This window comes from Rhyacophila brunnea, unplaced genomic scaffold (genome assembly GCF_057557595.1).
Source record: "Rhyacophila brunnea isolate RB1 unplaced genomic scaffold, BYU_Rbru_1.0 scaffold_13, whole genome shotgun sequence".
Classification (NCBI taxonomy): Eukaryota; Metazoa; Arthropoda; class Insecta; order Trichoptera; family Rhyacophilidae; genus Rhyacophila; species Rhyacophila brunnea.
Window position 1 is genome coordinate 10978311 of NW_028232785.1, and position 72089 is coordinate 11050399.

At 33.6% G+C, this 72089-nt stretch overlaps 1 protein-coding gene across 1 annotated transcript; it reads left to right on the plus strand.

Moving 5' to 3' along the window:
- Positions 1-6656: 6656 nt before the first annotated feature.
- On the plus strand, positions 6657-32126 carry LOC147076465 (uncharacterized). The gene is made up of 11 exons (XM_085940888.1): positions 6657-6849; positions 10697-11826; positions 13254-13407; positions 13697-13879; positions 15719-15850; positions 23967-24106; positions 25163-25292; positions 26270-26371; positions 28320-28448; positions 29411-29610; positions 30562-32126. Exons 1-11 carry the CDS (start codon positions 6714-6716, stop codon positions 30832-30834), a joined length of 2709 nt encoding a protein of 902 aa, XP_085797014.1. The 5' UTR covers positions 6657-6713; the 3' UTR covers positions 30835-32126.
- Positions 32127-72089: the final 39963 nt, after the last annotated feature.

A 72089-nucleotide genomic window follows, 5' to 3' on the forward strand; every position in this document is an offset into this window, starting at 1 on the left:
AGTCAATTATTAAAGTTTACCAAATAAAAAATGCATATTTCCGACAAATTAACTAACATCAAAAGGGTCTACATTCTTCAATATAACCACAAAAACAGATGTTTATGAAAAAACAACCAACTGTTGTTATTGTTATGACGAATCAATAATTATTAGTCAATAATAATATGATGGGAAAAGATACGGTGTGATTTTTGCTAGTTACATCAGACGTTGGAATTCATGGTTTTTATTTTATTTTTATCGTATGGGGGGGGTCTCAATATCTATCAGTGTCTCGGGCCTTCAAGTTCCTAAAACCACCAACGGGAGTAGTTCAAAAGTTATACATACAGAGACGTCCCTAGTTAAAATGCCGCCTCATTTTTTTATACATTATTTTTATCATCCTTTCATGAGGCCAATATCTAAGAAACATGTTGTATGGATACATTACTATCAAAATATCAGACTAATTATTCGCAAATCTGCACGTGTCGTTTTTGGTCACCAAGGATATCGAAGGGCAACGGAAGTAAACTAGATATCGCAAACCCGACAAAAACAGTCAGTTGAACTCTTTAATGGAAATATATTTTTGTTATTACTAAGTTCTAAGTTCTATTACTAAGTATTCCAAATGATTTTCCTCGATTTGCCGCCCTTCGAGTAAATGCCGCTCCCAAACGACGCTCAATCTGCCTACCTCCACGGGACGTCACTGTATACACAAACTATTAAATGATAATAAATAAAAACAAAAATATAGTTATATTAAAAATAAACTAAGCGTATTTTTGATTTTAATTAATATCATTTAATAGTTTTTGTATAACATTTTAAATACCCCTGTCAAAACTATTGAATGTCAGATACGAAGTGTCAATGTTTGAATATCGATATTATACTTATTATCTATAAGGTTTTCCAGCCCTGGGGGTGTGTATTCGTCCACCATTTTAATCCTGACAGTCGGTAAAGCAGATTTCTGCAGCCACCCCTCTTTATCTCAGTGAGAAAATATCTCTCGGAGCTTTCGCACTACTGCGCATATTTACATCAAAATATACCTCTAATAATCGCTGTTTTGACGGGAAAAAACGACACAAACATGTAATTATAACCGATTTGTTTATTAATGTGTGTCAACGTAGCCATTTTTAATGTCGTTTAGTGCAATTTAGTGGATTGTCGGACGGTAAATGCGAGATTTTCGCAAGGTTTGGTGGTTATTGAGAGAGGCATTTTCATGATTTTCTTTATGTCAGATATTTTATTACATTGAGTATAAAAATTTCGTATTTTCGACTATTTTTTATATATTTTAACAAACCAATTAATAAACAAGTGTCATTGACATATTATTTAGGTATATCTATATTATATACCTATATTAGATTATAACTCAATATAATATAACCTCACAGTAAATAGTTTTATTGATATTTTTAACAAATTAATAATGTTTTGCTAGTTATTTGATGAACTTCGTCTGTTATCTATGATTATAAATATCAAAAATTATGTTCAATTGTTTTTTTTTTAAATCGTTTTTCCTGTGTTATGGAGGTGTTATTGTGGAGTGCGTGGAGTAATGTTGTTATTATTTAAAGACTAGAGAAAATTACCAGGTGACATTGCCACCTGTCAACGTTTTTGTCGATGCGCTTAATAATACTATTTAGCTAACAATTATTAATTATTATTTTTTTATATCATAAGCGAAGGCATTTAGGCGGTCCAGAGTAACAAATCTTATAGTGTATAATAATGTTATTTCAAATTCTATGGATAAGTCAATTCAAGTTGATTCTGTGTACACAGATATTTCCAGGGCATTTGATCGTGTTGATCACGATATTTTATTACAAAAGCTTTGTACATTTGGTGCGTCATATAGTATAATATGTTTTTTTGCTTCTTATTTGAAAAATCGTCGTCAATTTGTTGATTACCATGGGAATGAATCGCGGATTTTTAGAACAAACTCTGGTGTTCCTCAAGGTTTAAATCTTGGCCCAATTTTGTTTTTAATTTTTTTTTGATGATATTGTCAAAGTTAGGTATAACCAATTCTTCTTGTTTGCTATTCGCAGATGATCTTAAACTTTTTCGAACTATTGAAACCCCATTATGCTGTGCCATGATGCAGTCTGATCTAGATGCTATCTCGCAATGGTCTATCTTGAGTAAACTTGATTTCGCTACCTCCAAATGTAATATTATTTCATTCAGTCGTTCAAGGCACACCTTATTGTTCCCATACACATTGTCTGGTATAATATTGAGTAGGGTAACGGAGATAAAAGATTTGGGTGTATTGTATGATGCAAAGTTCACTTTCAATCAGCATATTCTTAACATCAATACAAGACCTAGGAAATGCTTGGTTTTGTTATGAGGGTTTCAAAATCATTCGAAAACATCCGCGTGCTACGTACATTATACGTATCATTTGTGTTGAGTATTCTTGAATATGCCAGCATTATTTGGAGTCCTAATAGGGTCCATCTACACAATTAAGTTGAATCGAGTCCACAATAGATTTCTTAGATTTCTCTACTTAAGAACATACGGGTTCTTTCCTTATGACAATGATAATAAAATGACTTTCCCGACTCGTTTTCTTCTGGGTATGCTATCAATGCAATCCCTGTCCACCCGAAGAGTGATTGTTCTTTTAAAGCATTTCTTTTTACTTCTTCGTGGGTTCATTTACAATCCGTATATACTAGCAAATATTAATTTTCATGTTCCCACCAATATCACTCGTAACTCTACGGTCTTCAAGATACCTCGTCGCATGACAGATATTATGTTTCATGATGCTGTGTATCGTGCAATTAACTTATTTGATGGCACCATAAATGTTGATTAATTTTTTATTAACTATATAATGTTTGTGGACGTGTTAATAGGTTAAATTTATAATTGTATATATGTATAATTGTATATATATGGTCGCTCAAAGGATGGCAACATTTAAATGTGGTCACGATCCTCAGCCATGAGTGCACGACCAAGAAGAAGATATTATCATGTTTCTTTAATATTTACATAATATATACACATGCTGTCTTTTCTACTTTCTTGTTATATTGTTTGGGTGTTATTTGTATTTAAGATATTTTTATAATTTTGTATTTATTATGAATTATGGCGCATTGGCCAATCGCTGTAACGCAGTAATACTCTTTTTCTAAATAAATAAATAAACAAAGCAATTTTCGGTAACATCATTCATAGCTAAAGAATACGTCTTTTAATTGAATATCAATATGGATCAGTATGTATTTATTTCGATAAAGCCGGTGTATTTTACGTGTGTTTCGTCGTTTTGTCATAAAATAGTTAAAGGTAACGAAACTTTAATATAATACAGTGCACGATTTGAGAGGCGCGTGAGTGAAATGCATATTTGTGCATGAGACGGCTGCAACGAGCTATTTATACGATCGCGCAACAAAGACACAAATGCTTTTCCTTGCCGATTTACGTGCGTCAGAGAGAGACAGCGTAATATTAGATGTTCAAACATTTGACAGACACAGAGAGAGTGTGAGTGTACGTGCACTACGCCGCATTACAGACAGACAGACATACAGATAAATCAACACAAATATATATATTATATTACTAACCGTAATGCCTTTAATTATATTTCAATATAAACATCCAATTTAAAATCTTTTAGTGATAATATTCATTTCAATACTATCGACCGAAGGTACTTGGTGGAATTTGAATGGAATAGTACAAAACTTAAATCCATTAGAATTCAAATAATCATATAAACATTTTGACTGCCAAGTATATTATATATTTTTTTTATAAATATTATATTGTAAGTGTATGATTAGTGTGAATTAAAAGAGTCCCCACTTTGCGAGTATGGTGAGATGCAAACCACGGAGCACACTGTGGTATCATGCAACATATTGTATGCCTTCTTCGGTGGAGTTTCAGCCATACACAAACCGGAGGCTGTTGCCTTACCGGTTCCACTGTGACTTGTTATTTGACTAGTTTTGGGATTTTATTTTTTACTATTGCAATATTATAATTAAGTATATACATATCTATTATTATATATGTGACATTCGGCTCATATAGTTAAAGTGCCATTATACAAATATTATGTAGGTGCTATTGAAATTTTTTTACCGTGTTCGATCCTAAGTAGATTATATGGGCCTACAGAGAAGTGGATGTTAGCCATTCGCTCAACATATTCGGCCCGTACTTTGGGCCCAAACACACATTGTAAAACATGTGGTTTCTTTGATAGACCCACGACATTACACAGTAGCGAAGGGTGGGGGTAGGCTGACATAAATAGTGCGGACTAAACTTTGTCAGTCATACTATTTCTTTTCATTGAAATAAGACTAAAATTTACAGATGGTGTTGGTTAGTTTTTAAAATTAAATTAAACCCTGCGAAACCAAGCCATTATAGATAATAGTCAAAAAATACTCGTCTATCTATAAAATATCTAAAATTATGCAAATAAACCATACATAACTTTGGATAATTTATAGATAGAATATTATTTTTTTTTATCTTTTATAGTTTGGTTTAGGCAGGGCTTAATGAATTTAAAAAGAATGAACCAACAATATGACGTACATTATTCTTAATCCAACGAATAACATATAAGTGTGCACAATTTTGTAATAACGCCCTTAAAAGTATATCGAAACTATTATGGTTTGGTTAAGGCATGGTTTAATTAATTTTTAAAAACTAACCAACACCATATGTAATTTGTAAAAACAAATACGTATGACTAACAAAGTTTAGTGTGCACTATTCATGGTGGATCTTAACAGCCTACCTCTATCCTCGGCTACTGATTACCACTGTTACCACTCGTCACATTATCGTGGGCATCTACAAATATTTTTAGTAAATAATAGCAATTCTGCAATATTGCAAATCAGATAATATCCATTAGTATCAGTATCCCTACAAGCCAAAGTCACTGCACGCCATTGATATTATAAAATAACATATTAATTTTATTTTTCTTTCAGATGAGAAATCACCATAAAACGGACACCACCAAAAGAATCCCTGGAATAAGAATCTAAAGAGTAATGAAGATGTCACCAAGCACCACTGAAGGAAGAAATGTCACAGACACAGAAAAAATGCAAAAGCACTCCACGATATTCGTGTAGAAGAGTGAAGGAGATACCGTGATACAATGTGAAGAGGAGAACTAAGAAAATGTGATTCCTTCCTTTGCACCCAATTAGTTTCTTCCTCTTCTCTCTCTATCACACTCACTGTCACACGCGTCCTCCCACCCCTTCACTAAGCCTCGTGTCGCATCCACCTTTCACCCCCTCCCCGTTCGCTTATATTGAGATTATTCAAGATTCAATTCGAGCCTTGATACGAATTTTTCTAATATACAAATATTCTAGAGTTTGGAAAAGAATTATGTCCAAAATTTAATTATTTAAGTTAGTAAAAAAAAACATTAAAATATATTCCTTGATTTAGCATTGCCTTAAAAAAACATAGCAAAATTCTGCACACCTTGCACGATTTTGTACTAGCCATTTTGTTAAATTCGTTTTTTGACGTTCAATTTTCTTCTTTCAATTTCTATAATATTTCAAATTTTAGTGGTTTGATTTTATTTAATGTCTTATTCACCTGTTTTCAATATAATATATGAATAATAATTTATATTTTCCCCTCCTTTCTTACAAAAATCTTCAAATCACTTCTCTATATCGACGATCGAAAAATTGTACGAAAGCGATTTGGATAATAATTACTGCAATATTTTAAACAAAATACCGACAAAACGTTCTTCTCTGGAGATTTTCGATGAAAATTAACAAGGTGCTGGAATAACTGAGTGAAAAAATTACGCCATCCATTAAAAGACTCGCATAGTTTGACGTCATTTCGATGAGTTTTGTGACGTCATCAGTGACAACTAATCTATAGAGAGTTTTGTCAATTTGACAGTAAGTTATTAAATAAGAAGAAATATATAACGTGAATTAAATTATTAAAAATAACCGTTGTATTGGTGACGAATATTTAATGGTAAAAGTATAATTGTATTTTCATTAATAATTACCACAAAATAATGAATTATAAAATTGATTTAATCTTAAATTCTTGCCAAAATAACTAAAAAAATAATTATCAGTGTCATATAAAAATAAAAAAACGTATTTCGGTAATTAATCCAAATTAAAATAACGAAAAAATCCCTATAAATAATATTGGATTATTATATTTGACTGTCTTTTATTTTAATAGTTCCATTAAAAAAAAGTATTCCACGGTTGCTAGTTTAAAAAATCCGAGATATAAATATCGTGAGATGTTTTTAGCGTCGATCGGGCCCTGAATAGTGTATGTTACACCGAAAGTGTTCAAAAACAATTAATTATTTTGTAATTATATCATAATATTAAGTTATAAAATATAAATAAATTTAAATTTGAAAAAAGAAGTACAAAATTTTATTGATGTTTTTTGTAGAATTTTAATGTTCATGAGTGTCGTAAAATAAACGAATTTTTATTGAATGTATATTAAATTTAAAATTATTGTTATTAAAAAAATATGACTGTAAAAATTATAGTCTTGGTAAACACATAAATAAAGACAAGTACTTAAAAAATAAATAATCAAACACAAAAATTGTTTTGCCCAACGAAAATTTTAATTAAACTGTGCCAAATTGTTGTCTTGACGTAAAAATGACGTGGTGTACGAATCGAGGAAGTTTGCAGATGTCAGGCACCCTGGGATTGGAGAAACGATACATTGTCAAGAATAGAGGCATATTTTGCATGACAGTATGCCTTCTTGTATCGATGTCAATTCTGCAAGAATGTAAGTGGATATCAATTAATAATTAATTAATATAATATTTTGTTATTGATTAGTTATCTACCTATTTTTATTTTATAGATAGGTAAAAATATAATATAAACATAGATAATAATTCTGAAATACATTAATAACATACATTCATCACCATATTCTATCAGAAAAGTGGAGAAGTAAGCTGTTAAGATTCGACATAAATAGTGCAAACTAAACTTTGTCAGTCATACGTATTTGTTTTCATTGAACTAAAGACTATAAATGATTGCGGATAGTGTTGGTTAGTTATTAAAATTCAATTAAACCCTGCGTAAACCATGCCAATATGGCTCCAAGATTCGAATCCTGGGTCTGGAAAATGAACATATTGATTTTCAATTTGTGATGTAGTCAAAGTATGGACCTAATAGGTTGAGCAAGTGGCTGACATCCATTTCTCTTAAAAACAAAAATCTGATGATCCTGTTAGGATCGGACACGGTCAAAAGAGAAAAAAAGAAACCAAGGCATAGTAGATAATAGTAAAAAAAAATTGTTTATCTATTATGGTTTGGTTTATGCAGGGCTTTATGAATTAGAAAAAAAAACCAACTAATACCGTTTGTAATATTATTATGTTTTCTTAATTCAATGAAAACCAAATTTAATTTATTATGACTGCCCATAGGATACCTAACTTATTATGGTTTTGTTTAGTGAGGATTTAATTGCATTTTAAAAGCTAACCAGCACTATCTGCAAATTGTAGTCTTAGTTCAATGAAAACAAATACGTATACCTGATAAAGTGCAGTATGAATTATTTATGTAAAATCTAAAATAAAACAGGCTACCTCCACCGTTTGCTACTGGCCTCTACCGAGTGGAGCAAGCCCAACTATAGTCAGACCGGGGCACTGGATATCGAGTTATAATAAATTGTAGTGCTAGTTAGTGAATGCAATGAGGTCACCTGTTCGCAGCAAATGAAGATTTTTGATTGAATATTTAGTTCAAATTAATTAATGTATTGCCATTTTTCAATTCTACAGTTTACAAAAAAAGTCCTACGATCTAAATTCGCAGCTTTGTGTCCCGGCCTGAATATAGTCGGCCCTGGACTGGAGGTTGTATTATTTGTTTTTATGAACAATTTATGTTAGCCACTTGTTCAACATATTAGCTCTATACGCTGGGACCAAACATACGTTCAACAAACAACATGTGAATTTTCTAGATCCGAAATTTTAACCTGGGGCCCACGACATTATAGAACGACACGTTACCGCTCGGCCATCGCGGGCCTTAAGTGTTATGTTGTGAACGTCCCAGATTGATAATTATTTGTTATGTTTTCTTAAATAAATTATTTAGATTATTAAATCTAAATAATATGTCACGATGGCCGAGCGGCTTACGTACAGTAATTTGGCGCTGGTGTTTCATGATGGAGGACACGATGAAAATCAAACAATTTTAATTGTATTTAATTTTTTTTTAAAGTTGAAATTACTTAATAATATATGTAGCTATCCTTTTATGATGTTAGTTATATACAGTCCAATATATTTTTTAAGAAATATTTGATTTATAAAATCTATTTTTATTTAAATTTGTCAAAATAATGATCAGTTCGCTAGGTATGAGGTGTTTGAGACAGTAAAAAACATTAAATAGCCCTCCATCTTCTAAATATCTTGAAGAGTATTATATTTAGCTCCAGTTTTAGTATATCTTCTTTTTATTATTTACTTCTATCATGGACTTTTTATCTATGTAATTTTGTATAATTGTATAAAATAAGGCTATACCTCAGCTGAAGCATGGTCTAAAAAGATCGTGACTAGGCGATGCGCGGATTGTGCAAATGACGCGAGCCGAACGAAATATAATTTTTCATAAAAATCCAACATGCGTCCATTTAATCTTATGTTTATTGTTATATTACTAATAATAATAGTATATTCATTGACATGTTTTCTTTTTTAAGTACATACGTAAAGTTTTTTAGTCATCTTTATACGATTTAAGAATATTTTTATCCGACGCCACGACAAAACAAATCGACGTGCGGACACCTCGCTGTCTGTCTCCGACTAGCAACGCGGCCGAAATTACGTCCCACATACTCTTGAAAAAATTTTGCCGTTTCACTTATGTACGTTCTTAATAGAAAAATACAAAATCTATAAATATTTAAAAAAAAATATTTGAATTAAATGAATAATACATATCAATTTTAGTAATCTGTGCGCCTTTTCAAATGATAAGTATTGACAAATTAATTCTGTCTGCAATGGGTTAAGGACTTTTACCTACAACCACAGAATTATTGATTGAATTATCATTTTTTTTTAAATCACGAACTGTGATCAATTAATCTTCAGATAACAACGGATAAACCGCGACTGTGACTTGATAACCCCTGGCGAATAAACGGGGATAGAGAATACGATTGTATCAGCATATTTTTACGACCCTGGGTTTTACGACATGGCAGTCATGCAATCACAGCAAAATGCCAATATATATTCCTCCACAGAGAATACAATATTATTATTCCGAGTCAAGTTAGTAAAATTTAGGGGTAGGTATTATGATTTAACATACAAGATGTTGGTGTAATTATTAGGACGCGTCCATTGTGGGGCGAAGCGACGAGGGTAAGAAATATTCGCGACGCTTTACTCCACTCTAGATGGTTCTTTAATTTTATTTGGTTATTATAAGTAATCATCTTTGGGTCAGACTGGAAATGAATTTGAGAAGTTAAACTGGAGTTATCATTCACTTTTACTTCAACTTTTAAATTGTGGTTTTAACATGGAGTAGTTTTGTGCAGGCCTCAAGCAGAATTTGTAGGACGCATTCATTTCGCTGGGGTCTAGGACGATTTGACGCCGGGACAACTGGACGCCACGCAATTCGAAAATAAATATACGTTAGGTACTTATACGTACTTTAAAAAAATATTTAATATTATTATTTATATTTAAATTATTACATTATGCTTTAATAGTTCGTGAGAGTTTAAATATGCACACGTAAATAATGATTTAATCGTGCATATGTTTAAGTTCCAACAAAAAAAGAGTTTTTTTATTTTTATATAAAGCCTTAGGCATGGTAATTCTCAATCCGCAATAAAAAAAGCATTATATTAAGAGTAAAATGAATTAAAATTACTAAGTAGTAGATAAAAACTGATTAAAATTCATCGTCTACGTTCTGTTTACGCGACTACGACAGTGCGGCGTCCAATTGTCTTGGCGTCCAATTGTCTTGGCGTCCAGTTATCCCATTCCCTCTCGCTGTATATACTGAACCTTGCTGAAATGTTGAACAGAAATCCAAGAGTGATGGATCTGTCTTCGCAAGCACTTTCATCACGAATAATGGCTATTTAGAAAACGGTTGAGGTACTCAATAGGTACGCACACAACGCATCCACTGTGAAAGGAAAATTCCCATATGTGGATAGGACTATAGAGACAGACACGACGTGTAAATAAATTATATTTCGCATTGACTATTGAGTTTTACCGATTCAATTATATTAAAATCTGCCGCACAACGATCGGGAAAGTATCGCAAAAAATCTCATATGAATAAGGAGACTTTTAATAGTGCCGATATGTATAATGGCAATGAAGTAAAGATAAAGGAATGTTAGATCAAAATTTATCACAAAATACGTATCAAAAGAGTAAATGAATCTGGAAAAAAGCAGATACATTTTAAATACTTACATTATAGAATATAGAACATTCGAAATCAATTTGATATACTTAGTGGATGGAAACCTTGTGTCTACTTTATTTTAGACAGTTTGAAGATGGTGACATTATAGTGTAATTCAAATTTTATCTTTTCAGGTTGTAGTACTGTACTGCCAAATGACAAATCGCACGTCAATCCTTATACTCAGAAGCCAGAACAGAATTCGGATCACGGTAAAGATTCTGAGTCTGATGATGCAGATAAAAGCAGAAACGGATCATTGCTTCAAGTGCAGTTGGAGGATTATTACAATGGTGCAGATATTACGTTCATCAACCACGCCCTCGTGATTAATGTTGGTCAAAATAAATCAAAATTTGAAATAATAAGTGGAGAAGATATCTTGGAAACAACATACGAAGAAGCCGACGAAGAAGAAGATGAAAGAAAAGACGATGTCACTGAAAACCACGAGGCTGAAAAGATGTACAGAGATACGTTTATGGATAGTGTCTTTGAAAAGATTAATGGAGAAAGCATTGAATCGACGGGGAGTAACAGCGATGATTCTAAAAGTAGAGTTGTCAGAGACGTCAATGGTGAACGTCCAAAGAAAAGAGGTCATCAGATAACAGGAGATACGGTTTTACATATAAGAAGTGAAGTAAGTGATGTTATTAATTCGGATATGGGAAATATCGTGAAAGGAATGAAGAAGAAATCTGAGTCGTACGTAGATGACATCATGATACATCCTAGTGAATTCTTGCATGAAGATTTGGAGACAGAAAAAGAAGCTATGAAAGATGGAGAGATGACAGAAGATGAATTGGTTGATAAGATAAAAAAGAAAGTCTCGGAAGATGGTAAAACTGCAGATGAATTTGATAAATTTAAAAAAAAATCAGAAGTTAATGGATATAAAGTTGAAGAAGTAAAAAAAGCAAATGCTAAAGATGGGACGGTTGATAAAGAAGAAATGATTAAAGACGATTTCGGAGTAGATTTAGCCAGTGAGAAGTGGCCTCAGAAGTTGACTGGTGAAGGTGAATTAAAGACTGTCACAGATTCTTTGCAGAAAGCTAAGAAATATCCTGGGAAGATTCTGCTGAACACTTCGTCGAAGCCTGTTAATGTCGAGGGTAGCTTTTACAGGCATAGCGGTAAAAGTGATGATGGTATTGAAGACGATGCTGAAGTTGTGTCAGGACTGGACGTTAAGCAGCTCTTGGAGTGTTCTCTGCCTGCTGACTTCAGGGTTACTTCGTGGCAGAAGGATGGAGAGGTGAGTACTTTGACTTTTCTTTTCGATTTTGGACCAACTGAAATGGCCATAGCTGCCCCTTTTACCATGGATGGAAGAATATATCGATTTGCACTATTTGCGACAATTATTACACTATGCCGAATGAATTTAAGCATTTATCATATGGGCCTCCACGGAGTAGAGGTTAACAGATTTGTTTTTACGAGGAATGGATGTTAGCCGCTTGTCCAACCTATTAGATCCATACTCTGACTCAAACACAAATTGAAAAACAATATGTGTATTTGCGAGACCCAGGATTCGAGCCTGGGACCCACGAAGTTACACACCCACGATAGCCGAGCGGCTTAAGCGTCGGCCTATAATTACATACAGAATCAAAACCACATCCACTAAGACAAAATTGTCAGAAAAGGTTATTTATTACCTACTAGAAATATGCCGATGGAGCATCAATCTATGTCAGAGTATTCTGTACACCCATATGGTTGACAGAAAGTCTCCCTCAAGCCTACTTCAGACGAATAACATCTGTACATTTGTGTCAGAACATATATAATCTTTTAAAAGAAATTTTCTTAAACAGTTTTTATACAGTGTTAATTTGTTCACGTACATAGGAAGCATGCCTTAACAATATATTCAGTTTCTTGGATTTCTCTTTTTCTTTGTCGTTCCTTTATTGTTGAGGATCATGACCACCTTTGGAACGTTTTCATCATTGGCGTGACACCAATGGTTACATGGGTTCAAATCCCGTCGAGTTTCGTATTTTTTCAAATATGATTTTTTCTAGTGAGTGTGAGGTGTTTTCGAGATAGATTTAATACCTACCTATTTTGCTTTATCCGGAAGTATGGTATACGGTAAACAATCTTTTAGATCTGAATCTTCGCCACTGGAGTGTCAATCGTCATCATCATTACTCTCAGACACTGTCAATCCACTGCTGAATGAAAGTATCTTCCTGATATCTTCACTCTTTTCAGCACCTTGTCGTACACTTCCAAGTCGTTTCAATAATATTTAATCAAGCCAACTTGTTTTTTTCCAACCATGTCCGATCCTACTAGTATCAAATGGGCCTCCACAGAATAGAAGTTTGTATTAACAGATTTTGTTTTTTACGAGAAACGGATGTTAGCCACTTGCTCAACCTATTAGGTCCATACCCTGACTCACACACAAATTGAAAAACAATATATGTACTTGCCAGACCCAGGATTCGAACCTGGGACCCACGGCGTGATAGTCCAACGCTTAAGCCGCGCGGCCAAACTTGGTTTAGATCTCTCAATATCCTTAGGTTACTATTGGATGCTGTGATGCATCCAGCGACGATGTGGCCTGTCCATCTGTAGGTACTATGAATTTTGACGTATTGTATTTACGTCTTCCAGTTTTGGTTGATAGCGTGTTACAAAATATTGTTGTTTTTGTTTTAGGACATGTCCCTCCTGAACGACCCTCGTCTACAGATAGCGAGGCATGCGCTGATTGCACGAGTTGCCCGGGAGCACGCAGGTCGTTGGAACTGCCTTGGCCGTGACATCAACGGGAAAGTAGTCACTGGGAGACCCGTCAGACTCATTGTGCTGGGTGAGTGATTTCTCTGTAACTGTCCGTATTCTTCATGCTGGCATTCACGTCACGTCGCTCGCGGACGGAAAGCATTGTGACATCGCGTTCGACTGTTGCAAGTTTTCAATGGGAAGGAACGAGAGAGAATGCAGTGTTAAGATGCTGAAGCGGGGGGGGGGGGGAACCGCACGATAGCATAAAGAATACGGACTCTACATTTATTATATGTACGAAATTGAAGCATGAAATTGATTCATTTTCATCGCCAGCATGACTAATGTTAAATTCGATTTTTTTGTCCCAACAGAAGCGCCGTCTCCGCCGTATCTGGAGGTCTTCGGGCGTCGCCTGGACCCCGGCAACGTCTTCCTGCCGGCCAAGGAGGGGTCGGACCTCGAGCTGGCGTGCAGGGCCGAAGGAGGCAAGCCGGATCCGGCGCTCATTTGGGGACCGGAAGTCCCAGGATTGATCTCGTACGCGCAGAGAAACGGTAGGTACACACACTGTTATATAATTACTGATAACTATTCTGATATTCTGTCTACCAAACCACACCCGGTATTAATCGGGCGTATCACGGGACCCTACGTTTGGATGAAGTATCATTTTTATGACTGGGAATGTCTCAGAAGCAGTTACCCAAGACTAAGGTCGCCATGCACTCAAATGTGCTTTGACTGAATTTATATGACTTTAAGTGAAGAGTAGAGTGTAAGTTTTATAACTTTGCACCTTTTACTACAATGTTACGCCTCTTTCCCTGATTACCTCGGATAAAATTAGATCAAATGATATTCACTTCTTCTTCTTTCGACCATGTCCGATCCTAATAGGATCATATGGGCCTCCACGGAGTGGAGGTTTGTATAGACAGATTTTTTTTGTTTTTTACAAGAAATGGATATCAGCCACTTGCTCAACCTATTAGCTCCATACTCTGACTCATACACAAATTGAAAAAATTATACTGGTTATACCCAGGATTCGAACCTGGGACCTACGGCGTTATAGTCCAACGCTTAAGCCGTGCGGCCACCGCGGTCACTTGTATTAGTATATTATTGTACTCGTAGTAATAAGAAAATAAATGTAAAAAAATGTTTTTTTTAATATATTACATCATTTTAATCCTAGAGTCGGAGTGCAAAGTTATGAAGCATACACTCTACCCATGCGAGAAATGAGCAGGTAGAGGCAATATTAAAAATTGTAGTAAGTAACAAAAGCTAATACAAAACTGCCGAACATTCTAAGTGAAGAGATCTTCACGTTGGCAGTAGATGCCGCAAATTTTCTAAATGCAATAAATTTACCTTTGTGGCGACCAGGTTGGACTGTCCGATTGGCCCAACAGCTGGTTGAACCGACTTGAGCAGCCCTTTCCTTTCTGTACATATTTTAAGACATTCCCAGAGTATGTTGTGGTGGAAGGATGCTGTCAAGAGACATGTATACATTTATAAATGAGACAATTTCCAGCCCAGTTTTAGAGATGGCATTTTTCTTATTTTCCTCGTCTTTTTCTGTGCGCGCGCCTGCCTCCAAAGCTTTCTATTGGGAGAAGTCGTAATGAGAATTTAGCTAGTAATAATAATTATACTTTTGTCCATAACACAGTTTCCAGCCGTACCTTATGGTATCAGCCGTCATATTATGAATTTTCACTTGTTGACCGCGGAGCATTTAATGACTATATAATTACCGCATTTAAATATCATGCTAATTATATCGAATGGCCAAATAATGAGGGCACAAACGGTTATGCCGTTCGCGTGGAAATTCATAATATATTGTTATACATACATAATTCTGAAAACACTCATGAGAAAATATAGCCAATAGAAGAAATCTTTTTTGAAAAAGTAAGACACCCGGGAGGAATCGAATCTGCGTCTCTTGGGTATCGCGCCCTGTGCATTACCACTATGCTACGACTACCATGCTTAATTGCGACAAATTTTAACTATTGGCCTTTTTAATACCTGCTCACAAGTGCTCTCCAAATTAAGTTACGGTAGGCAATCGGTTTTTGTATTCTAAATTAAAGTATTTATTACTTTAATTAATAACCGACGTCACGATCACTCCAAAAGTTTCTGTTGTAACTTACGTGAACTTGCTAATAATTTTAATTAACTATTTCTTTTATTCAACGAATAATTCATAGGATTTTAAGAATGTACCATTCTAATTGAACATACATAATTCTGAAAACACTGAAAATATTTTAGACACTCATGTTTAAATTCAAAAAAGTTTTATGTTCAAAATTATTCGTTGAATAAAAGAAATAGTTAATTATACATTGTTGTGTTTTCGGTACTGATAGACGTGGATGGAGCCGTGACCATAGCCAAACTGATGGTGCGAAGGTCCCACCATAATTTGACCATCAGCTGCTCGGCGTCGCACCCATCATTAGGCGGTGACCTGGTGGCCTCCACGAGACTACACGTGCAATGTAAGTATTTACACATATCTTTACGGGTCTTTACTGATACAATTACTATTTAATATTTATATGGTTGGGCCAATTATGATCTCAATTCAATCCTTACACCCGCACAAATATCTCATACCTTACTATCCTCAATTATTGTTGTCATCCAGGCGCTCAACTATTCAACGAGTCGCCCGTGATTGATACAACGGCAGTTATTCATAGACCACGACCGTGTAAACTTGCTACAGTGTGACCGTCATCCAAGCAATAATTCAATTCGAGTGTCTGTACGAACTCAGAACTCAGTCAATTAGACCATATATCAAGCCGTGTTACCGGCACAGGGTGTGTCATACGTAACATATCTGTACGATCTGTGAAGCGCTAAATCTGATATGGTTTGAGCGAACGTTGCATCTCATCATTCATACAAACTTATCATCATCATTCATATTCATAAGTAGTGTAACCGTGAGAGTGACACTCTCACTATACACTAACTACGATGTGAGTGCATGAACCTGCGACCTGCTCCAGACAGCCGAACAACATCAAGGTTAGTGCACTAAGGTTCGAATTCCATTTAAACCGCCCTCCCCCAGCATCCACATCCACAATCATCTCAAATTACAGGCCACTAAAAAGCGTCGCTATATCGAGGTGGAAATTGAAAAATTGAACCGGAAATTAACGCTGGAAATCTGTTAATTATTTTGAAACCGGAATCCATCATTTCATATTTCGAAATTTCCAAACCGGAACTGGAATCGCTTAAAAACTCGAGATTCCATTTTGAAACTGTGTTTTAATTTTGTAATATACCTAATAGTCTGATTAAGTTGGAGTCAATTTTTAAAAACAATAATATATTAATTCAGTTTTAATCGTACTTCAATCATTACTAAAACGGTTGAATACTTACAAAGTGCGGTGTCTATATGCTCCACCTGTGAAAACATATTTTTAAGTTTATTATTTTAATTAAAAAGAGCTGCTTTTAATAAAATTAGTTAAGAAGAGAAAAAATGTACCGAATATAAATGATGTTAAACAATGAAATAAAATTACACTGAAACGTCTATATTGTCTTTGGGGAGCCCATTGACTAGTCTTGCATCCTCGCTAATGGTGTCTGATAAGTCTAACACGGGGAAACAGTTTTGATCCAGAAGCCATGGCTGTAACTACGTAGATATTTGACGGACACATGAAGCGCCTAGTTTCGAAAGCTCCTAAAACGGTTTGTGAAAATTTTTGAGTTAGATATCTATTTAGATAGATATTTTTGTTACCTATATTAAGGGCAAAGATTGAACTTGATAAAATGCCAAAAACGGTCAATAAGTAATAAATTAGGGAAAATTTCAAAACATGCTAAAATGGTTGGGTGTGCTTTTCAAATACCCCTAAAATGGAAAAGCCAAAATACACTTTCGAATGTAACGAATTAATTTTTTTTTATATAAAGTTCATAGATTTAATAGATATGATTTTTTCTCATTTTTCTCAAAACTATCCAAAATCGTTTTTGTCGTTTTTCTCAGAACTCCCTCAAATCGTTTTAGGGGGTTTTGAAACTAGGCGCTTCACATATAAATTAAAATTCTTTAGACGTCATGATCTGATACTATCACTCACGAGAAATGACATATGAGCATGCCTTGAAGAAAGGCAGTTGGAAAATAATCGTTTAACGAATAATTATCGAAAGGAAAATAGTTAAGTATATTATGTCTTAAAATAAATGAGGAAATTTCTTATGGACGCACTCTAAAATAAGCTTGTAGAAAACTTCGCCAGGGCTCCAGCTGGGCTCCTAAAATAATATTTGATCCATATTCAAGAAGAAGTCATAAACTGTAGCTATGGATATGTCTAATACGTAATATTCAGATTGAGTTGTCCCAATTTTATGTTGCTTGATTTTATTATCGAAGTACAGAGCAAAAAGGTTTAGTGACAGAAACCTGATAGGTATATGAACCCATTACGGTATTCAACCCATGTTAAGCCCAAATATATTAGACTACTCTCCCAGTCGTTTGAATCCCTGAGTTAAACCCTTTAAATTTGGCGGTTCCCAAACTTTTATATAGATGAAATTAATACAATTAAAATTGTCTTTTAATTATATAATTTTAATTTTTGCAAAAAATTAAGCCTGAAATGCGTCTGCGTGGTTCCAATTTACATCCTTTTACAGCGCTCGAAATACAAACCGGAGCGCTCGATAGTTTTACGAAAATATTAACATACTAAAGTTATCTAATTGTACCTAACTATGTGTATTTTATTAAAAAAAGTGTGTTAATTTTTTATTATATGACATAATATCTAGCTCAGTCGGTCAAATTAATATTATCACGAGACAAAGCGATAATCTTAAGGATTTTATTAACCAGGATGGTGCTTCGGTGCGCTCCGGTCCATTTCGAGCCCTGCTATGATATTTTTCAAACTACTAATGAGAAAAACTTTGGTTTATAACAATTATTGGTATTATTTATAACCACCCCTACTGTTGTATTGAGCGTGCGACATAGGACACGTTGCGTGCGGGAGACTAATAACAACAAGACTGGTAATAAAAACACATTTAGACTATTTCAGCTCAACGCTTTTATCTGTTTAAATTCATTCCATGTCCGATCCTAATAAGATCATATGGGCCTCCACAGAGTGGAGGTTTATATTAACAGATTTTATTTTTACGAGAAATGGATGTCAGCCACTTGCTCAAACTATTAGGTCCATCAGTGTCAAAGGGTGACTTTTGAAACAGGTTTGAAGTTAGGCTGTGGAGACCAGAAACATAGAACACACTTGTCAGGTATACTCACGGCAAATAAGAAGACAATACGATATTACTACTGATGAATAGGTACACACTAATGATAACGACGCACTAATTCGATAAAATTTGGCATCAAATTGAGCGATATGTATTTATACACATCAAAAATCATTATTTTTATTTAAAAAAACAATCTATATTTATTCATATGTGATTGAATGCAATAGAAGTAATTTTTTTAAATTATCTAATTATTAATTATTTTAATGATATATTATACGCAAAGCTTTAGGTTTACGCATTAGAGCCTATTGTTTTGTATGGAATGCCCCAGACATCCTGAGGTCACGTGACATAAAGTCCATAGACAAAAAACATCACCTTCCCCGGCAAATAATTATGGTATTTATTTATTTATAATACATTTCTACTTTTTTACAATATATACGACAGATGTCGTTGACAGATTAAATTATTTTTATTACGAAGGTAGGCTTTAAATAATCCCTTAGTATGGTGTCTTCGCCAATGAGGTCCATATTATAAATTACACACAAAATGTAAAACAATTGATGTGTACTTGCCAGACCCAGGATTCGAACCTTGGACTCACGACGTCATAGGCCGACGCTTAAGCCGCGCGGCCATCGTGGGTTTATAAACCATCACAACAACTACTATCACTCGATGAACAATTGACGCAACACATGAATTTTTTTATTTTAAGTTTTTTAAACTTTTAATACATATTTACAATATTTCAACATAATAATGTATTTTAATTTATTTATTAGACGTTTTAAAGTTTGCTGTACAGACAGTGCTCTAGAAATAGGTAGTGGGGTTTTTTGCTATCCAGTATAGAGTTGTGGTGTTCGATGTGTGGGTTATGGTGTTGAGGATGGTGATGAAGATGAAGATGAGTTTTATTTGCAGCGTAACGGTCGGTACGATAGTATAAATACAATGACAGTACATATTATCTAGTGAGATAGTTACGAGCTAGGTACTTAGATTCGAGTGACATTTTGATAAGTCAGTATTCGTAATTTATATAGTCAAAAGTAATACCTAAACATTATATTACAGTACATAATTATATTGAGCGAGTCAGCGGTTTAAATACGAGTAGCTGTGAATTTTATTCATTAAAATTACAGTCATAATATAATACTATGGGAATGGATATTTGATCAATAATATACTGACAGCTACAGAGTCAAGACGTGCACAGTTTGAGAATGATGTCCTCATACAAATTACGTACCTACCTAAAACCCTCCGTATGATGGCTTTATTAATGCGAGCTTCTAATGAAATCGACTTCTGGCTCAGTGCGCAAGTAGAAAATTGTCGCGAACCTTTTACAATAATTGAATCGATTCAATTGGGTGGGAGTAATTCGATCTAAAAAGGCACCAAGTGACATGATCAGGATAAACTTAGTATTTATTGTTACCTTGTTTTTTTCTTACATTCTTGTTATAATGTACTGCAGTGGCGAAAGGAAGATGTAGGCTGTGAAGATCTGGCATAAAGTGTGCACTCTAAACTTTTTCAGTCATACTAATTTGTTTCCATTGACGTAAGAATACATATATTTTTAAAATTCAATTAAGCCCTGCCTAACCAAACCATAGTTGATTAAAAAATATTCTTCTATCAAATCTCTATTAGATATAGTTTTCTGAAGGCAGTGTTTAATTTCAAATATATGCAATAGCGAAAGGTGGAGGGTAGGCAGTTAAGATACGGCGTAAATAGTGCACATTAAACTTTGTCAGTATTGCATATTTGTTTTAATTGAACTACAATTTACAGAGGGTATTGGATAGTTTTTAAAAATTAAGTAAACAACAAAAATGTAAATATCTATGTAATTTACATAATCACTGCTAGTTCATCAGTTGGCCATTCGACGTAAAAAATAATAATAAAAAAAAACAAAAAAAAACACGCGCGTTAACATGATCTTACTCCCTATTTCATTTATCATTTGTCAATTTACGGCTACGGCCGTATGTTCTAGCCTAACCACTGAGAAATGCCAATATAAATGGCTTATTTAAAAAAAAATACTACCTTATTCTTAGGTAAATTTTTATTATAAAGCAATCATTATTCGTAGGATGTTTATCACATTTGAATGGTCAAGACATAGCTTATAATCAGTATCTTTAGAATTTTCCTCAAATGTGTTTATCGTGCCCAATTTTGAATAATAAAATGCCCAATTCTTGTCAAATTTGGTCACAAATCACAAATATTATAAAATATAATTTTTTATCGTAAATATGTCACTATATATAATGTTAACATTAATTTTACTAATGATTTTGTAAATGCGTTTAAAAATTAATAAATCTAAAAAATCATGTATCCACTGAAATATGACTATATTCTAAAATATTAGATCGAGAGGTTTAAAAGAATACTATTTTATGTAATAAAAATACTTTATTCAGCCATCAAATGTTAAAAATAAATATAAAGGATAATTAGGCTTCAAAATTATATAAATGGATTATCCACAACGTTTTAGGAATGTCCAGGCTTATGCTCTGAAAATACCATAAAATCTCCATTTTGACCTACGTGCCGCATGTGGGCCCTTAATGAATTAAGAAAAACTAACGAACACCATCTGTATGTATTCTTAATAGAACGAAAATAAATAATTATGATTGAAAAAGTGTAGGTACACTATTTTTGTCAGATCGCCCATAGCATACCTAAACTATTATGCTTTGGTTTAGGCAGGGTTTAATTGACTTTTAAAATTAACGGGCACCATCTGCAATTTGTATTATCAGTTCAATGAAATCAAATAAGCATGAGTGACAAAATTTATTGTGCAATATATTTGTCAGATCTCCACAGCCTACCTTCACTCTTCGCCTCTAATGTAATGTTACCATCGTAATCGTGTGAAACGATTTATTTAATCTCGATCGATTGACTGAAGTAGAGCCAGTTTGATTGCTGTTTGACCGTGCGAGCGAACATACGATTAAAAATGTAACTTCCCCAGGCTTGTATTTTTTTCTGGACAAGATAGCGTGTTGTTATCTCGAGCCCCTTCCAATAAGTAAAAAATCAATTATCATAATACAATTAATATGATTTGTCGGATGTGTAAATTAGTATCAAAATAATTACAAGATTTTTATATACAACGTTTTTAAATTTTCTGTTGAATCATAATATAAACTTGACTTGACTAGCTTAAACGATCAAAAAAATTTGTACTTGATAAAAATAATACTGAAATGTCATTTTGATTTCCATAGTGACGCACGTATATATTAATATTAATAATTTAGTTGCTAGGACCCACTTAGCAACCAATAATAGTTTTACTTTTTACGGATTTCTTCCGAAATAACTTTTCATACAAAACAGAATTAACTGAAAATTAAATCAATTCTACTTAAACATGGCTAAACGTATTAAAAAAATGCATTGGCATCGTGTTCTGATATATTCTAAAAATTTCAAATGTCTAGCTAGTCGGGGAGTTAGTTAAAAATCAATTGAAAGATTTGTAACTGACAAACAATCACCGGAAAAATAAGAATACGAGCTAAGAAAAACGTTGTAATAATAATAATAAATGAGTAATTAGGAACCCAAGGCTGTAATGTGGTATGTTTATAATAACTAATAAAATGACTCTCTGTTGAAATTGTTACCTGTGGTTTTTGACTGATGTGTCTTTTGATTTCAGTACTATAGGTACGGTCATCTCTTTCCGGTACAACACCTCACGGTGAACGAATTTAAAGTTATTGTTTAAATATATACATAATAATATATTTTAATTAAACTCATGTGTGTTTGACTGTTCAAGTGTGCACATTATTTTCGATCTACAGTCTCATCATTATCTTTTTCTTTTGACCGTGTCCGATCCTAATAGGATCATATGGGCCTCCACGGAGTGGAGGTTTGTATTAACAGATTTTATTTTTACGAGAAACGGATGTCAGCCACTTGCTCAACCTATTAGGTCCATACTCTGACTCATACACAAATTGAAAAACAATTTGTGTACTTGCCAGACCCAGGATTCGAACATGGGACCCTCGACACTATAGTCCGGCCCTTAAGCCACGCGGCCATCGTGGGTGTTCACTATAGTAACTATCAATCTATTCAATTCGTTTTAAGAAAAGTATCCAACGAAATGACAAAAATTGATGCTGTACTTTGCGAGCTACATATAGGTCTCAGAAAGGCTTATGGATCGAAGTGTGAAGCCTTGTCAAAAAGGATCTATGTATATTACATATTATATTATATATATTTGAAAGAAGGATATTGATAAGGGTCTTTACAACCGTATGTGAATATGGCATGTGGCAAGGGAGGTATTATAACTATGAACTGCAGATATACATATATTATTTATTACAGGCCTGAGATAATACGTATCGGGGGATTCGAAAAACGATATATACAAAAAATCATCCAGTCGCCCACGGTGGCCGAGCGACAACGTGTCCCGGATTCGAATCCCGGGTCTGATAAAATTATCACGTTGTTTTCCAGGTTGTGTTTGGAGAGAGTATGCACTTCATTTGGGATTGCAATACCGAATAAAAGTACTAATAGCAGTATTTCGGTATATCCTATTGAATGCCCGGTATTCGTGAAATATATAATGAAAAAATGAGTTGTTTAAAAGCAAAAACACCACTGTCCATAAAAATACAAAGATGACATACATGTACATACATGTAATTTTATATTCTTGTCTACATGTACAACCCAACAGATTAAATACAAAATCTCCAGAAAACAGTAACAGATGAATTTAAAAATTGGGTTTACATGCAAAGTCACCACTGTGCATAATAATTATCTAATGACATGCAATTTTATTTTGCATCAAATGACAAGGATAGTGGAATTTTTGCTTTTAAACGACTCATAAATATAAGTATCTACCAATGAATAGAGATATTCATATTTTATAGCACGTGTCATTGCTGGTCTCCAAGGGCGTTGAAGGGCAATGGAAATAAACTAGACATCGCGTGACCCGACAAAAAATACAGTCATGTTAAGCCTATTATGTCAATACTTAATACATGTTGTTGCCACTTTCTATGTCAAAATTATCGGTATTGTCTGATTTTTAAAACCGGTATTTCGGTAACGATAACGGTAACGTTTTGAAATACCGGTATTGCAATCCCTAGAATTAATAGCTTTTAATATTTAAAAAAAATTGTCTGACCCATTTCTAAATAATGTAGGTAACCCATGCATTGCCTGCCCGTATTGGTTAGTTTCAAATGGATCTGATTATAGTAATTGATTTTTGTTTTGTTGTAGACGCTCCGAGGTTCGGAATAAGCAGAGTGCCAGGCTTCGGGTTTCCACTCGCTGAAGGTTCCGCGGTTTCCCTCCGCTGCGAGGTGGACAGCAACCCACCGGCTGGAGCCAGGTGGCAGAAAGACGATGGGGATCCACCGGTATGTCAAATCAAACCCATGCCATATTATTATACTAAACTAAATAAAATGCATAAGTCAATCTTCCGTTCGCAGTTTCATGTGGTAGATCTATGGTAGAGTTTTAATGAATAGTCTTAAGAGCATACTTCAGTGAAACGGCAAATAATTTTCAACTATAGGTGCGACGAAATTTCGGACTCGCTGCCGATCGGAGAGCGATAGTCGAACTATGAACACGTCAATTTGTTTTGTGATGACGTCGGGGGAATTAATTCTTAAATCGTGTAAAGATGACTAAAAAACGTTACCCATTTACTCGAAAAAGAAAACATGTCAATGAATATATTATTATTATTACTAATAGAACAATACACATAACATTAAATGGACGCATTTTGATTTTTTTTGACAAATCATGTTTTGTTCTGCACGCGTCGTTTGCACAATCACGGCGCGTCCCAGCTGAAGTATAGCCTTAAGACATCAGTCATTATCAGCTGGTCGGAAATCTTCAGCATTACCGAGTGAACTGAAGGTGTTTGAGAAGAAAATAAGAAACGGGAGAGTTTGAGAGTATCTTATCATTAAAATAAACTTCTTCACGACCCGATTAAAAAAAATCTTTATTTGCTTTTTTCAAATTTAGAATTCGTATAATGGGCCGTCCATATTTATGACGTCACACTCTAGGCGTGTCAGAGAAAAGGTGACGTCACAAAGTAAACAAAAAATATAAAAGATCTGAAAACACAATATTTTGGATTGGAAATTAAGGAAAATATTTAAACGTTTTAACGTTCAGAGGGGGGGGACTATCAAAAATGTTATGTAATAGGTATAGACAGGGTGGTAAAAGGCTATGTGAAAAAATGTGACGATGGGGGGGGGGGGTTACAAATACCCAAAATCGTGTGACGTCACAATATGTGGCGTATTTTTTCTTTCACCATATCTATTTTTATACGTCTTCTTTCTGTATCGCTCTCTCCTACACATTTATATATGCTTTCTCTCATGCGTTACTGAGAGATAGATTTATAAACCAAGATACGGTAATATCTACATGTGTTCTAGGTGGCTCAGAGCGCTGACGGTTTCTTGAACTTCACTTCAGTACGACGAGAGCATTCTGGATGGTACAAGTGCATTGCAAGCCACGCTTTCGGAAACTACTCTTCCATCGGATATTTCCTCAACGTCAGATGTGAGTATTGCTATAAATATTTTTGTTTTTAATGCTGGATGAAATCGCAAAACCTTGGGCTATGCTATACTTATTTACAAAAATTACATCGCTGTAAGCACGTTAGGCTGAAATACCTACAGCCTCAGATCATCTGATAATATGACATCGTGTAATCTTATGTATGCATTGTATGCGTGAAATGTTCAATATCACTTTCAACTTTTTTTATTGCAGGTATTAGTATCATCCACACCCACGGTGGCCGCGCGGCTTAAGCGTTGGACTATCACGCCGTGGGTCTCAGGTTCGAATCCTGGGTCTGGAAAGTACACATATTGTTTTTTAATTTGTGTGTAAGTCAGGGTATGGACCTAATAGGTTGAGCAAGTGGCTGACATCCATTTCTCGTAAAAAACAAAATCTGTTAATACAAACCTCTACTCTGTGGAGGCCCATATGAGCCTATTAGGATCGGACATGGTCGAAAAAAAATTAGTATCATAGTTGATTACGTATTAGTATTATGTACGTGTCTGTCTAGTTAGGCAAGCGGACAATCAATTTATTATACATACCTATAGACAGGTGTCGAAGTGCAAATTATATTATTTTTGGAGTACATAATAGTAGGCATTTTTCTTAGTAAGGAAGGCTTGGCTAAAATACCTACAGCCTCAGGTAATCTGATATTGTGTTTTTTTTTATAATACGTGTGTAATCGTATGTATGTGTTGTATGCGTGAAATGTACAATATTACCTGCAGCTTTTCTTATTGTGTTTATTATTGTCATGTTGTTATTATTGCTTGTCTAGTTAGGCAAGCGGACAATCAATTTATAATACATACCCAAAGACAGATGATTGTAGCATATTTTTTTTAAGAAGGTAGGCTTTGCATAATCAATAATATGGGGTCTTTACTACTGGCATGACGTGGTACCTCCAAGAATCCACGTAGCTCCTGATACAATTTTTCTTGTCATTGTCTTTTCAGATGAAGTCGACGTCACGCAAGAGCCAGATTTCCAACAAGCTGCCACAGGAAATAAAATGGAAGTGGCTTTGGGTGGAGCCTTGCAGCTTCAGTGTCCTCCAGGTGAAGATATCTTCTTCTTCACTGATTACTTTTACTCCTGTAGAGCATGTGACGCCAATAAGATTTTTTGTCACTTTCTTGGCAGGCACAAACAAACATTTCCTTATGAAAGTCTGATCGCCGGATGCAGAGATGTCGTTATTAAATTTACCTAAAATAATAATTGACGAATGTTTGGTGATTTGAGAAACGTATGTAAAATGCAATATAAAACAATACTAAATTTCGTTGAAACTTCAAACAAAATTTGTATGGAAAGCATTTATCCAATTGAGTGCGTGACACAATAATTCACTTTTATGACATATGTCATTATTGATTGGTGAATACCCGCGCGGCTTAAGCGTTGGACTATAACGCCGTGGGTCCCAGGTTCGAATCCCGTGTCTGGTAAGTATACATATTGTTTTTAAATTTGTGGGTGTCAGGGTATGGACCTAATAGGTTGAGCAAGTGGCTGACATTCATTTCTCGTAAAAAACAAAATCTGTCAATACAAACCTCTACTATGTGGAAGCCCATATGATCCTATTAGGATCGGACATGGTCGAAAGAAGAAAGAAAGAAAGAATACCCAAACCTGACCTAACATAACGTAATACTCCGTTTACACGTGGATGGATTTACTGTACGTATCATCGTGGCCATAATAAGAAAATGCACGTGTAAGCATGTACCTAATATCATGCAAGTTGCAAGATACATGCATGCATCAAAAATGTTCGGAAGCTTCTGAGTTTTCACGTGACAGTTGGATATGTTAGATATCTGCGCCTGCGCAGTAGAACGACAGTGGCAAACCTGCCGGTAAAAAAACTAACTACACCGCGCAGACTCATTTTGAGGTTAACCGATTTTCACCACCCGTCAAATAGTACCTACTGTAAAATGACAACATCGCGTCTCGCTTACTCTTGAAGAATGAGAGTGGCGAGACAGTTAGCACTTTTACGTGTAAATAATTATTATCGTCATAGTTTAAAATACTCACCATTGCTACAAGTAAATCCATGCACGTGTACAGGCGCTATAATGTTAAGTGGCAGTTAAAGACATTCGACAACGACAGCGACTCGCGACACTACATGACGTATATCTTGGTCGTAGAGTTAGAAAGTCTAGCATAACTATGAATCTGGTATCTGGTCTTCAGCATTTCAGGGGGACAATCAAATGTTATTATAATATTGGTACTGTCTTTAAACCTACAAGTAACTCTGCCATTATTGACCTGAGTCCGTGACAACTATCTTAAAATTCGGGAGCATTAGTTGTTCTCCCAAGGAGGAGGACTAACCTGCCATTGATTATGCCAATTGGGAGGGCAATAACTCTGTTCAACCAAATCGCTTCGGATGTTGATATATTCCACCTACGTGAAGATGAGTATAGGTGGACGTTGTTTTATAAATTCTTAAAATAGGGTCTGCTTAGCTCATTCGGTGTAGGTAGGTGTAGGTACTTCCTTGTACTTATCTAATTTATATTTTGTTGTATTTACACTTTTCTACTGTTTAATAACTTCATACTGATCTATTTCTTTTTTGAACATACATACTTTTGAAAACACTCTTTTCGGTATCGCGCCCTGTACATTACGACTATAAAACTACGACTCCAATACTTAATTGCGACAAATTTTAACTATTGGCTTTTTTAATACCTGATCATAAGCGCTCTATAGAGTAAGGAGAGCTAATAGAGTTACGCATTTTGTATACAATACTGTCTAATAATATTTCTTTGTTTCTAAATGTCATGTTGTCTTAAATTAATAATTTGTAATGTTCACTATATGTAATAATAAAAAAAAATCATTATATTATGGTAAGCCGTATTCATGAATGTAAGTTAACATATTCGGAATAATAATAATGTGGTTACATTCTACTTTATACAAACGTATTGTCGAATCGATTGTGATTGACTTCACTCGGTATGTTTCCAGGAAGTGCCGGTTGTTGGGGGCGACCAGGCTCGCTTCTTCAAAAGCAGGCTGGTGAACTCCGATGCCGAGGATTGGCGAAGGAGGACGCCAGAAAATTGGAGATGCTTGCGGCGGCCGTTAGTCAGAAAGGCTAGTTCGACTCGCATAAGATAGCATGCATTTATTTCTAGATTAAGTTGAACGCTCTAGTGTTGCAGTGCATAAGGCGATGGTCTTTCATCCGGGAGCTCTGGGTTCGAATTCCGGTGAGGACACAATATAATTATGTGATTTTTTCAAAGCCGCACGGCCAACGTACGTTTATAAAGGCTACTAGGCTATTACTAGATGCAAAACTGTGCAAATTTGTCATCATTATTATTATTTATACTGACATCAATACCGACATAATTTTGAAACCACATAAACATGCACATTATAAGAAAATTTGGATTGTGAGAAATGGTAATTGAAAGCACATCTTTTACTGTCCGGGTGAGTGGTGTAATTGTATTGCATTAAGTAATCCATCAATGAATCGTGTGAATCTATACCTACTAATAATCAAATCATATATGTGATTTCTAAATATTTGTCAAAATATTTGATTAGCATTTTGACTATTTCCACGAATCTAATCAAGGTTCTCTTAGTCCGGTACGTAAGGCATTGTCATTTCATCTGGGGGCTCCAGGTTCAATCTCAGTGAGGTCACAAGACTACTAGACCAATATTCATGAAACATGCACAGCTTGTAGACTACATTATTGGTGCCAATTCAATTTGTTACAATTACGGAAACTCTCAAAAATACCTAACGCACTTGCAACAATTCATCACGAAAAGGTGACAGTGTTGCTAACTTACCACATCTAGTATTTTTAATAAGATTGCAAAATTCGTATCTGGCGTATGCTGTTAAATGTAGTATTTTTCGTGTATATGCATGACGTTAGCCGTTCGTAATTTTGCCGCTGTTTTCATTTATTTTGATCACTCTATGGAGTAATAGATTATTATATCTCCTCCCCGAATTGTCTGACGCGCGCTGATTCAAACTATTTGATAAAAACTGCGAAATGTCCTAATCTAAGATACATTTCTGGAATCAGGTGCCAGAGAAGACGGCGGACCCCCCGTCGCAAGGGCCATCGATCCTTCGGCCTCCATCGCCGTCAACGAGGGTAGTCCCGCGGAGCTGACGGCAGAATTTTGTGCGGACCCTTCAGCAACGAGGGTTGTCTGGCTGGGAGCCGGCAGGGCGCTACAGCCTGGTCACACAATTGGCTCTCTCCAGGCGCACTACACGGAGGTATGTATAATATTGATTCACAACACTGATATTTTCAGCAGTACGTTTAGGTTTTTGACGGATTGGCTTCTTAAGATCTCAAAAATTACCATTTCACTTGAAGTTTCCAATTAAATTACGAATAGTAAGCTTTGTACGTCGATTATTTTGATCATAAATTTCACGTAATGCCCGAAACGTAACTAACTCGAATATATTCATTACATTTTGTAATAAATTTTCACAATTTTTATACCCTGTATAACTGTGTATCTTTTCATGGTGATTTGCCAAACAATACTGAATACAAATGATAATTTTGGTGGGAATCAGAAAAGAAAAAGGGTTGCTATGACGTTTTAAAAATCTACAGTACTTATTAATTTGACAACCGTGGCATATCCGCCCCTTAAATGGAGCATATGAACACCACACGACGCCACCAAGAATCCCTGTCGCTAGTCAGCCTTCTTGCGTCGTTCCATATCATATCAGCATCCCGTAGCTCCGCCGTATACACTTTATAATAGGTATATAGTATTTAGCGGCCTTTCAGGACGACGGAATCTGGTTGGCTTGAAGAACAGGCAAGCTACGTTGAGGTTCTCTTCTGGCATCCGCAGCACGTGGCCAAGCCAGGTCCAAAGTTGCCTTTTCACTCTCAGCGTGATGAGAGGCTGCTTGCTAACTTGGTACTTGCATTACTCCTAAAGTCATACCACACCCAGTATCTGTCGCAAACATCTGTCCTCGAAATTCAGTATACGGTTGCTGTGGGCCTTCGTAAGGTGTCATAATTCGCTACCGTAAAGCAGCACTGTCTGAATGCAAACGTCGAATAGGTGGCATTTGGTTTTGACATTGTTAGTCCCAGACACTCCGTATCGAGTTGAATGTTGCTCCAAAAACCTTTATTAACCAATACTTAACATGCATTATTCATATATTATATTTGTATATATTCAATTACAGAATTCAACGTCTACATCAGGGTGCAGAACCGCTGTGCTGTCCATAGGCAGGGCCTCGGCCTCAGAGCACGCGGGGGAGTATTCGCTGGTAGTCAGGTCTCCGCGAGGCCTCGCCGAAGCCGTCTTCAGCCTGCAGGTGAGGCCCAAGCTGGGCCACGTCTGGAACTTCGCAGGGGAAGACGAGGAAACCGGCGACACTTCGAATAGGGGGGCGAAATTAAATTGTCTGTCTTTACTGTTCCGTTTACTGGTTGGAATTGTAGCTATTTGGTAGAACTCCATTATTGACGAAAAGTTAAATGATGTACGTCGTTTGTATGATACCGTTTGAAACATAACGTCGTCAAATCGTTGTGTGCTTATTAAACGTTGGGATTAAACAACTATCAATAATAATTAATAATATTCATTGGAGTACATAATATTTTTTTTACATAATTTGGGTTTTGGATTGTCTTACCCGGAGCTGATTCGATTGCGAGGTTCTACTTCTTTTCTTTCGACCATGTCCGATCCGAATAGGATCATATTATGGGCCTCCACAGAGTGGAGGTTTGTATTGACAGACTTTGTTTTTACGAGAAATGGATGTCAGCCACTTGCTCAACCTATTAGGTCCATACTCTGACTCATACACAAATTGAAAAACAATGTGTACTTGTCAGACCCAGGATTCGCTCCGGTGTCAGTTCAGGTTCAATACATCACAAAATTGGAACCGTGGTTCTGGGGTTCTGTTCTGGTTCATTAAAAGACAAAAAATACACTTACCTACTTATGTCTAGCAGCTCAAGTTTTATTTTAATTCCAAACGTCAAAAATTAGATGTCTTGTCTACCGATTCGTAGGAACACAATTCAACAAAGGGATTCCGGTTCCAAAATAATTAATGGGTCCTCAAGATTTTAGGGTTCCATTCCGGTTCCAATTCGTGCTCTGTTTTTTACTCCTCGTTGTAGAGGCCATGGTGAAAGAAAACATCGATATACACCGAAACCTTAACACTAATAACAGAGACGACCAAGGACTTGTAATACGAAACTTTAAACTTCGATGGTAGTGCTATTTATTTCTCATAATTTGAATGCAATACGGTTGCAATTCTGTGTCACGGCCTGTATTGTCGGTTTTGAGAGACGATGGAACAAAAATAGATTTGGCAATTATTTATTCATATTATTTTGTCATTTTTAATCATCGTAATAACACTACTGACTTTGATTCATAGATGACGTCAGGATCGCGCAAAATTTTACAAATAAGTATTTAGAAAAATAGTTCTTTCACATACGGAGTGTAGGGTTACCACAAGGATGTTTCTAATAGGTTTTTTACAAAACCCCACCATATAAAAAAAGATTTATTCCTCATAATTGTAAGATACTTTTTGTTTTTTTTTCAAATTAATTTACAAAAAGTGATGCCAAAACGAAACACCATTAATGAATATTATTTTAATAAATATATATATATATATTAAAATATAATATATAACATTAGATTTAATGGCCTGTTATACTGTCTATGTTGATATTTATAACTAAAATGTATACTTATGTAGATGTAACTATCGTTTATATACTTAAGTACATATTATATGCAAATGTGTAAGAAGTTATCTATATTGCAACTAATATAACTACATAATATTATTATCATTATGATACGTTTATTTTCAAATACCGATAAGTCCACAAATAAATAAATTATTTGAGGCTATTGGTTTCAAAGTCAGTTATGTTCATTTTAATTGTGTTTAATCTCACCTTAATACTACAACTAGATAACTCTGATTTGGTAATTGTTGGGAAGATGAAATTTAAACTTTACTTGATTAACATAAATCTAGGCTTTAATTATTATTTGAAATAAAAATGGAAAATTGTGCTTGCCTAATTATTATTGGGAACAATTAAATAATGTTCAATCGTATGAAAAAAAAAGTAGATAATATATTATTTTATTTATTTAATGCATTTATGGTTTTAAAGTTATCTTATATTTTCAAACACAAAATTAATACAGGTCCCATTTACTTATGACTTACCTAGTTTTATCATTTTGTAAAGATGGAAATGCAGAACCTCAAAAATAGTGAAAATCAAGTTATCTAGTTGTAGTATTGAGGTGACAATATGTTTCTTGATGCTGGTTCCCTAAGCACTTTCCCATTGTATGCAGGGCTCGAAATGGACTGGAGCGCACCGAAGCGCCGTTCCTGTTCGTGGAATCGGTAAAATTATCGCTCCTTCTCGTGCAAAAAATAATTTGACCATCTGAGCTAGATAGGCCATATAATAGAAAATCTAACACACTTATTTTTATGAAATACACATAAAATTTGTAACTAACTAAATATCTTCAGAAAACTGTCGAGCGCTCCGGTTCGTACACTTTTCCATTTCGAGCACGGATTGTATGTATATTCTTTATTTTAGAAATAAATGATATTATTATTAATATCATTAATTTATTAATAATGGGTATGAAATAAAAATAATGTGCCAAATTGAATGTTTAATAATATTATTGCTATATTAATATTATCATTAAATACAATGATGAAAAATAAGGTCGATATTGTTTTTTTTTGTTAAATGTGAATGTTCTGTTTTCCAGAGTCACCACCTAGTGGAAAAATAAATAGTTTGCAATTTTAGACAATTAATCGTTGTTATTTATTTTCAGTTAAAGGTGTTTTAATTAATCAATGCCAAAAAAATATCGTGACTGTACCGAAATTAAATTCAATATAAAGAAAAAGGATTTTATGGTATATCATAGTTTTTTTAAACAAATGTAAAACGGATTAAAACTATAAATAATTATTAAAAAAATATATTTGCTACATAAAATAAAATAAAATTTAATGATAAATAATACATATTATTTATAATTCGATTGTTAACAGGAAAAAGGTCTTAACCCACACAAATCAAATTTTAGAGGAGGCGCAAACATGTAATGTAACCATCGTAAATCTAGGAACTGTAAATATTCAATGAAACGTTATAAAAATTCTCAGTGGGTCTATTCTACACACAAGGCGGCTATCGACGGTAGTTTATCATATTTGTGTAAAAGTATAATTTAGCTGTCTAATTTCTTTTATTGTGTTGTATTATTGATTAATTTAAAAATTTTAGTACTTATTTCTTTCTTTCTTTTGACCATGTCCGATCCTAATAGGATCATATATGGGCCTCCACAGAGTGGATGTTTATATTAACAGATTTTATTTTTTTACGAGAAATAGATGTCAGCCACTTGCTCGACCTATTAGGTCCATACTCTGACTCATACACACATTGAAAAACAATACGTGTACTTTCCAGACCCATGATTAGAATCTGGGACCCTCGATAGACCGGCGCTTAAGCCACGTGGACATCGTGGGTGTACTTATTCCACTTTTACTATTTAATAAATTTGGATCGGTTTTGTCCGCCTCAAAGGGACATTTTCAATTAGGCGGACGAAGCCGGTCCAAATGTATTAAATAATAAAAGTGGAATAAGTATCTACTAAAAAAAATGCGTTTTATTAAATTAATCAATACAAGTTAGCCGCCTAAACTATCAAAATTGTCTATCTCGCTCTAAAAGTTAGCCAAGAGAGGGGCTGTTAAACAATAATTTATGTAGTAGCGGGGAAAGTAAATGAGGAGGGCCGGTTAAGTTTCAGAAACGACCGTGGTGACGTAGAAGGCTTGATATAAACGTGACATTGTAGTTACTTATATTTAAATAATCTACTATAAAAAAATAGTGACATGATTTTAGTTGATTTAACCATGGCCCCCACAAAGGGGGGGGGGGGGCTGACAAGGCTCTAGCCTGGTAACCCGGGCTCAGGAAGGGACCGGCGTGGCGATCCGACCAGATAAGTGATGTAAACACACATCACAAATTCTCTCTAATAGGAAAAAAAGTTAAATGTGTGATAATAGTTAAAAGCTATTTTTTTTGGTTAATGTTATTATTTTAAATTATGTGGTTGTACGATAAAATTTTTAATTGTGTATCGATCGATACTCGACAACTCCATAATTAATCAAATGAAATTAAACTATACAAAAAATACTAAATATACGCATTAATTTTACCGCGTACACTATTTCGAAAACGTTACTGTAGAGCATCACACTGCCTTTATCTTTAGCTATAGGTAGGGGGGCTCGCCAAACATCCTAGCCTGGGGGCCTGCTTCAGGATGTGGGGGCCATGGATTTAACACTCCCGTTACTGTACTGTCACCTTGGGTTAACCAACTCATTAAACTGCAAATATTTCAGTTAAGAGGTATGCACTTCGTCATCTCCATATTTCGGTTATTCCTAGAATCTACTACATTATTACATCTAATTAAAATGTTATTATTTTGAAAATCGATAGCTTTATCCAGTAAATACATTTAATTAATAGATATCTAATCTATTTAATTTACCTGTCATAAATAATTATAATTGCACATTGCATTCAGAGCATCGCATTCTATTACGAACTAAAGAGATAGATCTTAAAAGTATATGCGACAAAGAGAGACATACATACTCAATTGTGAGAAAGAGATATGAAAGTAAGGGGTGAGATTAAGATAGTCTTTTGAATTGTTGGCTGAAAGAATGTATAGAAATACTCGATATGATTATAATTAAAATTTGATCAAATAATGATGATGGAACCTTATTAGACTTATTTATGTTGCCAAAATATGAACTTACCTTTTACCTACTGTAATAATATTAATATCGTACGGTAACCCAAGGTGATATGACCGTAACGAACGAAATTTATCAGCCCCGTAAAGGGAAGGTTAACAATCTTGCATTCGTCATAAATTATTAACCAAAGACCACATTATATTAAAATTTATAATAAATTATTTGTCCTTTTTTGTTTTATTAAAATTTTCGTTGTACCTACTGTATAGTAAATTCTGTTTTACCATTATGAATAAATTATAATTCTACTGTATATACCTATTTTATTATATTTTAAATTTGTTTTAAGAGTTATTTAGAAAATAAATTAATGTTACGCCGTCCGTAGAAGAAGTGGGTTTTATTTAATGTTTTTGTGGGGGTAGGCCACAAGAACCTTCCGCCTACCATAATGAATGCCTTTCAACCTTCGTGAAACATCTCGAAATGTCGAGTTACATCCTGTGAAGTTCCAGCAGTCTAGGCTAACCGGCATCCACTAAATTGACCCTCCTTTTGGGAGTAGGCCGGAATCGGATTTTAGTCAACGTTGCCAGATCAAGCATTTTTCAATAGGCATCTAGCTTGCAAAAAACGCATCTGGCTTGTGGCGTTTTTATTAGCATTTTATATGCCTCCAACAGCTAGAAAATACGCTAGATATTTAGTTTATTTATTTTCATGCGCATCAAATTTCTGACTATCACATACATACTTAATGCAGGTAGGTTTTACCTATTCTAGAAGTGTGAGAAATAAAACAACATGACTTAATACTTGAAACAATATGAGTATTCATGGTCTTATAGTGATATGGTATCAATGTGACATCAGTTTGATGATTATCAGAATGACATAAAAAAACGCTGTTGACACAATGTAGACATTTTCTTGTCAAATTTGAAATATATTTCCGTTAAAATGTATGGTTTTTACATGTATATAGACATTAATGATTTCATTTTGGTGGGTCCTGCTAAACTCACATTGGCAGAACTATACAGAGTGGTTGTTTTAACCACTATACAAGCTGATGTGGAAGGAATAATAATAAATCAATCTTATGTCGAGTTCTCACGTGGTGATTTTTGTGGTTCAATAGTGTGTTGAATGACAGTTGAATGTCAATTGGTAAATGGGAATCACATTTCAACAAGGTTGATCAACTTGCAAGTTAAACTGAACAAAGTTATGATCCTTTCTACTATTAGTCATTCAAAATCCGAGTCAACCGGTTGCCTAGGCATCCGCATGTCAAACTATCTCAACTTGCGCACATTCTTTTGACACTGTTTTAGTTTATAAACAACGTTACATGCTTTTTTAACAATATTTTCTTTAGTTTGTTACTTAAATCGATTCGTGGGAAGTTTCCCTTCGATTTCTTTTTCAACATTCAACAGAAAGTTGAACGACTTATTTTTTCGATTTTTGCACTTTTTTCGCGGTCTCATAACTACGAGTAAGCTTCATTTTTTTTAAAACCATATATTTGATCATAAGAATATCAAGTTATCAAGTACCTACTAAAAGATATTTACAAGAAATAGATGTTAGCCACTTACTTAACCTATTAAATCCGCATTTTTTTAGGTTACATGTAAATTGTACGTAAAACATTTCGCCGTGGCACAGTTCACCGTGAGCTTTCTATCGAAAAGAGATGACCGTATACTATGCGGTCCCCAGTTTTATTAGATTCAATATGAACATTCATTCAATTTTCATAGTTGATTTTGGCAAAATTCATGAATTCAAGAATGAAAACCTAACATAACCTCACAAATAATCTAGTATATCAGCTATTTTCAAATTTTTTTTTGCTGCTGGCTTCCTGTAAAATGTAAACGTTTAATTTAGACATGAATTTTATTTCTTTGGACGGTCTGACAGCTGATTGGACTGACTCGAGTATTTCTTCCCTTTCGAAGCACATTCTCGGACATTATCAGAGGATGTGGTTTGTATCTTTTTGTTATCTGTCACACGGACATGTTGGTCGGGTGACAAGTCTAAGCTCAAAGAACTTGGCAGCGAATCCACCGTGGCCAGTCAAGATTTGACTGGTGTAGCGGTCAGGACTGAAACCTGGTATCTCCATTCGCCATTGAATATTTTGAAAGAACAAAATATGTGTGCCTGCCTTGGTGGAGGTATCCCGTTTTCGCTGACAGGTCTTCCACGCCGCGTCAAGCGTCATAAGACGTATTCTCCGCTTCAACGAGGTTACTTTTTCAGCATCAAGGTTTGGAGACGGACCAAGATGAAAGTCACCAACAACAGCTTTCTCACCTTTGAGGAGCATCGTGGACAATCTTACACCTAATTAAATTTTACGACATAAAAACAACTTCATATTATTAGTACTACGTAAGTATATTAAAGCTACGCTTACGATGGCCGACTGTCGACGTGTCAATTCAGTGGCGCACCCAGGGGGGGGGGGTGGGGGGGGGGTTGCAAGGGGCCCTGGCACCCCCCAAAATTATCAGAATGATTTTAAACATTGAAATTGAAATTGATTTGTAATAACTCTCCAGCACCCTTTTTAGAAAAATTTCTAAGATTTTAATTTTTAACACAAAATTTCGAAACACTAATGTCAGGTTTTTTTAGAAACCCAATCCCTAATGGAACTGTTAAAAAATTCTCGGTGTCCACCCGAATTCCAGAGTGGTGTAGGTCATGGCTGGGGAGGGCTGACAGGGCTCTAGTTTGAGGGCCCGGGCTGTGGGGGGCCCGGCGTGTCGGGTTGACCAGATAAGTGAGATAAACACACATCATAAATTAGCTTTAATAGTAAAAAAAAGTTGCCTGCGGCACTATTATACTTGATGGCCATGAACATTTTCAATTAATTATTTAATTGAGCAATATATTTTTTGATTATTATGTGTCAATACTCGACAGCTCCATTATTAAAGTAAATGTATTAAAAATCGCCAATAATTCACTGTATAAGTAAGTACCCTTAATTTGAACTAAAACACAATTTGAAAAACGTTAATGCATTGTTTCACACTGCCTTTAATCTTAGCGGTAGATAGGGGGCCCCCCAAATATCCTAGCCTGATGTGGGGACCATGGTGTAGGTGCAATAGACAAAAGACCGATAAACGATAAATTAGGCTATGAAGAAGAAAAAGAGCCTATAGGACTAATTTACATTCTCCTCCTTGCCCCCCCCCCAATATTAAATCCTGGGTGCGCCACTATGTCAATTTATAATGTCGTCGGTTCCAGGTTCGAATCCTGTGTCAGGCAAATACTAAAATGTAGGTATTGTTTTTCAATTTGTGTTTGTAGTCAGTCTATGGACCTTATAAGTTGGGCAAGTGGGTAGCAACCATTTCTCGTAAATATAAAAAACCTATTAATACAAACCTCTACTCTGTGGAAGCTCATAATAATATGATCTTATTAGGATCAGGCTGAAAATTTTGAGAGTGGGTCTATTATTTGGGCACCGCATCAGTTGAAGTATGGCCTTATGGTGGAGAGGGTTGAGAAGAAATTCTTGTGACTCCTTTACTTGTATGGATACTATCCGTGGCCTTATCCAACTGGCTTTCTCAAAGGTATGCTTTCATACTGCAGTCTGCAATTTAGAAGAGATCTTTATTTAGCCACATATTTTTTGCTATGTCTATGCTATGCCGTTCTGGGGCAGAGTTGACCTGTGTGTCCCCGATAACTATCTTAGAAATAGAGCGCAACAGTTGTTTATTCTCCCAAGGTGCAGAACCAACCTGCTACTGGTATTCCCAATTGGGAGGGCGGTAACTATGTTCAACCAAATTGCTTCGAGTTCTTACTTGAGGTGAGTTTAGGTGGACGATATTTTATAAATTCTTAAAATAGGGTCTCCTTTGCAAACTCGATGTACTTCTTTGAACTTGATGTATAATTGTCAGGGAACTCAGAAATAATGGGAACTGAAATACACAACGGGTAAGGCGATAGCAGGTAACCGACTTGAGTAAGGATGAATCCGGGTTAAACTTACACACGTGTCGAGAATACGTTTAAATACTTAAAACTGCTCTCGGTTTATGCATTTACCATAGACTATAGATACATATAGACGCCACCCGTTGCATTGCTAAATGAAGCTACGTGCCGTACGTTTGGTTTGTGGGCGAGCGAACGCATTCGCCTATAAATGTTCGAGACCATAGACCATTTCGCTAGTGCTCGCCCAAAGTGCTCGCACTAGACGCTCAGAATTAAAATATAATTTTCTGTTTTTTTACGTTATATAGTATTTTTAAGCGGTCAAAATGCAAGCATTTACGCTCCTTTAATGTTGGTGTATTACACACACTATTGCACGTGCATATTGCGTGCTTCATTTTCGTAGGACACTCACACATTCAAAAGCCTGCTTCACCATGCGGCGTATTGAATATAGCCTATTGGTATTCTATTTGTTATCTGTTCTGTGATAATTGTATTTTCACTGCTGTTGTATGTTTATATTATTATGTTCTCTTTTTATATGTTCATTTTTATCGTTTTTATTACTTTTCTCTTTATAATAATGTTTCATGTCATTTTGTGAACGTCTTAAACTTATAATTTGTAATGTCCAAAATGTGTTGATGGAAAATTGGATAATAACATTGAATGCGACTAAATACACTCTGTGTCCAAATGATAGTTATCAGCTGCAATAATGCCAACTTATCAAAGTTAAAATTATATTTTTTTAAAGAAGGAGGATTTTCTTTAATTGCCTACCTCAATAATTAATGTCAGATTGGGAACATAAAACACCAAAATAAATATCTTCATGCACTTATGGTTTATGTATATTATTGTATATTAAATTTTAACTTTTACCGAAAACCATAACAAAAACTTTTTTGCTTCCTGTAAAATGTGTTATTTGAGGGTTACTTCCTTTCGACTAAACACAGTGATATAGTTTTGATAGCGATAATTTTGAATCAATTATAAATAAGCCTCAAATCATTATTTTTATTTATTACTAACTAATTGCAATGGACTTTGTATTGTGCAAGTTAGAATCTAATATGTATTTTTAAATAAAAATAAAAAATCAGCGTTTTGTTTATAGTTCCACTGACGTATGTACTTGAAACGTAAAATGACACCCTTAGAAATATGCAGCCGATAACCTACACGTTAGGCATTCGTCATTGTAAAACATATATACATAATATTATTGTTTCTACAGATCTTTGAAGGGGAAACTCGGGTGGCATGGGACACATGTGAGTTTCACTGATATTGATGACTACATAATATGAGAGATACCGTTTATTTTGTAATTCATCTACCAGAGATGATAGTATACGGAAAAACTCATGATTTCAGCCCAGTAAGTGTTCGCCATAAGCCAGAGATAATGGGAACTGAAATACCTAACGGGTGTGGAGTAACATTCAACCGATCTCAAGTGCGGAAGAATATGGGATAAACTTAAACACGTGTCAAGAATACTTCATTCTAAGCTTGTCCTTCGTTCTGACAACTGTTTATTAATTTATTTATTTAGAAAAGAGTATTATGGCATTACAGCGATTGGCCAATGCGCCATAATACATAATAAATACAAATTATAAAAATGATTAATTAAAAATAACAACCAATATAACAAGAAAGTGGAAAAGAAAGTATATGTTTATGTAGATATTAAAGTAAAATGAAAAACACAATTATAAATTTAACCTATTTAACACATACACAAACATGATATAGTTAATAAAAAATAAATCAACTTTATGGTGCCATGAAATAAGTTAATCGCACGATACACAGCATCATGAAATATCACATCCATCCTGCGACGGGGTATCATGAAGACCATAGAGTTTCGAGTGATATTTGTGGTAACATTAAAATTAATATTTAATAATATTGTTCTCGGTTTATGCACTGACGCTCATTCAATATTGGTGTATTTGAAGGTTGCAGTACACGCTATTGCACGTCTATAATGTATGGTTCATTTTCGTAGGATATTCACACATTCAAAACCCTGCGTCAAAATATAGTGTATTTGTGGACTATCGGAATTCTCTTTATTAATCTGTTCTGTGTCCTTAGTTAACGGCCCACCAAACCACACCTGTCTCGCACCACGCCCGGTCCTAATCGGGCGTATTACGGGACCCTACTTTTGAATGTAATAAATCTGATTTTTTATGACTCATAATGTCTCAGGAGCAGTTACCCAAGATTTAGGTCACCATGTACTCAAGTATGCTTTGACTGAATTTACATGACGTTAAGTTAAAAGTGCCCATGGGAGATAGGAACACATAGAGGCAAAAAAATGATGAATACAAAAGCTATTACGAAACTGCTGCACAATTTAAGTAAAGAAATCTTCACGTTTACACTATAATGCAGCATATTTTATAAATACAACAAAATTGGTCTTTGTGGCGATCAGGTCGGACGGTCCGATGCGTCCAACAACTGGTTGAACTGAAATGAACAGTTATTCCCGTTCCGTACACATTTTAGGGCATTCCCAGAGGATGTGGTTTGCATCTTGTATTTATCAGCCACATGGATATGTAGAAAAGGTACGAAGGCCAACCTCATAGAACCTGCCAGTGAAGCCACCATGTCCAGTCAAAAATTGACTGGTGTAATAATCCGGATTCAAAGCGGTTATCTCTATTCGCCATTTGGAAAAAAAACATATTATATAGTGAAGGCATCCCATTTTTTCTGCCATGTCTTCAATGCTGCATCCAGCGTCATTAGACGAATTGTCCGCTTCCTCATGAATATTTTTTCACCATCAAGGCAGCGTTAGATGAAAGTTGAAGGATTCCGGCCAAGTTGCACTAGAGTTGAAGGCTTGTCATCATTAGTCTTCTAGCAAATAATAAAATAATTACAAGATAAAAAGAACTTTTTATATACAACGTTTTTAAATTTTCTGTTGAATCATATAAACTTGACTTGACCAGCTTAAAAAAATTGTACTTGATAGAAATAATACTGTCATATTGATTTCCATTGTAACGCACGTATATATTATTAATTTAGTTGCTAGGACCCCAGTCCCGTAGCAACCAATAATAGTGGATCGGATTTCTTCCGAAAAAACTTTTCATGCAAAACAGAACTGAAAATGAATTCAATTATACTTAAAGATGGCTAAAAGTATTAAAAGAATGCATTGGTATCGTGTTCTGATATATTCTAAAAGTTTCAAATGTCTAGCTAGACGGAAAGTTAGTTAAAAATCGATTGCAAGATTTGTACTGGATAAACAACCACCGGACAAATAATAATACGACCTAATAAAAACGTTGTAAAATGATATCATTTAAAAAAAAGTTTGTTCTATACCGTAAAATCATATTTATTTGAGAAATTATAACTCGTTTTTTGTTCAGAATTCAATTAACTTTGAAATAAATAACATACACTAAAATTCTCCAGGTGTGTGATAGAACCGCAAAACAATGTTTATTTTTGATAGCCCTGGCGACCCATCGAGTACGCCTGTCTATTCAAACGACTGAATATCGTGTGTTCTTTTCAAAAATATACTTTCTTATGTTTTACTTGAAATTTTTATGATCTGTTGCCTGATATTTTTACCTAAATGTTTGAACTAATTTTGGTCAAAAATACGTGATAAAACCTATGGCATGTTAACACGTCAATCGCGTTGAAGAAAGGAACTAAATAATAGGTACCATAAATAGTTTCTAAATTGTATTTACTCTACGCTGAAATTAGTGTAAGTATACCTGTTCAGAATATACATCGGCTTATACTGTTGTGGGTTCTAGGTTCGAATCCTGGATCTGGCAAATACACATATTGTTTTTAAAGTTGTGCTTGGATTCAGAGTATGGACCAAATAAGTTGAGAAAGCAATTAACATCAATTTTTCGTAAAAACAAAATCTGTTAATATAAACCTGTGGAGCTCATAATCTGATCATTTTAGGATCGGACATGGTCAAAACGAAAAATTCATTAGTAGAAATCGTCTCATAAGTATAACTGACAAGTACTTATCAATGTACATTGGCCTCATTGGGCTCATGGCCTATATACTACCAAAAGTCATTCATCCCCACGACTGAGGGTTGATTAATGTATATCACATGGAATAATGGTAGGTAAAATCAGTGCTTCGAACCGGAACAGAACCAAAAAAAATATCGGTTTTTTCGGTTCAGTACATGTTCAAACACGCGCGTTGATGTGATCTTACTCCCCACTTCAGTTGTCGTAGGCGAAACACGTCTTATGTATTGGGTCTTGCCCCTTGGACTCTTAGACTCTTGGATCACTCACTACCATCCACTCGGAGCTGAACCAAAAACCATAAAAACCATTGTTCGAAGCCCTGGATAAAATAGACGTTTTTAATAAAATATAATATGATAAATAAATCTTGGTATTTTCATATTTTTTTGTCGGTTTTTGATAGGAAAAATATATTGAAAAATTTGATACACCAATGGCTGCATGGATAGGGGCGCTGAATTTATCTTTGAAAAACTAGGTACCTACCTATTGTTCTAAATCAATAATTATTATAATCTTTTTTGTGAAATGTTGCATTATTAATTAAGGTGTCCAATTTACCTAAAGTTCCCCGTCAGTGTAAAAAAAATCTGCAAGCTTTTAAAAAATATCCCGCAACAAAGAAATGTGCCCACATTTGCTTCAGTACTAGTGGGAAAAATCTTTGGTTTAGAAGTGTCGCAGGAGCTGGCCTACTTATTAATATGTAAGTAGGTACTTAATATTAATTAATATTAAAAAGTGAAGTTTTATAATACATTTTCAGTTTAATAATACGTGGTTCCTATATGGTTCTCCACAGTGTGGAGGCATTTTAAAAAACGGTTCTCTAATGATTTTGAGACCATGCCACGTGGATGTTGTTTCCATGTTTAATCTTGGATAAATGCTTTATTATATTAATTATTATCTATCAGTGTCTTTATTCAACTACTTTTATTAGTATACTATACTTTAAATTAAGAAGAAAGCTTTATTTAGTTATTCCAATATGTTTTCTGAACTCCACGTGGTGTAAATGAGGACTTCGCCATCAGTGATCCACGTGTCCTTCTGGAAAAACAGTTGTCTTTTTTCCAAATGTGTAAAACTAACCTACAATTTTTAATGAATATTTGAATGGTGGTAGCTTTGTGCAAGCAAATTATTGCTTCGGTTTCCGATTTCGCATTTACGCGACAGTGAATTTATAAGTGCCACGTAGCAAAATGCTTTGTAGTTTGCCACGTAGAACATCTTACAGGAATACTTGGTGATATTTTAGAAGCTCAAGGCTAATAATTCGGATATTTTTGTACGTTCTCGGTAATCTTCCAGATCGGCCATACGGTTGGCCTGAGAATCTATCAATGTAATGTGAGCTTGAGAATTATAATAATCTAATGACCTCTAATTTAATTTCATCAAGTAAAATCGTTGGTGTTTATACATTGTTGTCAGTCAACAGTAGGGAATTCAATACCGAGCCAAAATTCTGATCCTGGGATTTCGGGAATACAATTTGACAATCCCGGGATTGGCATTTTTTCCATTGTTAATATAAAAAAATTATATTTACAAATAACATTGATAAAATCGGTCAAAAATAAATCTAGTATAATTTATACTATTTAAGAAATTTATTGTTAATATTGTATACGTTTGGAAATACATAAGTTTAATGGAGTAAATAATATTGTAATAAAAATAATAATGTGAATTTAATATGAGATTGCTGTTTCTGATAGTAAAGACTTAATGAATGGGTTAGCGAGATTTAAAATAGTATAGCAAATCATGGTGTACTTATGGCATTTCCGCTTCATAAATCTAAGTCTAAGTCAGTCAAATATGAAACCGCCGTAAAACGTATGAGATCATGGTGGAATTACTTATTAATAGTGCGAAAGATTTTTTTTCCAATCCAGTTCAGTTCCAGTTGGAATCCATAGTCAACAGAATAACTTTTATGAAAGACACATTTTAGAAATACTTTAGTACTTATTAGGTTCTTTCGACCATGTCCGATCCTAATATGATCATATGGGCCTCCACAGAGTAGAGATTTGTATTGACAGATTTTGTTTTTTACGAGAAATGGATGTCAGCCACTTGCTCAACATATTAGGTCCATACCCTGACACACACAAATTGAAAAATAATTAGTGTACTTGCCAGACCCAGGATTCGAGCCTGGGACCCACGGCATTATAGTCCAACGCGTAAGCCGCGCGGCCACTGTGGCTGTGGGTATTAGGTTACTATACATTAATAATAACACTGTAAAAGATTTCATAAACTATTCTTAATAAAAGATTTCGGTTCTTGTCTGTTAGTGGAAGCCAGCGGCAAACAATTTTTGAAAATAGCTGTTATACTGGATTATTTGTTAGGTTAGGTTATCATTCGTTAATTTTGTCAAAAACGGCTATGAAAATTGCCGTTGTTCGCTCCTGGCTTCCAGTAAACAGGCATGTACTAAGATTTAATATAGATAGGCTAAAATCGGCCTCGGGCACATTACTGATATTATGATAATAATAAAAATGGAAAGTAAACAATTACTGTAAGGTTAATTGCAAATATGCATTAATGAATTATTTCAGGTGCATTTTCTGTCCTTACAATTCATGTGAAAGCTAACATTCAACTAGGTAACTAATTGCACCTGTGATTAGCCAAAACTAATTAGTTTTCAAAATATATTAATTTTATTAAGGACATTATGCGATGTCTCAAACTTTTTCTCGGTAGGTACTTTCTTTCCACAAATGCTTCATGCCACTTCAATCCTAATCATTATCTCATGGCTCAAATTCCACTGCAGTAATCGGTGCAGTTATTATACCTACATACAAATATCACTTTTATTTATTTATGAAACAATTAATTAGTTTATTATTTATGCTAAAATTTCTAGGGAATTATAAATCAAATCATTATGTTATTTACCTGAATTAGGTGATTAGTAATAACACTTCTACCTAGGTAAAAGTAGGGATTGTAATATTGAATGAATATGTGAATACCGGTATTCGTCAAAACATATTATAGAAAAAAGAAGTATCTATCAATAAACATAACTATTAAAATTAATTTAAAACACTATTTTATAGCAACCTAAATTACCTACATAGCCAGTGGAGCCAGCCTACGAAAGGTGGAGATAGGCTGTTAAGATCCGCCATAAATAGTGCACACTAAACTATGTCAGTTATACGTATTTGTTTTTATTGAACTGTGACTACAATAATTTACAGATGCTGTTGGTTAGTTTTTAAATTTTAACTAAACCTTGCGAAAACCAAACCATTATCCATAATAGTCAAAAAAATACTTGTAAATATATGCAAGTAAATTATGCATAATTTTGGGTATTTTATAGATAGAATAATATTCTTTTATCTATTATAGTTTGGTTTAGGTGAGGTCGAATGAATTTACAAAAAAATAACCCGACAACAGTTGTGTACTATGTACTTATTTCTAATTCAACGAAAACAAATAAGTACTTATGAATGAAAAAGTGTGCACAATTTTGACGGATCGCTCAAAATATATCAACACTACTATCGTTTGGTTTGGGCAGGATTTAATTGATTTTTGAAAACTAACCAACACCATCTAAAAATAATTGTAGTCTTAGTACAATAAAAACAAATACACATGACAAAGTATAATGGGCACTTTTTATGTCAGATTTCGCCACTGCTACCTACAATTATTATGTTGATCTTTATAAATATGTATATATTATAATATTTTAGAACTGCTAATTTTTACAAACATTATGAGTCCGGATACCTACAGGAAAATCGATCTGAAATTCAATGTTTGTTGGATGTACCTACCTACTATCAACGTTGGATTAACAGTTACAAATAGGTAATTGGAAATATTTTCTAAGAATTTTTTCTTTTTAGAAATATGCTAATGAATTACAATAATTATTTATAAGTATATTTTTTGAGGGATTCTGTTTTAATATTAATTAACTTGTATTAGTTTCAATCAATATATTTGCGTTTTGTCAACATAAAAGTTATACACTAAATTTAAGACGATACATCAGTGAAACGGAAAATAGTTTTCAACTATATGCGCGACGAAATTTTGGACTCGCTGGCATTCGGAGAGAGAACGTCGAGCTGGGAACACGTCAATTTGTTTCGTGATGGCGACGGGGGTATTAATTCTTAAATCGTGTAAAGATGACTAAAAATGTTACCCATTTACTTGAAAAAGAAAACATGTCAATGAATATATTATTATTGTTACTAATAGAACAATAAACAGACCATTACATGGACGCATGTTGGATTTATATGACAAATTATATTTCGTTCAGCATGCGTCATTTACACCCGCGACCCGCAATCCGCGCATCGCCTAGCCACGATCTTTTTTGACCATGCCTCAACTGAGGTATAGCCTTAATATACAATACAGAAGTAAGTAATAAAAATAGCTTTAAATTAATTTTTGAAAAACAAATACTTACATGCATGCTTTCTTAATACCGGTATTTTGGATTTTTTAAACCGGTATTTCGGTATCGACAAAGAATCGATAATATTTATTATAATCTTATTTCCCTTATGCCCTTTAAATAGGCATCTATTAGATATATTTTATTTGATTCATTGCATCATGAAGGTATAGTATAGTTAATCCCTTTTATGTTTCATATCTATGGATATGCGTAATTGAACATTTTCTAAATGAGATCTTAATTATAGTAAGCAGGTACCTATTTTATTGCTTTTGTTATATTATTTATAAATAAATCATGGCCCCCACATCCTGAAGCGGGCCCCCAGGCTAAGGATCGCTAAACTTTGTCAGCCATACGTATCTGTTGTCATTGTACTAAGACTACAATTTACAGCTGATGATGTAGGTTAGTTTTTTAAAATTCAATTAAACCCTACCTAATATAAGCCATAGAATATAATAGTCAAAAAATATTCGTTTATCTATAAAATATCTTAAATTATAGCATTAAACCATACTTAGACGAATAACACAACACTTAGGTAATGGATTAGTTTTATATTATGTCTAAATAAAACATTTAAAAAAAAGGTTATAAAAACCACCGGAATACAAGGGATAGACAGAAGAAAATAGGTGGGTAAGTAAATTATGAAATACAATCATATCGTATAATATATATAAAAATATGAAAGTAGGTTAGCAAGGAGGTGCTCGTAGGTATAAATAGTCGAAGACATAATTATTTCACACTATAATCAAAATATAATTAATATGCCCATTAATATTGAAGGAATTATGTTATTTTTAAATAATAATTTATATAAATATTACCAATGTAAGTGGGAAAGTATGTGTACCTGTCTGTTAATTACCTAACTTTTGAGTGATTAGTGAATCTACGACAGGAGGCAGGTAATTTAGTACCTGTGAATTAAACCTACCTTTGGTCTAAGTCCTAAATTAAAAAGTAATTAGGTGAATAATACAATACTTAGTAATGGAATAGTTTTGTTTACCCATTTCTATGGCAACTAGATTATAATGCATTACAGATTAATTTTCTCGCGAAATTTATGGGTGTAAATATGTAATTACGTTTTGTTTTTCTAAAATATTTTGCAGGTAACTGTTCAATTGATGCTTATGGCGACGGGTAGAGGTAGGCTGTTAAGATCTAACATAAATAGTGTACTTATACTAAACTATACTATACAAATGTATTTATTTTAATTTAACTTAGACTACAATGTATACGTAGATAGTATTTTGTCAGTTTTTAAAATTATATTAAACCCTGCCTAACCAAACCGTATTATTTAGGTATGTTATGGGGGATCCGACAAAAATAATAGATACCTACCTACTTCTTTTCAGTCATACTTATTTGTTTTCTTTGAATTAAGAATACATTGGTGTTTTTTAATTCATTAAACCCTGCCTACCCAAACCATAATCGATAAAAATATTATTTTATTTGTAAACATATCTAAAATGATGTATCTCAATTTAATATCATGCGTATAAATTGCCGGACATTTCAAAATTTGCGTATATGCACTTTAAACAGTTACATGATAATACCATCCCATTGTTTTAGTGAAATGAGAATCCAAGTTTTAAACTAACTTTTCTCTTATAGTATGTAAAATTATTGGATTTTTTGACATAATCTCTAAATAGACAGTGTATATTTGAGTCGCCTATGGTCAATACTCACATTTTGCAATTTTGTCATTTTTTAGTTAAATATACCAAGTGATTCTAAATGCATTAATCATTATATATAAAGAAAACAAGTTGACTATCAAAAATGCCTAAACCATGAAAATCGTTGATAAAGTTGACTGTTGGTGTCATTTACTCACATTTTTTCAATGAATAATGTGAGTTCTGTCACCAAGGTCTTTCTAACCAATCAGGGAGGTCTATTTTTCATAGTGTGCTGCATTGTCTGCAGCCTTACGAGTGTTATATATATTTTTAAAACATGTGTAAATCGACTAAATCACTCATTAATGTTCAAGTGAGCTCAACACTTTTCTTCTAATTACAAAAAAAAACTGTGCTCTGGCGGTTTTTTGCGATTATCTCAAAACTCGATTTTTTGAATACGTGAGTTATGTCTCTAGGCAACTCATTGAGAGATTATGTCAAAACGATCGAATAATTTTACATAATAAGAGAAAATGTAGTTAAAAACTTCAGTTATAATTTCACTAAAACTAAAAATACTGTCTTTATACTTAGCAGGGTAGAATAAGTCATAATACAAAATAAATGCTTTGGTCAGTTATGTCTCTTCTGTGACGTTAGTCATTTGTTGATATTAAAATATATTTTCAGAATAACTGTGCGATGTTTAAATTACTTACGAAAGCCAATAATCAGGTATTTGTGAAAATATTATTAGACCTACAAACAGGTATTTATAGTTATAATAACAATTTCAGGTATTAATTAAAGGCAATTTCCTGTACCTTCCTAAATAAAATAATATATTAGGATAATTACCAAAGTAAATAGACGAAAAATTGATTTGAATTATTACAATTAACACCATTTTCAATAAAATGACAATAATACCTAATATTATAGCAAACACCTTCTAAACTAACCGATATTATATTATGCATATATTATATAGATGAAGTTTTTAAAAGATATGTCCTAAAATATTGAAGAAAACATTTTTCTAAAAGCAGTGACCTCCCTAGGCAAAGTTTCGCCCTTATACAGACTCCAATGCCTTTCCCCTTTGTATTTAATTTGAATCTGACAGCAAATTCGTTGGGCACCTACTTATAAATTTTATTATTTATTTTCGGTTATTTTAAGCAGAAATATACACCAAAAATCTTTACTTTGACCAGTGCTCGAAATGGACAATTTTACGAACCGGAGCGCCCAACAATTTTCCGAAAATATTAACATATTTTATGTAAGTACCTACTTATTAATTTTATGTATTTATATAAAAATAAATTTACTTATTAGATTTTTTATATAAGTACCTACCTGCCATGATCAGACAGTCAAATGGGATAACAATCTTGTGGCATGCAAGACTAGGGCATAATGTTGCCGGCACCACAGATGAAAATTGTGGATACCTCACGTCATTAAAAACATTAATATGATTCCAATAAGTTTAGTATAAACTTAAAAAAATATATTTAAAGTGAATGAATATAATATTACTTTTAATTTTTCCACAAACAGGAACTGCGCTCCGGTGCGTTCCTGTCAATTTCGAGCGCTGACTTTGACTTACTTAACGTTTAGTCCAGTGACGAGAGGTGGAGGTAGGCTGTTAAGATTCGACATAAATAGTGCACACTAAACTTGGTCGATCATACTTATCTGTTTTCATTGATCTAAGAATATAATATGCAGATGGTGCGGCTTAGTTTTTAAAAATAAATTAAACCATGCCTAAACCAAACCATAATAGTTTAAGTATGCAATGGGAGATCCGACAAAAATAGTGCACACTTTTTATTTGTTTTCAATGAATTATACATAATATACAGATGGTGTTGGTTAGTTTTTTTTAAATTCATTAAACCCTGCTTACCAAACCGCAATAGATAAAAAAATATTATATCTATAAAATATTCAAAATTATGTGACTAAACGATTAAAATCAATGACATAATTTTAGATATTTTATAGATAGGTATACGAGTATTATGTCTTGGTTTCGCAGGGCTTAATTGCATTTTAAAAACTAACCGACACCATCTGTAAATTATTGTAGTCTTATTTCAATAAAACAAATTCGAATAACTGATAAAGTTTAGTGTGCACTATTTATGGCGGATCTTAACAGCTTACCTCCACTCTTCGCCACTGCCTGATAGATATATTAGTATTAGTGTTTGAAAAAGATAAATTTCAAATAACATAGCTGATATTCTACTCCAATATTGAGAATAATATGGTTATATTTTTTCAAACAAAGCAGTTAGGTAAATATTATTCTTATTTGAATCCTGTTTCATCGTAAAATTGTACCAAAATCATTTTTAATTATCATGTCACTGAAGAGTGGAGGCAGGCACACTAAACTTTGTCAGTCAAACGTATTTGTTTTCATTGAACTAATACTATAATGTGTAGATAGTGTTTGTTAGTTTTTAAAATTCAATTGAACCCTGCCTAATCCAACCCATAGTAGGTAGATAATACTAAACAAATATTAGTATATCTATAAAATATCTAAAATCATTCCATTAAACCATATAGTATAATGAAATATATTGTAATCTAAAAGTATGACTGAAAAAGTGTGCACTATTTTTGTCCGATCGCTGACAGCATACCTACCTAAACTATTATGGTTTAGTTTAGGCAGGATTTTAATTAGATTAAAAAAAACTGACAGCATCATCTACAAATAATTGTACCCATTCTTAGTTCAATGAAAACAAATATGTGTGACTGAAAAAGCTTAGTGTGCACTATTTATGTCGAATCTTAACAGCCTGCCTCCACCTCTCGCCAGTATAATGCCACTTGTAACTACTGGTTTAAAAATCAGAACCTCAAGTGTTACCTAAAATCTATAACATTGACTTTTCTATTAACTAAAAAAATGTTTTCCTGACTGAATTATAATGTTTATAAATCAATCAATATATTTTTAAAACTTGATATCTCTAAACGGATCCAAAATGCATTATTTTGTTTTGTTTCCCCCATCAAAATAATTAATTATAACATATTATTTAACAAATAAAGGAAAGGAAGTGAAATATATTCACAATACCTACGTTATCTCTTTGGAGATGTTTTTAATACAAGCTTATATTGCATAAGTATTTGCAAAACTCACTGCAAAGCAATATTTTTGCATAGTCCAATAATTTATTATTCTTGCCCTCTACATTAATGGTCATCATCCACCTGTAAAGTACTCTGCCCGTATGACCCCCACTCCCAGCGCCAACCCTTTAGGTCCTGAATCGTATAAATACCCGTGGCCTTGGCTGGAAAGGTCAGTCAGCCTTCAGCGAGCTTCAAGTGCGCATCGGAGCAATTTCGAAAGTTTAATTAAGTAATCTAATATCTTTTTTAATAGTGTTAAATTTCTTAATTTTATTAAGTTATATCATATTTTATCATACTTCTCAGTGATTCGTGGTTTCGGTTTGTGAAAATACAGTAAGTTCTTGTAGATATTTATTATTTTTCAATATTATCAGTTTCTTTTATGTTTTCAATAATTTTCTAAATATTCTTAAATATTTTTTTACAGTCAAATAATACGCGTAAAATTGTGTTTTTGTTTTGTGAAAATCCAAAATTTTTATTTTGCCAAACAATTTCAATCTCTGATATTTCTTTTAATTTATATTGTTTTAGTTGTTTTTTGATATTTTTTAATAGTTACAATTATTTTTATAAATATTGCATTTTTATAATAGTAGTTCTCTCTTAAATCTTTTTGATTTTCAATTACCTGCATATATTTTTTTGGTGACTAGTTTCACCTGTGAATCCTTTTTTTGAACTTCTACGATTTTAATATTTTTGTTAGTCCAGGATTTAAATTAGATATTTGTTATATATAGTATCCACTAATAACATGAGAGATGTCTTAAAATATTTATACTTATTAATATCAATACCAGGTAGTTGTATAAATAACAGTTTTATGGCCTTTTCTATCTGTTTAAATTATTCATTTAATATTTAGTAATATGGAGAAGAAAATTTAACAATTTAAGTTAATTAATTCGATTGTTGTGTGTGTCCAAAAAGTGTTGTGAAACGTGTCAAATTTCTACAGAACGGGTATTCCTTGACTGGCTGCTTTTGCAACCGGTCGATGTTGCAATCACTGAAAATGTAAGTTAATACCGTTGTCATTACTATCATTTTATATTATTGTTATTGCATTTAATATAATTAGGATTAGGTAGTTATTGGCAAATACATTGTCTTCACAATTAAGTTATACTGAAGTGTGCGCCATTTCTAGTCTGATCAGACCTTGCATCGAAGAGACTTCACTTGCCAAGATATTGAAAATTTTTATAAATATTTAACTTATAGAGACCGCATTTGTGATAATATGCATTGAAATACAAGCGTTTGGTTCAGTATCACCGTGAATTTTGAAAGGTGACTAGACCTAATGCTTGTATTTCTCTGTAAAAAAAGAGATCTATATATACTGTTTTATGTTAATTCAAGTGGTGTGCCGCGAGGGCCTCGCCTTGGTCAATTTGTTGCTACATCATTACTATTGCATGGGACATGTCACAGAAGGAACTCCTGGTGTGATAGGTATCTATTAAACGTCCTATCACAGCAGTCGTTACCCTTTGGGGCTGTCCTGATATCATCAAGCTGCATACACCGGAAGAAGCACATACGTTTGCGGAGAATAATGGCGTCTCTCTCATTTCGATAGATAATATTCAGTTGGTACTGTTATTAACAGGTATCACTGGGTACAGTTTGTCCAAGTGTGGAAGATGTTAGTTGATGTGTCCAAGACTGGTGACGAGGAATCTGCATTGTTACATCTTCGTCGTGAAAGATATTACATTCCTTGAGATGGAAGTATTCAGGTCGAGGTTATACTCTTATCCTCACCGGGTATATTTCATCCTAAGGAGTGTGTTCTTCTGCGTGTCATGACATCAGCATTGATCATGCGTTCAATCTATCTCTCAATAGACAATGTCCAGTTGGTGTTATTGTAATAAATTCATCACTGGGTGTTTTCTGTCGAGTGATTCTGACCAATCCATCAATAGTTCTTTGGTACCATCAGCGATTTAAAGTTTTTTCAACTGTAGACGTTTGACGCTCATGTTCTGGCTTCTAATTTTTATACACAATTAAAGCTAGATCATACGTGAGAAATGTACTGCAGAATCTCTACTATTGTCACAAACCTTGAAGAAGAATGATCAAGATGATCACAACAAGCGTGCAGGGTTTGATCTAAAAGGAACTCCCGGTGTGATACGCTATATTTCAGTCTTATCACAGCTGTAGTTACCCTTTAGAACTTATCCAATATCTAAATGTTTTGATCACTTCAACCAATCACCAAGTGTAGTGCCAACTATGCTTTATTCTTTCGTTCAATTGGTGACTTTGCCTACCAGACAACATTCAGATGGTGTTGTACATAAAAATACATCACTGGGTGTTATTTGGCCGATGAGGTCATCAAAGACAACGTAATTTACTCAATATTCATCATTAATCCACTGCTAGATTAAGGCATCCTGCAATGTTTTATCATCGCTTCTATTCAGCAAACAATACTTTATTAAAAAGTAGTTAAAAGAATGTGGGTTCATGTAGTGTATTTTTATTCAGCTTATTATATATTCATTTATATTTCTTGTTTTCTTCTTAGTAGCGATGTGACTAAATTGACATGAATGTCATTTTTAATTTGGTAATTTAGTCAGTTTATCACTTCTGTTCGATGGATAATGCTTAGTTGTTGTTGCTTCTAACTTACATCACTGGGTATTTTCTGTCTAATATGAGTGTGAGTAACATGACATGGAAATCATGTGGGTTCATTTATATTTTCATGACTTCTTGGGTATACAATGACTAGTGACTAAATTAAAATGAATGCCGTGTTTCTGTCCATTCTGTTCGGTAGACAATAGTTAGATGTTGTTGCTTTTTATATGCATCACTGGGTATTTTCTGTCTAATATGAATTCGACTAATATAACAAGCTTTTAATGTAGTTGGCTTTATGTATTATATAACTTGGTGTTTCTATATTATATCGTCCCTGTTAGGTAGAGAATGCTTAGTTGGTGTTGCTTTTTATATGTATCACTGGGTATTTTCTGTCTAGTGTGGGCGTAACTAACGTTACTAATATAATGTTTGAGGCTTTCACGGTTGTTTTTTATCGTAGTATATTCTTGGGTTTTCACCGTGTCTCCTTCTTCCTTCTTTACTCGACGTTTCGGGCTCGTTGCAGAGGCCATTATCAAGAGATATGTTTTATGATGAAATGTAGTGTATGTATGTGAATGTAAACGTTGCTCTAAGAAAGTCAAAAGGAATCCGATTATCTAAGAGCAAACGTTGTTCAGAGTAATCTGTCAATCATTACGACCGGAGATACTGGCTCGAATATTAGATTTTGCTGATAGTGCCGGAAGCCATGACGTTTTTAATCGTAATCCATCATCCCTATTAATGTTTTCAGGGTTTCTGTGGATTTCAATGGCCTCCTTTACCAATCGTGCGAAATATCCTTTATTCCGACCCAATATCTTGGTCTCGAAGTCAAATTTGTGCCCTGTATCCATCGAGTGCTCGGCAATTGCCGACATCGTGTAATGTTTAAGACGGTATGCTCTCTCGTGTTCACTCACACGCTTCTGTACCGTTCTAGAAGTCTGGCCTATATACTTTTTTGGGCATCCACGACAGCTTATCTGGTATACACCTGCCGAGTACAAAGGCTGTGAGTCCTTTACTGGTCTTAGCATATTTCGGACCTTTGTCGATGTTGAGAATATTGTTTCAATATTATGTTTCCGAAGTATCCTGGAAATAGTATCTGTGGTGTTTTTGATGTAAGGTAGATAGGCCCGGCCTTTGAACTGTATCTTTTCTCCTGACTGATCGGGTTAAGGTTGATTTTGCTTCTGGTGGCTTTTTGGATCATATTGTGAGAATATCCGTTTGCTTGAAGAGCCTTTGATACTTGAGATATCTCGGATTTTAAATACGAAGATTCGCAGATACGCCGAGCTCTTGTCATCAAAGTCGAAATCAGACCCATTTTTTGAGCAGGGTGGTGGTGAGAAGAAGCATGTAAATAACGATTGGTATGAGTTGGTTTCCGATAGACTCTGTGTCCTAGAGAACCATCCAATTTTCTGATAACTTCCACGTCAAGAAATGGTAGAGCTCCGTTCTGTTCAATCTCCATCGTGAATTTAATCATCGAATGTAGATTGTTTAAATGGGCCAAAAACTCATTTAGAGCTTCTATACCATGAGGCCATATTAAGAAGGTATCATCGACATACCGTAACCAGCACGAAGGTTTTAATCTACACGTGTCAAGAGCTGTCTGTTCAAAATTTTCCATGAAAAAATTCGCAACCACGGGAGATAAAGGGGACCCCATAGCGACTCCTTCGGTTTGTTCAAACACTTTGCCCTGAAAGCTAAAGTAGCTTGACGTCAAACAGTGCTTGAAAAGTCCAGTCATTTCTGCGGAGAAAACTTCACCTATTAATTTTAGGGTATCATCTAGGGGGACATTTGTGAATAGTGACTCTACATCAAAGCTTACTAAGAGGTCAGTAGGCTTTATAGTCATATCAGCTAATAATTTGACAAAATGTGTTGTGGTATAGAAGCTCTAAATGAGTTTTTGGCCCATTTAAACAATCTACATTCGATGATTAAATTCACGATGGAGATTGAACAGAACGGAGCTCTACCATTTCTTGACGTGGAAGTTATCAGAAAATTGGATGGTTCTCTAGGACACAGAGTCTATCGGAAACCAACTCATACCAATCGTTATTTACATGCTTCTTCTCACCACCACCCTGCTCAAAAAATGGGTCTGATTTCGACTTTGATGACAAGAGCTCGGCGTATCTGCGAATCTTCGTATTTAAAATCCGAGATATCTCAAGTATCAAAGGCTCTTCAAGCAAACGGATATTCTCACAATATGATCCAAAAAGCCACCAGAAGCAAAATCAACCTTAACCCGATCAGTCAGGAGGAAAAGATACAGTTCAAAGGCCGGGCCTATCTACCTTACATCAAAAACACCACAGATACTATTTCCAGGATACTTCGGAAACATAATATTGAAACAATATTCTCAACATCGACAAAGGTCCGAAATATGCTAAGACCAGTAAAGGACTCACAGCCTTTGTACTCGGCAGGTGTATACCAGATAAGCTGTCGTGGATGCCCAAAAAAGTATATAGGCCAGACTTCTAGAACGGTACAGAAGCGTGTGAGTGAACACGAGAGAGCATACCGTCTTAAACATTACACGATGTCGGCAATTGCCGAGCACTCGATGGATACAGGGCACAAATTTGACTTCGAGACCAAGATATTGGGTCGGAATAAAGGATATTTCGCACGATTGGTAAAGGAGGCCATTGAAATCCACAGAAACCCTGAAAACATTAATAGGGATGATGGATTACGATTAAAAACGTCATGGCTTCCGGCACTATCAGCAAAATCTAATATTCGAGCCAGTATCTCCGGTCGTAATGATTGACAGATTACTCTGAACAACGTTTGCTCTTAGATAATCGGATTCCTTTTGACTTTCTTAGAGCAACGTTTACATTCACATACATACACTACATTTCATCATAAAACATATCTCTTGATAATGGCCTCTGCAACGAGCCCGAAACGTCGAGTAAAGAAGGAAGAAGGAGACACGGTGAAAACCCAAGAATATACTACGATAACGTTACTAATATTTTGGCGTCATTTTTACAAGATGGCGGTCTTTTTCGTTTTAATATGCAATAGGAACTATCACTTATATTCGGTAGACGATGCTCAGTTGTTGTGGTTTTTTAAATACATCACTGGGTATTTTCTGTCTGAGATGGGTGTGAACTACATCACCCGGTTTAAATATAATAAAATAATTTGTTGTGGCGTAATTTTTACAAGATGGCGACCTTTTCCATTTCGGTGTGAGATTTGTGCCTTATATTCGATAGACGATGCTTAGCTGATGTTGCTTTTAAGATACATCACTGGGTATTTTCTGTCGGATATGGGATGCTATAACCTACATTATAATTACTTATTAACAAGATGGCTGTCGTTTTTATTTGAGTACCAATTATGTCACTTCTCTTCGGTAAAAAATGCTTAGTTGTTGTTAAATTGTATATGTATCACTGGGTTTTTTCTGTCTAATGGGAGTATGACTAAACCAACATCGTGTGTGTGAGAGTTTCGTGTTAGTTCATAATATTGTGTTTTTGTCATATTTATGTCCATTCTGCTAGGTAGACAATGCTTAGTTGCTGTTTTATCAATACATCACTGGGTATTTTCTGTCTAATGGGAGTATGACTAAACCAACATCGTGTGTGTGAGAGTTTCGTGTTAGTTCATAATATTGTGTTTTTGTCATATTTATGTCCATTCTGCTATGTAGACAATGCTTAGTTGCTGTTTTATCAATACATCACTGGGTATTTTCTGTCTAATAGGGTTGTGACTAAAATAACATGATTTAAACATAGTTATCGTGTAAGTTTCATTTATGTGTGCCTCATTTCTGTCCATTCTGTTCGGTAGATAATGCTTAGTTGCTGTTGATTTTTAATCTACAGCACTGTTAATAAAATTTACATAATAATGATAGATAATGATTAACTGTATTAACATATACATAACTTCCTTTTTTTAATACAGATGTGACTAAATAAACATGCTTTAAAGATAAATATAAATGTCACATTAGTCATTTAATTAATAATATAGGTGTTGTGATTTTATGTCATTTTCTATCACTTATGTTCGATAGACAATGCTTAGTTGGTGTTGCTTTTAACATTACATCACTGGGTATTTTCTGTCTAATATGCGTGTGACTAACATGACATGAAGATCTTGTGTGTTCATTTAATGTGTTTTCGTGTGGTCAATACAATATTTAAAATGATTTCTTGTGTATACACTGCTTCATTTATATCAGCTCTTGTTTTCTTTCTAATAGTGTTGTGACTGAATTAACATAAATGCCATGTTGCTGTCCATTCTGATCGGTAGACAATACTAAGTTGTTGTTGCTTTTTTAATACATCACTGGGTATTTTCTGTTTAATGTGAATGTAAATAAAATAACACGCTTTTAATTTATATTGCTTTACAGACATATATAATTTGGTATATCTTTATATATCTCTGTTAGGTAGACAATGCGTAGTTGGTGGTTTTTAACCTACATCACTGGGTATTTTCTGTCTAATATGGGTGTGATTAAAACAGCATACATATTTTAAACGTAAGTACCATGTAATTTTAGATAAACGTATTTCTTACAGTAAAATTGTCATGACGTCATCTCTGTTAGGTAGATGATGCCTAGTTGGTGTTGTTTTTCTAATACATCACTGGGTATTTTCTGTCTAATATGGATGTGACTAAAATATCATGCTTCAAACATAAATGGACGCAGAAATATTATCGTATTGCCATCTCTGCTAGGTAGAAAATGCGCGGTTGGTGTTACTTTTTTAAATACATCACTGGGTATTTTCTGTCTAACATGGATGTGACAAAATCAGTGAAGCTTGTGACCAAAATGGGACGATCGTTTTTTTTTGTTTTTTTTGTGTGAGTGGTAAATCTTCAGTCTTATATATTATCCATTGGTGGTGTCGCTATTAAGTGATATTTGATGCCTTAAAGCTGTACCATTGATGCATTATATATTTAAGAAAATCATCAATCGTCTACAAATCTAATATAAATTAATTTTAATGTTAACTGGTGACCAACTATATGTGATGACTAAAGTATTTTTTTCCAAAGTGACCAAATAGTGACAATATTTGAAGACACTTGTCACGCAAGGAACTACTCGTGCGATGGGTGGATAAAAAAATCTATCACAGCTTAGTTACCTTATGCGATTGTGTTGACAATCAACAATAACGTTGGCGGAATATTCCAAGGCGCAGGAGGCGCCCACTTAAGAAGATAAGCTGTGGTCTGAGGCGCCGGTCTACATTGAAGCGCAGTAAAAAATATTCAACACGCCAATAGGTATGTAATCTAATTTCAAGTGATGAATGCCATAATATTTAATTTATACGAGTTGTTAAACTAAATTTTAATGATAAACATTACCATAAACAATTAAGTTACAGGCATCCTACTTAATTACAATGAATTTAATTAGTAGGTACGTAGTCTTCAAAGTTGTAAGAACTGATTCGTAGGAAAAAAATCTAATGAAATCAATTCTAAGAAAATTTACGAAAAATAAGTGATTTTGCGACAATGAGTAGGTACTATTTAAAAAAAACTACATTTTAATGTTGTATTGGGGGGGGGGGGTAATGTGTATTAGTGCAGAGAAAATATTCGTTTATCTATAAAATATCTTAAATTATAGCATTAAACCATACTTAGATGAATAACACAACACTTAGGTAATGGATTAGTTTTATATTATTTCTAAATAAAACATTTTAAAAATAGGTAATAATAACCACCGGAATACAAGGGATAGACAGAAGACAATAGGTAGGTAAGTAAATTATAAATACAATCATATCGTATAATATAGATATATAAAAATATCAAAGTGGGTTAGCAAGGAGGTGCTCGTAGGTATACATAGTTGAAGACATAATTATTTCACACTATAATCAAAATATAATTAATATGTCCGTTTACTATTGAAGAAATTATGTTATTTTTAAATAGTAATTTATATAAATATTACCAATGTAAGTGGGAAAGTATGTGTACCTGTCTGTTAATTACCTAACTTTTGAGTGATTAGTGAATCTACGACAGGAGACAGGTAATTTAGTACCTGTGAATTAAACCTACATTTGGTCTAAGTCCTAAATTAAAAGGTAATTAGGTGAATAATACAATACTTAGTAAAGGAATAGTTTTGTTTACCCATTTCTATGGCAACTAGATTATAATGCATTACAGATTAATTTTCTCGCGAAATTTACAGGTGTAAATATGTAATTACGTTTTTTATTTCTAAAATATTTTGCAGGTAACTGTTCAATTGATGCTTATGGCGACGGGTAGAGGTAGGCTGTTAAGATCTAACATAAATAGTGTACTTATACTAAACTATACTATACAAATGTATTTGTTTTAATTTATCTAAGACTACAATGTATACGTAGATAGTATTTTGTCAGTTTTTAAAATTATATTAAACCCTGCCTTAACCAAACCGTATTATTTAGGTATGTTCTGGGCGATCCGACAAAAATAGTAGATACCTACCTACTACTTTTCAGTCATACTTATTTGTTTTCTTTGAATTAAGAATACATTGGTGTTTTTAATTCATTAAACCCTGCCTACCCAAACCATAATCGATAAAAATATTTTTTTATCTATAAAAATATTTAAAATGATGTAACTCAATTTAATATCATGCGTATAAATTGCCGGACATTTCAAAATTTGCGTATATGCACTTTAAACAGTTACATGATAATACCACCCCATTGTTTTAGTGAAATGAGAATCCAAGTTTTAAACTAACTTTTCTCTTATAGTATGTAAAATTATTGGATTGTTTTGACATAATCTCTAAATAGATAGTGTATATTTGAGTCACCTAGGGTCAAAACTCACATTTTGTAATTTTGTGATTTTTTAGTTAAATATACCAAGTGATTCTAAAGGCATTAATCATTATATATAAAGAAAACAAGTTGACTATCAAAAATGCCTAAACCATGAAAATCGTTGATAAAGTTGACTGTTGGTGTCATTTACTCACATTTTTTCAATAAATAATGTGAGTTCTGTCACCAAGGTCTTTCTAACCAATCAGGGAGGTCTATTTTTCATAGTGTGCTGCATTGTCTGCAACTGTCTGTTATATATATTTTTAAAACATAGTGTAAATCGACTAAATCACTCATTAATGTTCAAGTGAGCTCAATACTTTTCTTCTAATTACAAAAAAACTGTGCTCTGGCGGTTTTTTGCGATTATCTCAAAACTCGATTTTTTGAATACGTGAGTAAACAATTGAATAATTTTACATGAGAGAAAATGTAGTTTAAAACTTGAGTTATGATTTCACTAAAACTAAAAACACTGTCTTTTTACTTAAAAGGGTAGAATAATTCCATATTACATAATATAAAATAAATGCTTTGGTCAGTTATGTCTCTTCTGTGACGTTAGTCATTTGTTGATATTAAAATATATTTTCAGAATAACTGTGCGATGTTTAAATTACTTACGAAAGCCAATAATCAGGTATTTGTGAAAATATTATTAGACCTACAAACAGGTATTTATAGTTATAATAACAATTTCAGGTATTAATTAAAGGCAATTTCCTGTACCTTCCTAAATAAAATAATATATTAGGATAATTACCACAGTAAATAGACGAAAAATTGATTTGAATTATTACAATTAACACCATTTTCAATAACATGACAATAATACCTAATATTATAGCAAACACCTTCTAAACTAACCGATATTATATTATGCATATATTATATAGATGAAGTTTTTAAAAGATATGTCCTAAAATATTGAAGAAATCATTTTTCTAAAAGCAGTGACCTCCCTAGGCAAAGTTTCGCCCTTATACAGACTCCAATGCCTTTCCCCTTTGTATTTAATTTGAATCTGACAGCAAATTCGTTGGGCACCTACTTATACATTTTATTATTTATTTTCGGTTATTTTAAGCAGAAATATACACCAAAAATCTTTACTTTGACTTACTTAACGTTTAGTCCAGTGGCGAGAGGTGGAGGTAGGCTGTTGAGATTCGACATAAATAGTGCACACTAAACTTGGTCGATCATACTTATTTGTTTTCATTGATCTAAGAATATAATATGCAGATGGTGCGGCTTAGTTTTTAAAATTAAATTAAACCATGCCTAAAACAAACCATAATAGTTCTGGTATGTTTTTGGCGGACAGACAACATAGTGCACACTTTTTCATTCATACTTATTAAAATGTATTCCCGTTGAAATAAAAATACATATTACACAATTTGTTCGATAGTTTTTTTTAATTCATTAAACCCTGCTTAAACAAACCACAATAGATAAAAACATTATTATATCTATAAAATATCCAAAATTATGTATGGTTCAATGGCATAATTTTAAACATTTTATAGATACACGAGTACTATGACTTGGTTTTCGCAGGGTTTAATTGAATTTTAAAAACAAACCGACTCCATCTGTAAATTATTATAGTCTTATTTCAATAAAAACAAAATCGTATAACTGATGAAGTTTAGTGTGCACTACTTATGGCGGATCTTAACAGCTTACCTCCACCCTTCGCCACTGCCTGATAGATATAATAGTATCAGTGTTCGATATATATATATCTATAAAATATTCAAAATTATGTGACTAAATGATTAAAATCAATGACATAATTTTAGATATTTTATAGATAGGTAAACGAGTATTATGGCTTGGTTTTGCAGGGTTTAATTTAATTTTAAAAACTAACCAACACCATCTGTAAAATAAATTATTGTAGTCTTATTTCAATGAAAACAAATACATATAACTGATAAAGTTTAGTGTGCACTATTTATGGCGGATCTTAACAGCTTACCTCCACCCTTCGCCACTGCCTGATAGATATATTAGTATCAGTGTTTGAAAAAGATAAATTTCAAATAACATAGCTGATATTCTACTCCAATATTGAGAATAATATGGTTATATTTTTTCAAACAAAGCAGTTAGGTACATATTATTCATATTTGAATCCTGTTTCATCGTAAAATTGTACCAAAATCATTTTTAATTATCATGTCACTGAAGAGTGGAGGCAGGCACACTAAACTTTGTCAGTCAAACGTATTTGTTTTCATTGAACTAATACTATAATGTGTAGATAGTGTTTGTTAGTTTTTAAAATTCAATTGAACCCTGCCTAATCCAACCCATAGTAGGTAGATAATACTAAACAAATATTAGTATATCTATAAAATATCTAAAATCATTCCATTAAACCATATAGTATAATGAAATATATTGTAATCTTAAAGTATGACTGAAAAAGTGTGCACTATTTTTGTCCGATCGCTGACAGCATACCTACCTAAACTATTATGGTTTAGTTTAGGCAGGATTTTAATTAGTATCTACTGGTTTAAAAATCAGAACCTCAAGTGTTACCTAAAATCTACAACATTGACTTTACTATTAACAAAAAAAATGTTTTCCTGACTGAATTATAATGTTTATAAATCAATCAATATATTTTTAAAACTTGATATCTTTAAACGGATCCAAAATGTATTATTTTGTTTTGTTTCCCTCATCAAAATAATTGATATAACAAATTATTTAACAAATAAAGGAAAGGAAGTCAAATATATTCACAATACCTACGATTTCTCTTTGGAGATGTTTTTAATTCAAGCTTACAATGCATAAGTATTTGCAAACTCACTGCAAAGCAATATCTTTGCATAGTCCAATAATTTATTATTCTTGCCCTCTACATTAATCGTCAATCATCCACCTGTAAAATATTCTGTCCATATGACCCCCTCTCCCGGCGCCAACCCTTCAGGGCCTGAATCGTATAAATACCTGTGGCCTTGGCTGGAAAGGTCAGTCAGCCTTCAGCGAGCATCAAGTGCGCGTTGGAGCAATTTTGAAAGTTTAATTAATCTAATTTCTTTTTAATTAGTGTTAAATTTCCTAATTTTATTAAATTATATAATATTTTATCATACTTTTCAGTGATTCGTGGTTTCAGTTTGTGAAAATACAGTAATTACTTGAAGATATTTAATATTTTTCAATATTATCAGTTTATTTAATTTCTTTTAGGTTTTCAATAATTTTCTAAATATTCTTACATATTTTTTTACAATCAAATAATACGCGTAAAATTGTGTTTTTATTTTGTGAAAATCTAAAGTTTTTATTTTGCCAAACAATTTCAATCTCTGATATTTCTTTTAATTTAGGTATATTGTTTTAGTAGTTTTTTGATATTTTTTTATAGTTATAATTATTTTTCTTAATGTTGCATTTTTGTAATAGTAGTTCTCTCTTAAATCTTTTTGATTTTCAATTACCTGCATATATTTTTTGTGACTAGTTTCACCTGTGAATCCTTTTTTGAATTTCGACGATTTTAATATTTTTGTTAGTCCAGGATTTAAATTAGATATTTGTTTTTATATAGTATCCATGTATATATAGTGTATATCCATGTGTAATATGGAGAAGACAATTTAACAATTTTAGTTAATTAATTCCATTGTTGTGTATTGTGTGTGTCCAAAAAGTGTTGTGAAACGTGACAAATTTCTACAGAACGGGTATTCCTTGACTGGCTGCTTTTGCAACCGGTCGATGTTGCAATCACTGAAAATGTAAGTTCATACCCTTGTCATTACTATCATTCTATATTATTGTTATTGCATTTAATATAATTAGGATTAGGTAGTTATTGGCAAATACATTGTCTTCACAATTAAGTTATACTGAAGTGTGCGCCATTTCTAGTCTGATCAGACCTTGCATCGAAGAGACGTCACTTGCCAAGATATTGAAAACTTTTATAAATATTTAACTTATAGAGACCGCATTTGTGATAATATGCATTGAAATACAAGCGTTTGGTTCAGTATCACCGTGAATTTTGAAAGGTGACTAGACCTAATGCTTGTATTTCTCTGTAAAAAAAGAGATCTATATGTACTGTTTTATGTTAATTCAAGTGGTGTGCCGCGAGGGTCTCGCCTTGGTCAATTTGTTGCTACATCATTACTATTGCATGGGACATGTCACAGAAGGAACTCCTGGTGTGATAGGTATCTATTAAACGTCCTATCACAGCAGTCGTTACCCTTTGGGGCTGTCCTGATATCAACAAGCTGCATACACCGGAATAAGCACATACGTTTGCGGAGAACAATTGCATCTCTCTCATTTCGATAGATAATATCCAGTTGGTACTGTTGTTAACAGGTATCACTGGGTACAGTTTGTCCAAGTGTGGGAGATGTTACTTGATGTGTCCAAGACTGGTGACGAGGAATCTGCATTGTTACATCTTCGTCGTGAAAGATATTACATTCCTTGAGATGGATGTATTCAGGTCGAGGTTATACTCTTATCCTCACCGGGTATATTTCATCCTAAGGAGTGTGTTCTTCTGCGTGTCATGACATCAGCATTGATCGTGCGTTCAAAATCTGGTTACTATCTCTCAATAGACAACGTCCAGTTGGTGTTATTGTAATAAATTCATCACTGGGTGTTTTCTGTCGAGTGATTCTGACCAATCCATCAATGGTTCCTTGGTACCATCAGCAATTTAAAGTTTTTTCAACTGTAGACATTTGACGCTCATGTTCTGGCTTCTAATTTTTCTAAACAATTAAAGCTAGATCATACGTGAAAAATGTACTGCAGAATCTCTACTATTGTCACAAACCTTGAAGAAGGATGATCAAGATGATCACAACAAGCGTGCAGGGTTTGGTCTAAAAGGAACTCCCGGTGTGATACGCTATATTTCAGTCATATCACAGCTGTAGTTACTTTTTAGAACTTATCCAAAATCTAAATGTTTTGATCACTTCAACTAATCACCAAGTGTAGTGCCAACCATGCTTTATTCTTTCGTTCAATTGGTGACTTTGCCTACCAGACAACATTCAGATGGTGTTGTACATAAAAATACATCACTGGGTGTTATTTGGCCGATGAGATCATCAAAGACAACGTAATTTACTTAATAATCATCAATAATCCACTGCTAGATTAAGGCATCCTGCAATGTTTTATCATCGCTTCTATTCAGCAAACAATACTTTGTTAAAAGAATGTGGGTTCATTTAGTGTATTTTCATGTAGTTAATACAATGTTTAAAGGGACTTTTTGGGCAATGCTTCATTTATATCTCGTGTTATCTTTCCAGTAGCGATGTGAATAAATTAACATGAACATTTGATTTGGTAATTTATAGTCTTATAGTCTTTATAGTCAGTTTATCACTTCTATCACAGCAGTCGTTACCCTTTGGGGCTGTCCTGATATCAACAAGCTGCATACACCGGAAGAAGCACATAATGTTTGTGGAGAACAATTGCGTCTCTCTCATTTCGATAGATAATATTCAGTTGGTACCATCAGTGATTTAAAGTTTTTTTCAACTGTAGACATTTGACGCTCATGTTAGTATAATGTTTAAAGGGACTTTTTGGGAATACAATGCTTCATTTATATCTCTTGCTCTCTTCCTAGTAGCGATGTGACTAAATTGACATGAATGTCATTTTTAATTTGGTAATTTAGTCAGTTTATCACTTCTGTTCGATGGATAATGCTTAGTTGTTGTTGCTTCTAACTTACATCACTGGGTATTTTCTGTCTAATATGAGTGTGAGTAACATGACATTTAATAGATTTTCATGACTTCTTGGGTATACAATGCTTTATTCATAAATCTTGTTTTCTTTCTAATAGTGGTGTGACTAAGTTAAAACGAATGCCGTGTTTCTGTCCATTCTGTTTGGTAGACAATACTTAGATGTTGTTGTTTTTTATATACATCACTGGGTATTTTCTGTCTAATATGAATTCGACTAATATAACATGCTTTTATTGTAGTTGGCTTTATGTATTATATAGCTTGGTGTTTCTATATTATATCGTCCCTGTTAGGTAGAGAATGCTTAGTTGGTGTTGCTTTTTATATGCATCACTGGGTATTTTCTGTCTAGTGTGGGCGTGACTAACGTTACTAATATTTTGGCGTCATTTTTACAAGATGGCGGTCTTTTTCGTTTTAATATGCAATAGGAACCATCACTTATATTCGGTAGACGATGCTCAGTTGTTGTGGTTTTTTCAATACATCACTGGGTATTTTCTGTCTGAGATGGGTGTGAACTACATCACCCGGTGTAAATATAATAAAATAATTTGTTGTGGCGTCATTTTTACAAGATGGCGACCTTTTCCATTTCGATGTGAGATTTGTGCCTTATATTTGATAGACGATGCTTAGCTGATGTTGCTTTTAAGATACATCACTGGGTATTTTCTGTCGGATATGGGATGCTATAACCTACATTATAATTACTTATTAACAAGATGGCTGTCGTTTTTATTTGAGTACCAATTATGTCACTTCTGTTGGGTACACAATGTTTAGTTGGTGTTGCTTTTAACATTACATCACTGGGTATTTTCTGTCTAATATGAGTATGCCCCAAATAACGTAAACTATCTCTTTATTACATTACATAAAAAAATAATTAATTATAAACTTCTTTTATGTGTCAGCTGACTGGACTGCAAAATGGAGCCCTGTTATAATGTCCAAAATATAATACTACTGCTTGGTGGACAATGCTTAGTTGTTGCTTCTAACTTACATCACTGGGTATTTTCTGTCTAATAGGAGTATGACTAAACCAACATCGTGTGTGTGAGAGTGTCGTGTTAGTTCATAATATTGTGTTTTTGTCATATTTATGTCCATTCTGCTAGGTAGACAATGCTTAGTTGCTGTTTTATCAATACATCACTGGTTTTTTTTCTGTCTAATAGGATTGTGACTAAAATAACATGATTTAAACATAGTAATCATGTTGGTTTCATTTATGTGGGCTTCATTTCTGTCCATTCTGTTCGGTAGATAATGCTTAGTTGCTTTTGCTTTTTAATCTACATCACTGTTAATAAAATTTACATAATAATGATAGATAATGATTAACTGTATTAACATATACATAACTTCCTTTTTTCCTATACAGATATGACTAAATTAGCATGCTTTAAAGATGAATATAAATGTCACATTAGTCATTTAATTAATAATATAGGTGTTGTGATTTAATGTTTAACGCAGAAATATTATCGTATTGCCATTTCTGCTAGGTAGAAAATGCGCGGTTGGTGTTACCTTTTTAAATACATCACTGGGTATTTTCTGTCTAGCATGGATGTGACAACATCAGTAAAGCTTGTGACTAAAATGGGAGATCGTTTTGTTTGTTTTTTTTGTGAGTGAGCAAATCTTCAGTCTTATATATTATCCATTGGTGGTGTCGCTATTAAGTGATATTTGATGCCTTAAAGCTGTACCATTGATGCATTATATATTTAAGAAAATCATCAATCGTCTACAAATCTAATATAAATTAATTTTATTGTTAACTGGTGACCAACTCTATGTGATGACTTATGTATTTTTTTCCAAAGTGACCAAATAGTGACAATATTTTAAGACACTTGTCACGCAAGGAACTACTCGTGCGATGGGTGGATAAAAAAATCTATCACAGCTTAGTTACCTTATGCGACTGTGTTGACAATCAACAATAACGTTGGCGGAGTATTCCAGGGCGCAGGAGGCGCCCACATAAAAAGATAAACTGTGGTCTGAGGCCAATATTCAACACGCCAATAGGTATGTAATCGAATTTCAAGTGATGAATGCCATAATATTTAATTTATACGAGTTGTTAAACTAAATTTTAATGATAAACATAACCATAAACAATTAAGCTATAGGCATGCTACTTAATTACAATGAATTTATTTAGTAGTTCTTACATAAAATGCTTAACAAATTGCGTTAATGTTGACTATCGGTTATTGTGTTTTAAATTATAAAGGTATCATTAATTGCCCTAATTACTAATTTAGGTAGCCATGGTATGCTATATAGTATATACCTACACGTACTTACAGACGCACATTGCGGTAAAATACAAAATTTGCAATTTGAGACATTTTTGATAATTGAAATTACTCTTTTATGTTTATACAGTCAAATCTACACTTAAAAACTTTCTGTCTTCATATTACATATTTTATGGATATGTTTATTATTGTTGACTGATGAATTCGTACCTAGTTATAATGTTTTTACCATGTTTTTATTAGGTCCAGTACCTACACATTTTTTTTCGTGTGTTCAGTCCTAGAAACAAAATTATTAATATATACGTGCGTTACTATGGGAATCAATATGAAACGTCGAAATGACATTTCAGTATTCTATATTTTATTCAGTATTTTTATATCAGTATCAAGTACAAAAAAAGTATTTATTAATACATAGAATTGTCAAGTTTATATTATGATTCAACAGAAAATTTATAAACGTGGTATCATGGTATATAAAACGTTCTTTTTATCTTGTGTTTTTTTATATTTATTTTAATAACATCGGTTTAAAAATCATCGTCAACTTGAGAAAGATGCGTAGGTAAGTCAAAAAACACAGTTTTGAGATAGAGGCAAAAATAAATGTGTAGATATTATAACTCAAAATCCTTTTTATTTTCACTTTTCATTATTGTCACTCAGTGACCGCTTTTCGCTATGGCTAATTTTACATGTGGCCCTCCAAACCCGACATAGAATATCTTATATAAATGAATATTAATAAAATATTCAGGGCTCGAAATATACCGGAACGCACCGGAGCGCCGTTCTGAAAGATACCGTTCCGGCTCGTGGTTTCTTTGAAAATTGCATTTGTTTCATGTTATTGAGATAATATTGCATGTAGGTATGTAGTTTTTAAAGTTGTAAGAACTTATTCGTGGGAAAAATATTCGCATGTGGAGCTGACAAAATTTTTATATTATTTATTAAGGATTAGTCCTACAAGGTCTATAATATAATATAGGCTGTTCAGAATTCAGATGTGTTTACAAAAAGGGCTGAAGGGGCTACAGGTCCAGGACCTTAAATTAGTAGGTCGCCGGAACCTGAAAAATAATTTGAAATCACAAAAGAACCTTGCAGCGAAGCTATACACAAATGTACGAGCTTCTAGAATTTAGAAGATAAGAGCCCAATTCTAAGAAAATTAACGAAAAATAAGTGATTTTGCAACAATGAGTAGGTACCCATTTAAAAAAAACTACATTTTAATGTTGTATTGGGAGGGGGGGTGGGTAATGTGTATTAGTGCAGAGCCCCTTCAAGTATAAATGAAACCCTGATTATTAGGCATATCGCCCCTATGATATCCGAAAAATATTTAACATAATTTGATATTTTTGAATGATTATTCAGCGCTCCGGTTCATAATATTTTCTATTTCGAGAACTGATAATATTATATAATAGTTTATGAATTATTTATAATACAGAATATACCTATTATAAGAATGGACGTTTCTTTTTGGCATTTAAAATAAAACCCCCAGAAACAAATCTACCTATAGGTATATTGTAATATATTTAATATAGAAAGTTAATTAGATGTAGTGGGATTCTGAACTCTCATATTTTACAGTAAAAAAATATTATTCACATGTGCGAGGACGTCATTGAGCCTTGATTTAATCACATATCTGATTGCCTTTCATAGGCGAAATTATAACTTGTAATAGCATAGTTATTAGAATTCATTAACACGAATCATAAACGGATATATTATATAGTTTAAATGAACTATTTTGATCAAGTAGGTACCATGGCGTTTTAATTATAAGTAATAAAACATTTAATAACAATAATTTCTCGACATCTTGTATTTTAGAATCAAGCAATAAAATTGTACGTGCTGTTGTATTGGTAGCAGGTTCTTTAT

Bases quoted from the DNA above. Each gene is read 5' to 3' on its own strand.
- LOC147076465 (XM_085940888.1), top strand. From the start codon at position 6,714: ATGACGTGGTGTACGAATCGAGGAAGTTTGCAGATGTCAGGCACCCTG. The intron at 6,850-10,696 runs GTAAGTGGATAT...TTATCTTTTCAG, and splicing joins GATGTCAATTCTGCAAGAAT to GTTGTAGTACTGTACTGCCA. The intron at 26,372-28,319 runs GTGAAGATATCT...GTATGTTTCCAG, and splicing joins GCAGCTTCAGTGTCCTCCAG to GAAGTGCCGGTTGTTGGGGG.